Genomic DNA, 70,787 nt, shown 5'->3' with positions numbered 1-70,787 from the left:
CTTCCTGCTGCCAGGTAAGACAATAATAAGACAATAGATAGATAATTAATTTGTTAATTTATTTGTTGTTTTGCAATGTTCCAATGTGTACAGACAGGTGACAAATTAAAAGAAAGACCGTCATAAAGTGCTAGTTTGTAAGGTGTTGGGTCACCATAAGCTGCCAGAACAGCTTCAGTGCTTCTTGTCAAAGATTCTCCACGTCTCTGCACTCGACTGGAGGGAGGATTCTTCCAAAAGATAGTGCATGTGCATAAAGCCCATTATTACAAAGACAAATGCACATTTGAGAGCTCAGTGATGCAAAAACCACAGGCACTGATCTACAGAGATGTGGAAGAAAAGTGATGTGGTCAGGTGAGTCATCCTTCACCATATTCTGGACAGGTGGGCGAGTCCACCAAGAGGAAACACTACAGGTCTGAACGTGTGACCCTGACAGTGAAGGGGTCTGCTGCCTCTGTTATGCTGAGTATTTTCCTGGCATAGTTAGGGTCCACTTGCCCCCTTAGAGGAAAGGCTCACTGCAAATCAATACAAAGTTATTGTGAGCGATCAGCCTTGTCCTGTGATGAAACATTCATATCCTGATGCGAGTGGTCTCTCTGAGGACATCAACGCCCGCCTCCACAGGGCACGAGGGTTCACTGAATGATTTCATGAAGATGAAAATCATGAAAATCATAACTTTGTGGCCTTCACAGTGACCAGAGCTCAACCCAACTGAACACATGTGGGAGATTTTGGACCAAGGTTTCAGACAGTGCTCTCTACCACCATCATTGAAACACCAAATGAGGGAAAATCTGTTGGAAAAATGAAGCTCCATGCATCCAGGAGAGTTCTAGCAACTTTTAGAAACAACGGCAAGAAGCGCTGAAGCTGTTCTGGCAGCTCATGGTGTCCCAACACCTTACTAAAACGCTTTATGTTGTTTTTTCCTTTAATTTGTCACCCGTCTGTATGTTTTGTTCACTCCCTTTTTATTGACTGTTTTTATTGTTTTAAATTGTGTTTTGCTGCTTTTAATGTCTCTGTAAAGCACTTTGAATCACCTTGTGTTAAATTGTGCTCTACAAATAAATTTGCCTTGCCTTGCCTTGCCTCTGTCTGTCCCAGGCTGGGGTCCTCAGTGGCTCAGCTATCTGTGGTACCTGTCAGATGGACGCATCCGCATGAAGTCGCTCACCTGGACACACATTCTGCACCTGGGTATATTTCAAAGGTAAGTTGAGTGTGTGTGTTGTGTGTCTGTGGGTTGGACGAGAGGGGGAGGGGAGAGATTTGGGAGGGTTGGAAGGTTGAGTTGGTCAGAAATGCCTTGATTTGTCAACATAACAGCACCTCACTTACAGCTGAGAGTCTTTATTAAACACACCGCAGGCATGTTTAATGATGTGTATAATAATGTATATGAAATTTCTCTCTCTCTCTCTCTCTCTCTCTCTCAGGCTGTGGGAGTGTATGCGTCTGCAAGGTGAGGATGTGTACGGTGACATCATGCAGCAGGCCGACGTGTCTGCCTTACGCCTGTTTGAGGCCTTGGTGGTCACTCTGCCAGAGACGCTGCTGCAGACCTACGTCCTCATTTGCACCGACATCGGAATCAAATCTCCAGGTAGACAGAGAGAGGGAGAGTGTGTGTGTGTTTGGAAATATGGAAAATATCTGTGGTTGATAAGGTTCAGAAGGAGTGAGAGTGTGTACGCTTGTATGTGCGTATTTGAAATACAGAATACACTTCATAATTTGTATCAAAATACATTTTTCTGGGTAATATTTTGGGCAACATGTTTCCAACCATTCAGGATATTTGATCATCTGCGTTCACACATATTTATTGCACGATGTTTTCCTCTGAGGTTATGGTTCTCATAAATGTCTTTGGGACTAGTAATCACAGAGGCATATTTGATCTATTCAGTCAGCAGAACGCCTTATTCAACAGAAAATGGGCCAGCAGCTAATTTGGTCCGGTGTGCTGATGGAAGAATTCATCAAATATGTGGAGAGGAGGCGTGGAAACCTCCCCCACAAATGTACTTTATTGTGTTCTCAAAGTGCAAAATGCTGCATTTTATTTTGATTTATTCTATTTATCTGTTTTGTTTTTTTTTTTGGTTGCAGTATTTTGTCGTTTGTTTTGATACATTTGCATTAAGGGTATTTTATATTTCGTATCATAACACATTTTGGTGTATTCATGCCCATCCGTCTGTTTGGGCAGGGGAGACCAATGCCCTTTGGCTTTCATCACACACTAACCGACTGCTCTTCACGCAAACTGTCCGCAGTTTGTTAAGAATCACATTATAATGAAAACTAATTACAGATTTATGGCTCTAAGGAGGTAGAGGTTGACATCTGACAGCTCACGCCAGGAAAGCCAAGCATAATGACAAAGGACACACACTCTTTCCACCAAACCAAACACACTGTTTAATCCATATTTAGTCTCTCACCTGGTCACACATGCCACACATGGGTATATTCACAAGGTAGGTCAGGTGTGTGTATGTGTGTGTGAGAGAGAGAGAGAGCGAGAGAGTTCGGGTTGACTTTCTTTGTCAATACAACCTAATAATATATTCCAATATTTAAATACAGTAATACAAGAAGATTCGGTGGTAATTAAATTAATTTAGTTTCCTCTGATGTGTCCTCACATGGGCACCTGCACTTTAACAGTGTTTACAGTCAGTACTCGACGATGTATCCTGGGTTACCGGAGCTGCTTTGTTGTTTGAAGGTTTAATTTGCTTTTTCTGCGGGTAACCAGCCAAATGGACCCGCTGATGTCACTGGGAGACATTTTCAGCACAGCTTAAGTGAAATTACCAGAAGAAAATGTTTCAACAAGCTGATACAGAAATGGAAACTGTCAATGTCAGCTGCTTAACCCTCCTGTTATGTTCAAATTTACTAATATCTTTGATGTTTGGGGTCAATTTGACCTCAGCAGTTTAAACCTCCACAAAATTATTATAATTAAAATTGTTACCAAAGTTTATGTGTCAGGTACTTTATGTTTCTTTGTTGACCTAAATAGCCCTTTAAATAAAACATAACCCCCCACCCCGACTTATACAGCCAGTATTCCTATTACGTGACTGTGAAAAAATATGAAAATCACCATAAAATCTCACTGATTGATCTGAAATATTAATTTTTGGTGTTTTAATGGCTTTATATTATTTCTAAGTAGAGATTTTTGTTATTTATAACTGATGCATTACAAAGTGTGTACAGGACATTGAAAACATATCATCATGTGAATTTCATGTTTATCTGGTAGTACCCATTAAATTGGAAAACGAATTAAATATGAAGCAAAAAAAAAATGATGTTAATCATTTATTTGGAGACATTAAACATTGAATAGGGTCAAATTGACCCCAAACATAATAGGAGGGTTAAAGGAAAAGAGCAACGGCTTCCCTCTGGACTCACCATGTCACAGTAACATTAGAAAATCATACAGGGAGAAATGCAGCAAAGAAAAGAAAGATCAACACACTGTGTGGCAATCTAAACTGTAGCTGATCTCAGTTTTGTCTGATAGAAAAAACAGAGTTAACATACTCTCTCAAACTAAATTCTGCTCATATCTGTGTTTAAACAGTGGTAGTGAGTTCTAGGGTGGACTTTCCCTTTAAGAAGGTATCTGTGTGAACTTCAGTGCATATGAGGAGGCGTAAGAGAATAATAGAACTATTATGCTCTTGGCAGCAACATAACTGAGTTTTTCCCCCATTGCACAAGTTTAAATTTGAAAAACATGTTTTTGTTTTGGGTTGTGTTGCTTAATGTCAGTCACTTGTACACTCGTGAAATGTTGTTTGATTTCCTCATCATTTTGTTGCATCATAACTCTGAATCAAACCTATTAAGAAAACAATCCAAATACAAGCTCTGCTGCCTCCATCCATGTGATGTTTGTTAGTAATGCCTGTAGCCTGCAACCCTGAATCGAAATTCAAGCAGTTTTTCTGCCTGGTAAGTGATGTGCAGTGTGTGTGTGTTTCTTCACGGTGTGTTTGCGTTTCTTTCCCTCTGTCCCTGTCCCCTGCAGCCTCAGTGTGTTTCGTGGTGTGTCTCATCTCCCTGGCCTGGGCCTTGGTCCTGTACGCCAGAGCCTGTTCTCTCATCAGGCCTGGCCACCTGCCGATGACCCCCGCCGCCATCCTCTGCAGACTGCTGTGGAGGGTCGGTATGCCTGCGTTCTTGTGTGAATGAGTGTGTCTGCGTGTACCAAACAATCAAAAGGGCTGGCAGGATGTGACAGTAAAAATGCTTTCAAGGAATACTCTAATGTTTTGGGCAATACACTCTTTTTACAACTTACCCAGACTGAGACAAGATATTTGAAACCATTTTCACCTCTGTACGTCCTGTGGTTTGGTTCCCATGGGTAGCATTTCATGTTAGCTTAGCATAAAGACCTGAAGTCTCTGGGAGTCATTAGCCTAGCTCCATCAAAGTGAAAAAATAAACCTTACAGCCACTCTGAAGCTGTCCTGTTTGCACAGTGTGTCATGTGGAGTTGAAATACATGTCTTAGAATTTAAAAAAGCTAAGTTGTTTCAGAAGAAGTTAATGTTATGTAATGTTATGCATTTAATATGTACTTGTAGTGTGTGTTAGAATGAGAAAAGGTAGGAGAGACAGACTGAGACTGATGTGCTTGTCTCTCTGCAGGTCAGTATGTTGGGATCTCGATTTGCCATCCTCATGCTCTTCACTCGTATCTTCAAACAGTGGATCCTGGGAGTCATCGGTGAGTCTGGAGTTCTGTCTCGACCACAAAAACATCACAGGCCTCGCATGTCGGGCCGTCACTGCATGAGTAGAGTGTTTGATTTATTTTTCAACTCACTTCGTTTTGTGGGATCAGACCTTTCAGTCCTTTCGAGCTACACCTCCCTCACCTCAGATTTTATACCGTTGTTGTGTTTATACCCAGGTGTGTGTGTGTTTATGCATGCACTACCGCTTGGACAATTAACTGTTTGTGTGTTAGGTGTGCACTGGCTGGGTGCGACATACTGGATGGTGTCGCAGCAGACCGACATCATACGGTCGACGGGTCGATGGAGACTCTTCAACCTCGTACTGGGAGCCATCCACATCTTCCTCTTCCTCAATGTGAAGGACGGCCAGTCCAGATACCGCATGGCCGGGTTCTATCTGGTATGTGAGTGTGTGTTTATAGTGTGTGTGTGTGTGTGTGTGTGTGTGAGTGGCCTGTATGAGTGCAGTGCATTCTTGCATGTATGTGCTACAACCCATTTTTATCAAACAATACTTGAACTTCTACGTAATTTTTTTGTTTTTGTCAAAAAAAATTCAGAAGAAAAAATATAGGAATATGTACAGTTATATAAAAACAGCAATTCAACATTAAAAAAAAAAAAAAAAAATCCAGGTGATGATACTCACAGGTATCTTTCACATTACAAATATGAAAATACAAAAATAACATGTATCCAAAAAAAACCCAAAAACATATTAAAAACAGCAAATGCAGACCTTAATAAATAACAATAGTCAAACAGTCCTAAGCATTTTAATTGTAGGTATTTTTTCTTCTGATCCTCTGTGTACACACAGGATAATGTCTTCCCAAATTCGATCTGGGATTGTTTCAGCGATATGCGGTTCCCAAGCAGTTTTCATTTCATAGCACATATTTTGGATTACCATTTATAAATGGGTTTGTTTGGTCTTTAGGAGGAGGGTTATGTTTGCATGAAAAATATTTAGAGGCGAAGCTGTGAACCTGAAGATATCTAAAGCAATGAGACTTTGGCAGACTGTGGTCCTGGCACGAAGATGTGGATGACATGAAGTTTTCATCGTTAAAAAAAGCATCAAAGAAAACCAGTCCACCTCTGCACCAGACTGTAAATGCTGAATCCAGCAGAGAAGGTGTAAAAAGATGGTTGGAAATTGCGGGGGCAAAACCTGCTCATGTTTTTGAGACCAAAATGCTTTCTAAACTTGCCAAGTATTTTCACATGAATCATTTCTTCTGTCAGAAAGCAGAAGCATAAAACTGCAGTTAAAAGCTGCTCCACTGGTAACGTCAGTAGAACTGATCCTGGGCCAGTCACAGTAAAATGGGACCCGGACAAAAGACCCCCTCATACTCCCCGTGGAAATCAAACACCTCATCAGATGAACCAAATTCTTAGTAAATATTTGACACCTCATGATACCTGATATTCATATCATATGCAGTGGCAAGGATAAAACTGAGAAACAGTGACATAAAAGAAATCATGTTTTACACAGGAGGCTCACAGCACGTTTCATTGTTTAACAAAAACAAGAAAATGATTTACAAAGAAAAAAGTAATAATAATACTGATGATAATAAATAATAATAATAAATAATAATAAAAAACAGTAATAATAAATAAATAATAAATTCAAGCAAGAGACAAAATATTGGCTTGTTTCTCAGGATCAAAAGGAATTTCATTGAAGACCTGATTTGTCAAGTGAATATAAGTGCAGCCAACAGAACCCATATTTTGCAATGCTGATAGCCAACAGTATTTGCAGTATTGGACAATACTGCATTTGCTAAGAGGAAGCAGAGTGATGCAATTAAAAGGAAGAAGAAAAGAGTAAAGCCAACGGTTACATTTAGGACATGAGTTAAATACAAACACCGTACTGTATGCTATGTCTGTGTTGTGTGTGTGTGTTTTTTTTTCTCTGATCAGAATTCATGAATGTGGCGTTCTGTCGCTTCTTGAGGAGAGCACTGTCACTGTGATCTTTTGATGATTTCTACTTCTTAGATTACTGCCTGCCAAAAATGTATGCTGTCGTAACTCTGAATTATGCTTTTGAAAAAACAAACAAACATGTGATTTGTAAGAATGGTAAATGATAGTACCGTGACACCAAGATAAGAACTTCTAACTAATGAATCGGTGTCTTCAGGATAAAATACAAGAATTGAGAAGTAGAGTCAAATATAAGAGCTGTATATGAAATGTAAAGTATAGATATAAGAATCAAATGTGGGCAGATGTAACTGTCTTTCTGTGCTTCTGTTTATTCTTCATCAGGCCATGTTCTTAGAGAATGCTTTCCTTCTTCTGGCCTCCTCCTGGTTGTTTACCATGGCATCATGGGATACCGTGGGAATCCCAGCCGCTATCTTCTGCAGCTTCCTGATTGGTGAGACCATAAAGCCATCTACATACACACAGCATGTTGTGTATAACACAAACACTTTGTCTCTGTTTCTCTCTGTTCATGTTTGCTTCTCTTCCCTCGGGGTGTGTCTGCCAGAAGAATCAGCTTCCCTTTTGCCACTGACATGCACATATTTTAATGCTTTATTAAAGCTACAGCTTGTACTGCAGGAACTGTGCAATGTTATAGGTTTGTACAATAAGTGGAATGTGAGTGCATGTGCAAAAGTGTGTGCAATATGTCAGAGTGGGTGCATAATGTTAAGGAGTGTGCAATATTAATGAGTGTGCAATATGTTGAGGTGAGTGCAGTATATTAAGGAGAGAGCAATAAAATAAGGAGTGTATAGTATATTGAAGAGTATGCATTATGTTAGATTGTGTGCAATATATTAGGGAGTGTGCAATATATTAGTGAGTGTGCAATATGTTAGAGTGTGTGCAATATATTAGGTTGTGTGCAATATGTTAAGGAATGTGCAATATGTGCAGTAACTCATGTACCAATGCTCTTAGTGTGATGTGCCATGTGTCTGATGTATGAGTATTTGTTATTTCTCTGTTAAAGTGCAATGACTTTTATCATATATTTGGATCACATTAATATTCATTATAATCAGTTAGATAGGTTCTGGCTCAAATATGCTCAAGTTTTAAGGGTTGGTTCACCTAAGGGTACAAAAAGCAGCGTCTCTTTGACACGGATGTGCTGAATTTCTTCTCCTCTTCTCTCTAGGAGTGATAGCGCTGGTCCTCTACTACCGTTTCCTCCACCCCAAGTCCTTTGAGATCTTCCAGAGTATTCGGCACCGGGGGATTGGTGGAGCTTGCATGGACCGTGGATCTACACTGTCACTGGACGAGAAACCCACACCCACTTTAAATCGCCATGTGACACTAACTGGTCTGTCTCTTTTTTAAAACTTTATCCATTTAGTTTTTTGATACAGTTTCTATTTGAGTCGATGATGCTGATGGTGGTTGTTATCCACCCAATAAGGAGGCGGGACCCTGATGGACCTCCCTCACCAATGGGAGGGCTGGAAGCACCACCACTGGCTGCTGATTCGCTTAGCCCTCAAGACGGGGGATTTAGGTAAGATCTGTTCTGCGTACGGCGAGGGAGGCTTGGCTGGAATGATGGGTCTGGATGAAGCTGATGCTCACTCGCCTGACATGCCTCAGGTTAGTTTCTTTGCTTCTCCTGCTGTGGCAGTAAATATTGCAGCCTGTGTGAGATGTTTTTGGAGATTAAAGGGGATATAGGTTGAGAGCTTGCATATGTTTGTTCATAAGTCTTTGCAGAATTGTCACAGCCAATAACAACACACATTTAGAGGCTAAATAGCTAATGCTAATCTTATGAATGAACTAAACAAATGTGTGTAAAAGTGTAGAGCAGCTTATAGAGGCTGTCTAAGAAAAATAACAAGTATTATTATTGGCAAAACTTCCATGATGAATCCTCTAAATGACTAGGTAGAGTAGAAGAAGAGAAGAAGTGAACTTTTTTTCATATTTACATATTTACATATTTACGGTTATGATAATATGGTATGAACTCAGTATTGCCTTTATTCTGCCTTGTCAGGTTCCACCTGTTCAGCCTCAGGTTCCTCAGGTGTCACAGCCGGCTCCTCAGCCTGCTCCACCACAGGAGACCCCGGCTCCTCAGGTGAGATACATGTCTTTGATTTAACTGTCACTAAACCAGGCAAATCACCTTAGAACATTATTTTTCATCATATTTAAGATTCCTGTTCAGGCTTGTGAAAGGAGCGGTGGGTCTTTTTTCATCGAAAGAAGACCTTTCATTGTGAATTCATAGTTGTTTATTTAAGATTATTGTTATTTATCATACTATCACAATTCTGTTTACACGCTTTAGATAAACAGGGGCTCATTTTTCAGAGACAATGAACACTTAAATCTTTTTAGTCCTCTCCTTTCCTAATCTTTTCATCCCGTAGTGTCAACCGACAATGTGCAAAAATGCACATTGTCGGTTGAGTCACTGTCACCATAGAAACTAAATCAATATATGTGCACAACTTGAACTTGAACTTACACACACTGTCATGAAAGCTTTTAGTGTTAGCTAGATGCTGATCTTTAATTGCTTATCAGCTGAGGATCTGCAAGGGATATATCATAAGTCCGTTTTTTATTTATATAGCACATTTAAATACAGCACTTTAAATACTTTTTTAAATACAGCACTTTTAAATACTGCAAAGTGTTGCCCAAACTGCTATGCTGTTTCATTCAGCTTTTTATGTATTTACACATATGAAAGTCTGGTAGTTGCTGTTCATTGCATTTTTTTTTTTTTAGAGCGTATTTGTTTTGATCTGTGTGTGTTCTCTCCACTTCCTCTTTCTCCTCTTGTATCACTGTATCAGAGCTTACCTCCTGAACTGTGTTTCCCACAGGTGAGAGAGGAAGCCCCTCCTCCAAAGCCAGCTCTCAGCACGGTGGTGGCCCGACCGGTGAGACACGCCCGTCCCATAACCATCCAGGAGGTGAAACCCCCTCCAGAGCTTGTTCCTGTCCGGGAAGTCATTCCCGAAGAGACCGGAGAGGAAGAGTCCAGCGCTCCACCGTCAGAGGACAAAGGTTGGATGTCTGATAAACACTGACCTCAGTCAACACCCACACACACATATGCATACACACACTCACACGCCAACATATAGGTAATAAACAAACCACCTTTCCTTCTTCTTTGCCCTGGTAGCTCACCTAGTAAGAGCATTGCCACTTGTTAAGGTCGAGTCCTGATTGCAGTGTCCTGGGTTCAAATCCAACCTCAGGCCTTTTGCTGCAGGTCATACCCTCCCTCTCTCCCCTGCCTGGCCTGTCCCTCTACTGTGACAGTCAAATAAAGCAGAAATGCCAAAAAATCTTTATAAACCAATGTAATTACAGTAAAAAAAAAAAAAAAAAAGGGGTATTGGTCAGGTAGTGTTGTGACTGAAGTCTGACTCACTCAGCTTCCGAGCAAGAATGGTGTCTACTGAGGCTGCAGGACCGGTGGTAATGAAAGCAGCTGCCATGATGTCTGCTGCCTTTTTAGCTTGTCTGCAGTTCCTCTGAGGTCCTCTATGTGGAAATGCTGCCTGATAAGGAGGCAGTCTCACTGGGCAGCAAGGCAGCAGGCAGCCTCGGTGTCCTGACTGATCTGTGACTCATCAGAGACAGGAAGGAACAGAGATGGCACCATCACCATTTCTGGAATAAATAAGTCAACCTGAGCACTAACACTTAGTTAGGCAGAATGTAGTTTCACTTCTACAGATAAAATAAATGAGGCCTTGTTTCACCAACATAATAAACCCAGACTGTCATCCTATAGATCTTTAAAAAAGATTTTTTTCGGTATTCTAGGTGATATTTGATGATGTAGGCCCAAGGTTTGTTGGTAAATGCTTTGGTGCAAATCAATCCTGTGTTATGTATGAAAGGGATGGACTTGCATTTCCTACTAGCAATACACAATATGTATATAACACTGCCTGTTATTTATATAACATTTATATAAAGGAGCAAAATTAAGCCCACAGTATTATCTGATGCCATCAGCTTCCTACATGAACTCTGTTAAGGGCAGCTGCCAACTTCTTACTGAGTTATACCTCTTCCCTCCCACCGAATGTTCATTGACTTTCTCTGTGAGACGTCGGACATTCAAGGTCACTCAGAGCGAGTACATGATGTAAAATAGATAGGTTTTGGGTAAAGTATTTCTGATATCCACTGTGATAAGCATATTAACAAAAGGCAAAGATAATAACAAGTAATCAGGAAACCCTGATTTGATCTGACAAGCAATAGCTCTAAGTGGGGATCTGCATCTCTTGGCAAGTTACTCCCTCCAACATTGCAGTAGGAGTTCAAACAAATGAATTGAATTTGCATTTATTATTTATTTATTTATCAAAATTAGAATATTAACGCTATATTTGCCCTGCATTAGTTCCACATGAATATCCTAATAATAACAATGTTTTCACATTAAACTCAATGTGATCTCATTCTCAAAGGGGACGAGGAGTTTCAGAGCGCTGCTTATGGCTCGCCCACACCTTCATCTCCTCAGCAACCAGGGAGCCTACGCCACATCGACAGCAACGCTGCAACCCTCACCGAGGCCTCGTCTTCCGCCGGTTCCTTGGACATCAAGACTCCTGGTTGGTCTCCCGAACGCCGCTCCCCTCTCCTCCTTAGTTCCCCAGAGAAAGCCCAAGCCAATCAGGGAGAGTCCAACACCACGCTGTACTTCAGCGCTGAGGCACAGTCTCCCTCCAGTGGGAGCTATCTCGGCTGGGGCTCGGAGCTGTCGCCCATCTCCAGCTACCGAAGCCCGTACAGAATCAGGGAGGCTCGTTTCGTCACCTCTACCCCGCGACCGGAGTCCCGAGCTGCGGGAGATAGTCCAGGCCTGGCCCCTGTTGTGGTCATCCCTGCCACTCCTGGTACAACGCCAGGTACGACCCCTGGTGGCACCCCTGGTGCTACAACCCCCGGTGCTACTACACCCGCCACCCCGATCACCCCGATCACCCCGATCACCCCGCTCACTCCAGTCATCTCACATGCTCGCAAACAGATGGTCCAGTTTGTGGATTACAGAGAGAGGGCAGTGTAAAGAGGATGGGGAGAAATGGAAAGGAAATTCTGGGTGGTGAGTGGGGAATGATGTTGATGTCCTTTTTAGTGTAGTTAGTGCATTAATTGGGGATAAACATGAATTAACTGAGTTAACTAAGGGAATGCTTGGTGGGGAGTTGGGGTCCTTTTCACCTCCGTTCATTTGAATCAGTTTAGGAGGGATAAACAATCTAATTTACTATATCTACCCCCCACCCCCACCTCCCTTCCTCCCTGTAATGCAGACCATGGTCAGATATACAGATTGACAACAGTTAAATTGACTACAACATAATACCCAGCAGGGACTGGAATAGGTAATTTTTCATTTCTCAGTTTAGTACAACATGCTCTATTGCACTATTCATTATGGATCAAATTCATGTAAAATTTGTTCAGTCAAGAAAAGAAACATTGACAGAGAAGAATTCATAGGTGCTATACTACATAAAGTAGGGCCAACGACGGCCATGAATTTAATTTGACCGTTGTGTAGAAAACCTTTTAATGGTTACCTTTGAAATATGACAAACTAAAAAAATGAAATAAAAATCTGATGCTGTACAGTAAATCCATGCCTTACGGCCTATTCAGGAAGTGAGATCAGGACACCAGATGTGCGATGATGTTTGAATTACATGTCATCAAAACCACAAAACATGTTAATCACATGAATCAGCTGAACTAAATTGTTGCACTCATGCATTCCCCTTGCATGAGTGAATTGGCCATGAACATGCAATGGGGCAATTCAATTAATTTAATTATGAATGGGATCTTTCTCACAGAAAACTGAATCAGTCCCATTGTTTTAGTATTTATTTTGGTACTAAAGAAGCACCCGACGCCCCCATCATTGTTTTTTGTTAAAACTGAACAAATAACACAGTGACTTTGTGGTAAATGAACCAGTTTACAGTGACCACAGTCTGCCAGGGTGCTGTGCAAAATCTGCCAAAGCCACTTACTCTCCTTTAATTGGTTGGGACAGTTTGCAGTAATTAAATCAATCATCTCCAAAATGCAAATATAAGGAACTGTATACAAAATGGGAATCGAAATATACATTTAAAACTACGGGGAAGATTTTTACTCGCAAAGGCTTATTACTTTTTCGCAAAATCAATAGAAGATGTTGAGCTTCCCGTCCAGTTATTTAGCCAGTCAGTCAGTCAGTCAGTCAGTCAGTCAGTCCGTCCATCAGTCAGTCAGTCATTCACTGTAAATATATGGTGGTGTATACACATTATTGTCATGTCCTCAAAACACGAATACATAAAGATAGACTGAAGTCTTTTTTGCAGTCTGTAGAGTGGTAAAAATATTTTGATATGGCCACCTTTATTTTCAGCCAGACAAATGAATAGAGGCAAATGTTTGATGGAAGTAAAGTTTTGTAGTTTTTATTTTTTTTTCTTTCTTTCTTTCTTTGCTGTTTGTAACTGCAATACTTTTAGTCAGCTGGCACTTTGGAGCAGAAAGGTACGGCTAAAGAGAAGTTCATTGTTAACCACCAGAGTCGCTGTGGTGGTGTATTTTTCAGTAGATCTGTGTACTATCCTGCTATTATATGATAACAAATGACTTTATCAAAGAGCGGTCAAGTATTATACAGCATAAAGGGAATATTTCTTGATTTTTTTATTATTATATGTATTTTAGACTAATACTCTTTCTATTTAATTTGTTTAGAGTCTGTTTACACCTACTTTAGTGATCAGATACTACATTTAGACGTGTTTATATACAAACTTGTCCATGACCTGCAGAAATTTTATATCTCAAAAAAAAAAAAAAAAAAAAAAAAACATTGAAGAATCAGCATTGCAAAATTTATTTTCAAACGTCTGCCTGTTGATGATTGGTATTGCAAATGAGAAATAATATAATCTCGTAAAGTAAAAACGGAAAAACACAGATGGGATTTCTGCAGGACATCATTGGTGACCATCACTGGTAGTTTTTTTGTTTGTTTGTCTTTTCTCTAACAGAAAAGCTGTAATCATTATCACGTCCTCTCAGTCGACAATCACATTTTACTGCTGTTTTAATGAAAGCAGGGAGGTGTAAGAACGTCACTGATGTTGTTTATTATAACCAACGAGTTCCGTGTACTGTTAATGTGAAGTGCAGTGGCTCTGCAGCCGTATGCACCAGAATGGAAGTTTAACTAAATAGTCTATGCTGAGTCCTGCTCCGCCCAAGCAACTCTCCTAAATCTTAGAGGGTATTTTGAAAGGTTAAATTTGATGTGCTACTCTCCTTCACCGTATAAAAGTTTCTACACTTCTTGTGCTGCTAAGAATTAGCAATGTTAGCATAGCCGAGCTAAATACTCGACAAACTAACTTAGAGCTGCTGACGCCCGTCCGTTCCAATGCAGAGCGCTGACACTGCTAACAATTTACTGCTAAGGTAGCTTAAGTAGAAATGTGTAACTGTATTGTGAAGAAAGTTGAGGAGATCTTTGTGGATTGCAGAGCCACCAAAGCTGAGCGTGAACCTGTGGGAAAGCAGCTGCTTGTCTTAAAGAGCTTCTGTGTCCTTAAAGGATAATACTGGTGTTTCTTCTTCATCATTTGGGTTTACTCCATCTTTTATATATATTTCTGGTGGTCTTTACACAGCATGTAGTTTGAGGGCTCATTGCACTACCCTCAGAGGAATTTAGTGCCCAACATACAAAAAACAACTTCCACAGACTTGAAAATTACCTGAGATCAGTGGTGTAGTCTACGTGATACGCAGGTATACGCCGTATACCCACTAGAAAAGGTCCCGAATTTCCGTATAACCACTTATAAATGCGCAAAGATACGTATCAGTATGTTTTTTTGACATAACGTTCACTTTCCTGTTCATAAAGTCGCCTTCTCTGTGTTATGAAGCGGCTCTTTTTGACCATAGGGTCTTTCGTCAGGCGTGACGTTTCGGGGGGACACTACAGCTGGAGCTAACGTTAACGTTTCAGAAAGGGAGCCTCTGTGTGTGTGTGTGTGTGTGTGTGTGTGTGTGTGTGCGTGCGTGCATGTGCACATGCGTATACCCACTAGAATAAACTAGACTACACCACTGCCTGAGATATTTAATCCATTACAGTAAACATGAAACCTTAATTAGGTTTTGTCAGAGTTTCTGTCTTATGGCAGTTTCAGTCTCTGGGTGGTGCATGGATCACACAGTGAAGCTTCACTCACCCCATACAAAAACTGTGACGTCCGGTCTCTGCAAAAAGAGTCCAGGATCCTGGACGAGCCCCCAGTTTAGGTTAGGCCCGGCCTCCTGAGTGTAAAATGAAAGTGACTCCCCTCTTTCCCCACTTCCAAGGACGACCAGTATCACAACAAATGCAGTCCAAAGACGAACTGGAGAATAAATCAGTTCTTCTTGGTTCTCATCCTTGGGAGTGGGGAAAGGGTTAGGGTTAGGAAGAAAAGGAAGTTTCTGCAAGTAAATAATCCCTTAAAACACTAAATCACTTTACAGACTTTGTCATAGCCATGTCTTCTATTTGTGTGTCTTTGTTAGCTGGGGCAGCAGTTAGTTTCAAGCTAGGTCAGGCAATGTAAAATATGTTTTGAAATCGGTGCGAAACAGGTAAATTTAAAAAAAAATAATTACATACGCATCACAGGTGTCAATTAGGCATGGCACACCTTGGGAATCAGGTTTATACTCACACTCATGTGCATTCATTCAGGCTCACTTGTCTATGAGAAGAAAATCGACCTCTGATTGGCCTATAACTTACCCGTCAGTGAATATGAGTGTCACTGCGTAAAGCTGACTGGTCATCCATGATTTTCAACTGTGTGTTGCTGCTTTAGATAGGAGCCCAACAGCCTGTGGCCTACAAATGATGTCTGTGATTGCAGGTGTTTGTTTTTATTTTCTCTGTAATTTATTCAAACATGTTATTGAAGACTGAAATCAGCCTGCGTGGTCAGCCTTTTATTAGTTTCAGTCACTGAATACAGCTGATCTACATTTGGGACAGGTGTCTATAAGAGACCTGCCTTTAATTCCTTTTGGACAAATCTCTTGCCCAGCAAAGACAGGAAATGCTATCAAATGGTTTATTTAGACCAGTAAGTATGAATACTACCTGTTTAAAAATGAGGCTACCAGACAACATCGCAATGCAAATCGAAAACTGAAGCTGTGATAACCATAAAAAATTAGCCCTGCCTCTATTTGTCTTTATTTATAAAAGTATGTACATATACCTAGCCAGTAAAAGGGACTCGGTGTGTAACTAGGATTTGGCTTTTAAATACATTATTAGGTAAGTCCATGTTTTTTAAACCCCTTTAAATCACTTTCTGTTATGTCAGGTCACATTGGCATATTGAGGTGTAGATGGAGGTAAATGGGCTGCATCTCTAAATGACACCAGTATTCTCCTTTAAAGCCTGCAGGTCACAAACATGTCCAAGTGTCTTCCATCAGCCCCTTCCTCCCTCTGTTCCCCTCCATCCACCACCTGAACCCTCTACCTCAGGCGTCGTCCCCACACTGAGAAAAATGACATTATTTACTTTGAGTTTGAAAAATCCACGAGCCTTTATTTGACAGTATAAAACAGTCTGTACAGTTTTTTATTGGTACGTGGCAGAAGGATACTGAGGAAGGCGTGGATGTTTCATAATGCACACGTTAGGGGTGCAAATGGATAATAATGTGCTGCTATGTCAGTCTGGAGTTTATTCTGAAGCCAGTATTGCGTAATGAATGTTTTGTATTCTTTTTAATATGTTAAATGTTCTTTTAAACCTAGATTGTGTTATTAATCCATCGGCCAGTTTTGTTCTTTAGCTGCTAGTTTTCTTTAACATTATTTTACTGTTTCTTAACAAAATAGTAACTGCAGCTGTGAAACGGTGGAGCTGCTCATGTCTACTGGTGATGATACATGGGTAGTTTTTTTTTTATTATTATTTACAATATGGAGTACACGCAATAAAAATATGAAGCAAAAGTGCTCTTGGCCCATGCTGCTGGCAGTGCTGCCTAATCAAGCGATCTCAAACTGCTGTCCATGTACTATGGCCTGTAGATAGATAAGGAAATCACTGCATGCTATTCTTTCATACAGCCAGCCAGAGAGTAATATTTATTGTCATAGAAAAGAAAGCACTTAACACACACGCGTGCACAATACATTATTCAAATGCACATGCTAGAATGTTTGTCTATGCAACAGCAATAAGCCAGCTAATATGAAATGTATCTTAGTGCACTAGGAAAAATCCATAAACACGTTGTAGAGTGCGACGCCGAATGCCTTGGCTTGATCGTCATGAGTCAGCGCTTTGCCTTAGAGAAACGACAGTATTAGCTCGCTCATCTCATTGCTTTGTGTGTGTATGTTTTGCTGTGTGTACCTCTCCATACTATAATCACAGCTTGTGTTTCCAATTTGATAGCATTTTGTACTTAGTATGTTTTCCGTTCGTTTTTATTTGGTCACATTTATGGTTTTAAAAAAAAGTGTGTGGACAGTCACTGTGCAGTATTTCAAGGTTTTATGCTGAAGTTTTCCATGTTAATTTGTGTTATCAGAAAAAAATATATGGTCTGAAATTCATTGACAAAGTGGAATTTGTTTGCCGATTGGGTGTGAAATCATTTTGCCACTGGACTGCCTCATTTTGACGACATGTAACACCTCATCTCTACAAGGATTTCCACAGAGCTGTTCGGTGACGGTGATTCAATAACTGTGCTGTTGTCGTGACAAAATAAACTCATTATGATCACAATGCTCCTGTCCTGTGTTGTATTTTAATGACAACTCTTAGCCATCTGTTCCATCAAGAGTGACCTTAAGATACTGGGAAGGCCTCTAAACACAGTTGCTTTTAAAAAACCTCTAAATCTTTCAAAATATGACATTATTATGGTGCAAATGCTGTGGGACTGTAATGAAAAAATATTATAGGTTGAGTATTGTCCCAATTCTGTATGTATAATGTGCTTGTGGCTGGTCAGTTTGCCTGCTTAAGTAAGAAAATGCTCTTAGTCAGCTTTCTTTAGTTACAGTTAAACTCAGGACATATCATTACTCAACATACTCGGTTAAATAATGATTAGAGCGAGAGTGCCTACAGTATTTTCGCAATGTAATAATTTTGTAAGTCAGATGACAGACTGGGAGGAAGAGAAAGCAGCTGCCAGTCAGCAGCCTCTGAGGTCAGCACCTAAAGACTGACTATTATGTCCTCAGCATTACCCCACATTTCACTCAGTGCAATGCTTTTATGCCTCGGTACCTTAATAAAATACTGCATTTTACTAAGTTAAGAATCTCAATACTCAAGAAATCATTAAGTCAAAGTCAACTTTATTGCCACTGCACAGTGAAACGAAGCAGCAGGCTCTTATCATTTTAACAAAAACAATGGAAACTAAACCTGAAACAGTGTAAAGTAAGTAAAATTTGAAATGTGTGAAACTGAGAAGACATCAAAGAACCAAAAAATCAAGATCATTGGAAATTTCTTGATTACTACATCAACATCTGGCTAATTATGTTTTTTTGGCTGGTATGTTTTATTTTAGTATTTGGCTAATTAAATTACTCAGAGTCACTTTATTGATCCTCGAGGGGAAACTGTGACAGTTTCATTTGCTCAAAATCTCCAGAGAAGAATATATAATAGGAATATGTGTGATTATAAGAAATAGAAAAAGGAATAGGAAATTTAAAAATATGTGCATTAGAATTAGTATGTGCAGTAAGTATGCGAATGAGACCACTGACTGTCTTGATTGTTTTTTTTTTTTTTCTAATTTAAGTACAATTCTTTTATTAACCAAATGAATTAATCACAATTAAAAATTTACTCATAGCTCATTAAAGGAAAAGCAAAAGTATCAACAAAATAAGGTGAGCTGTTCGTATAGCCTCTTGGGTTCTAACTTAGGTTCTAATTGAAGTTCCAGTGTGCGTGTGCGTGTGTGTGTGCGAGGCAGTGGTCATTTCTTGTGGTGACCTGGGGGAAGGTGGGGGGTGAACTTCAGGCCTCCCTGGCTCAGGCTGTGGTAGGCCAGGTGCAGCTGATCCACTGTCCCACACTCGATTTTTTTTTCCTAGGACGGCGAAGGCATGACCTTTTTGACTTCCATTCATTCTGTGCAGCATTTCCCTCAATCTTAGCCATAACCAACTTATGCATAACCCTAACTTTAACCCTAACTTTAACCTAACCCTAACCCTATTCTTAAAAAACAAGCCAAAATGACCACTCAAAATGTAATATAAATGATTTGCCATCCTAGGAAAAAAAAATCTCACCGCGCACGCTGCACCAAACTCACCCATTGCGCTTTGACGCGGTAACATGACAGAAACCTGTTTGTTCTCCTTAACCAAAATTCACTCTCGTTGCTGGTAAATGGCTTAAACACCACGTCAAATAAAGCTGTGACAATTGAAGAATCGCCGTTGCGGGCGGTTTGGAGTCACATGAGCGAAGCGCATGTGATCCACTCACGTGGTTCGCGTGGATATAAAGAGGAGGAGGAGGAGGAAGGCTTTTGCAATCATCATCAGCCGTTTCATCGGGCAGCAGGGGAGCAGGAGGATCAATCAAGTTCACTCTGGCACCTGACCTACAAACTACAGGTAACAGCTTTGTCGCTTGGCTGCTCCGCGCGGCTCGGCTTTCAGCTCCGGTTTCCTCCAAACTGCTCACAAGCTGGATTAGATCTCACCAGGCTGGGAAACACTCCTGTAGTTAACACTTTTAAAATAACAACACGTGTAAAGTGCTTAGCGCTGAAACACCGAAAAAAATGAGCTGGAACGTGTTAAAGCTTCTATTGTTATTATTATGATTTTAGTGTTTCCTTGCAGCAGCTGTGGCTGCAGGCCGCATGCTGGGGTGGTGTTTGTTGTTGTCACCGTCTGCCACACTCAGGGGAACAGATGTGCTAGACGACTTTAAGTCTCCTTTTTATTATTATTATTTTTTTTTCATCTGTAAAATCCCAGGGCAGATCAGTGAAGTCGCGTTTTATTTCACAGTCTAACAATAAGAAGGTCTACCACGTCGCTCGGGGCAGGTAATGTTGTTTATGAACGTGAGAGCTTCACTTTAAAAACAAACAAAAACAAAGAACTTAAATCCAGTAATTAAAAAAAAATCTGCGACACACAAACAATGAGTTAACGGTACAGCTTTGTAAACAGCCGCAGGATGTAGAACCAAGAAAATGGAAAGTGAAAGCGGACCGTGATCCGACCTTAAAGCAGCCATGTCATGCTCTAATTTTAATCTCCATGTCAGTGAGGGGAAAAAAGTGAACCGCTGACATTGATCTCTGCCCGTGAAGTAACCATATCCTGTTCTGGTAACCATTCATCTCCAGGAGTTTTCCTGTGTCTAATGTCTTTATTCAGCTCCTCAGGCCTTTCTGCGGTGACGCCGGGACAAGCATGATGTCAGGTTTCAGTTCCCTCTCTGTCAGGTGGCACTGCGGTGAAAAGGGACAACAAGAGGCTGGGAGGTGTTTTCTCTTCCAGTAAACACACTGGAGTGTGTTTTTTCAAAGGGCAGGGAACCCCTACGTGAATACTCAGCAGTATAACTTAGAAATACCTCAGTAGTTCAGGACAGCTCTTTTACCCCCCAAACCAAGGGCTTTTCACTGTATTGTTTGGTTTTTTTTTGTACATTTGATGTCAGTACACCCAAATCCTCACTAACAATAATGGCTATTGAAGTCCCCAAATCTGTGAGGGGTGGAAACCGACTCAAACATTCTGGAAACTTTTTGGATGGTCACCCCTTAAAGCCAAAAAAATTCCAGGTCTGAATGAAGATGTTGACTTTCCCCTTTTCTCTCAGGGAGGGCAGGGGATATCTTTTTGTTAAGCTTTTTTTTTTTTTTTTTTTTTTTTGGTCAGGTTTTCATTTTTATATTTCATGACTTTTTGGGAAACATACACTGTCTTATTGGCTAATACCTGCAGAGCAGTTGCCACTTCATTGAACATTTTTTCAATCTTTTCTCTCTTCTTTTTTCACTTTTTTCCCTTTTATTTTTCTTCCTCACTTGTATTGTATTTATATGTATTTGTGTTCGTATAGGTTTTAAATCATCCTTAACACCAGTAAACAAAGTAGTGTGTGCTCTCCCATTTCAAACTGCATAGTGTGAGTTGGATTGAGAAGACAACACACAGCTGGGGAAACTGTTCTCTGACTCGTTGAGGGGGTTTTCAGACTGTCGTGTTGCAGATGCCCGTGTTGACTCTCGTTCTCTCATTAGTGTAAGCTGCAGCCGCCCCCATTTGAAGTGACGTGAGGAAGTTTGCTTGTTAAGTATTAACTTGTTTAGTCATACGTGAACACTGACAAATACATTCAAACAGGTGAGGGATAAAATATAATTTCAAAATAATCACAAATTTCTGTAAAATTAACCCTACTCCTCTTTCTCTGGAGTTAAGGACCCCTGTTGGTCCCCGAGCCCCACTTTGAAACCTGCTCGCCTAATGTATCTCTCCAAGACAAGATGTAGCCTCTTTCTCAAGGTGATGCCGCCTGGTTCTGACTGGCACCAGCAGTCAGGATCTTCTCACACACATCTCCTTGTTGCATTTAGGTTGCAGTTTATTAAATTCATCAGTCAAAATGGCTCCAGAAACATTACAAAGACGTGTGAGAGAACTTTAAATGAAACTGCAGAGCTCTGCTCTCATAATCAGAAACAGAGACAAAGCAGAAAGCCTGATTGTCTTTGACAGACTGATCTCGGCTCATCTGCACTGTAGCCTGCAATGTGCATGTGCCATTTAGCCTAGATAGTCTAGTTTGTTTATTATAGCGCCATGCTTCACAAATAATAACCCAGCTCATGTGGGCTTTTCAAAACAGTAACAAACATAATCGCAGTGAGTGTGAGGCCAAGCCGCCCAGTAAACAGTTGTGGCATAGACAACAAAAGCCTAGATGTAGCTTTGTATCATTGTGACACTGAGTTCATGATGAAATGTGGCTCATTTTCTCACATAAATGGAGCATAAAGACGGTGGCTTTAAGAAGTGTCGAAGCTCTTCTCTGAGAGGAAATGAGGATCTTGTCACCTGTGTATCTCGTACCCCCCACAGTCAGTGACTCACACACCGAGGGAGGTGAAGGAGTTAAGATTGTCAGCCAAGATGCTGACCACAGACTGCAGATATGATATAACATGACTGTCCTGTTCCACTGGTTTTAGCGTCACGCAAGAAGACAACTACTGATTTTAATTTTTTCACTGCAATGGAAGGACATGGTCATGAATATTGGAACAAAAAAAAAACCCTCCCCTGACCTCTTGGCTTTTTATGAAACTCTCTCTAAGCTAGTTCTGTTACTAGCCGGCAGACACACGGCCCACTTCCCCAAATCACTTGCATGTCATCCTGGCCACAAGCTGGTTTTGCAAGAAGAGCATCAGCTGCTAAATTTAAAAAAAAAGTCTTGATTTGTCAAATTTCTCATGAACCACATTTTGATATTTTCATGTGAACCACAGCTTTTTTTTTTTTTTTTTTTTTTTTAAATTTTTATTCTTTGCTGGTTTGTTAGAAAATTTGCTCAGCAGGCTCACCATGTCCGGTGTTTCTTCAGCATACCTAATTTTGCAAGCACTCTCATTTATACATATTTTTTGTAACTATTGTGTGCTACTAAGTAAAGAATGTTGAAGAGAACCTGGGTTTTGTTCTTCAAGGGGAGATTTTGCATGCTTATTTCCGTGTGTGCTTGTTCCTGTTGGGAAGTCACTCCCCAGAAGTGCAATAGTGCACCTTCCACTTACAAATACCTTTTGCCAGCAGCTGCTGTAAGTCATTATAAATCACATTAAAATCTCTATCTTCTGGCACAAAGATTGTTTTTTCTCCCTTCTCCTTACTCAAGAGTAACAACAATGTCCTCTATTGTCCCTTCCTATCAATGGTGGAAGCTGTTAGTTTATCCTATCAAGCCTCCTGATTGCAGAGAGAAAGAGCACTGTGTCTGCTCTGCTATTGATTCCTAAGTCCTGGCTGGACTCAGAAAATCCTCTTTATTCTGAGCACTCCCCATCCTGCCACTTTAGGCCATATGATGATCTCAGTATATTTAATGGTCATACATCTTGGCTTTGCCTTCTCAGGAAACTCGCGGTAATGCAATTCACCGCTGTTGATGTGATCTTGACAGCATATTTGCCATTTGAGGGGGCAAACTCTTCAAATGTGTGGTTTGGTGCTTGCCTTAGTGCTTTAATGCATGAGAGTGCATGCATTTGTAGGGCTTGGCAATGTCTGTTTATTGTGACTATTTCAGGAATGGGTGTTGGTGCTAAGATATTTACACACAAGAGATTTTTGCTAAATCATTAATCATGTGAACATAATGACCAAGTAGGCAGAGACAAATAATAAAACAACTTTAACTGTCTAATAAGTTCAGAAAATTGCATCTCTTTACTATAATGCAGCTTTTAAAACCAGTTAGATGACACTTATGCCATATTACAATATCTGACATCACAGATACTACCAAGTTTAATATCACAATATCTATAAGCAATCAATATATCGCCCGCATTTTGGATTACAGTTTGATATTAGTAGGGGTAATTTTTTTTTTTTTTTTTTTTTTTAAAGTCAGAATAGCCTGTTTAGAGAGGGAGCTGAAACTCAAATCTGTTTTCTATTCATTTATTTTTAGTGAACATTTTCTCTCTGAAATGCAGACCAAGAAGTCAACAAAATGTAGCACTCGGCTTGCACATTGTCCTGTGCTGCTTATTCATGTGAGGACAGCGTTTAGGTTTAAAGAACCTGTTGACGTCCGTGGACTGTGTACCTGTGCCGCTGCTTAACTCGCTGACGCCGAGCCTCTTCAGATTCTGTTGCTTAACTTGTGGAAAGGTTTCAGACTTGCATGACTGGAGATAAAGAGGTTTTGTCTGCTTGACCTCTCTGTACACGGTGCACATTTGCCGTGTAAGTGGTCACATAATTTTGTTTGTTTCACAGCAGTGCACCGTGACCTGTGTGTGCACAGACTTTACTGTACATGCAGGACTCTTATCTTCACTGGAGTTTGATAAATTGTCCATCCCCTCCCTTACAGTGATCCCTATCATGTCTGCATTCTGCTAAGTCTCATTCCCCTAGAAATTAGGCTAACATTTATACATATTTGCCTCCATACTTGGGAATTTAATTTTTTACTCTTGTCCCTTTTTATCCTTGCTTCACTACAAGTGAAAGTTGAGGAAACTCAGGTTCCTGTTTTCTGACTTGAATAGGGCCTGTTTTGTTAGAATTGGTGTTTGGCATGTTGTAAGGCTTAGAGATTAACTTAATGCAGTGTAATCGCTGTATGCTACCTCACAAGTAGTAACTTATGTAATGTGAATACTCAGTAAACATGTGTCCTCTTTTGACTCTCAGGCAAAATGTGGCGTGCAGCCTTCCTTGTATTGGCTGCCAGCTTGTCAGTCAGCCTGGCCAGGCCCCGCCTCCCGCCGCTGTCCAGTGAGATGGTCAACTACATCAACAAGGTCAACACTACCTGGAAGGTGAGCGGCACTTCTGCTTCAAAATTTGTGAAGGGGGCGTGCACACTCTGGAATTCATCTAAATTGGTATACTGGAATCCTTAGATCATTACAGCTGCATAAAGCACTTTGACATCTGAGTGAGAAAACAATGAAATATTGCACGACTGGGAAGTCACTCCTTCCTGTGGCCATCAGACTTTAACGCCTCCTGTTGAGGGTCAGATAGTACACTATTTAAACTTGATTTAACCATTTAACTGGGCAATAATTGATACCGGTCGGACTTGATAACATTTCAAATGTAACTTTTTTTTTTTTTTTTTTTACATATGCTAATTTTCTTATCTCTGTATTTCTTGTGATACTTTGTAGGATTCATGCACATATTTTTGTCATATATAATGCACGTTTTTCAGTTGTAAGGCACATATTTTTTTATTTTTTATTTCTTGTACTTGAATCTCTTGAATTTGAGTAACTGCAAATGACCCAGTTTCCCCTTTGGGATCAATAAAGTATTCCTGATTCCAATATTATTCAGGAAGAGGCAAAAGCTACCCATTATGCATTGTTATGGTAAATTTCTGCTTGAAAACAAGAAGTGGTGTAGTAGAAGTAAGAATGACGCTGACCACTGTCAAATATAGCAAATCTGCAAGTAAACCCCAATAAAACACTAAAATTCAAATAAACAATGTGATGTCTATATGAAAGTGGTGACATGTTTTCCACGTATGAAAAGTGCTCTGAAGGTTCATGTATATCGATGGATTCCGTGTCTAGTTTGTGACACGGTCATCTCACATGATTCCACCACTTCTTTATTGGTCTGCTTACTCAGGGAGTTTAATTTGAATAACTCTCCCCCCTCCCTCTCCTCTGCTCTCCTGCAGGCCGGCCACAACTTCCATAACGTTGACTACAGTTACGTCAAGAAACTCTGCGGCACGCTGCTCAAAGGGCCCAAGCTGCCTGTCATGTGAGTCTCATCATATGCAGAGATGGCGTGTGGGTGAATGCGAATCGTGGTCGAGATGTTTTTTAGCTCCACTTCTGCATTCATGCTGGAGTGAGAGTGACTAAGCTAGTTTCCTGTGTTCTGCATCTTCCAGTCGTACTTACATTCAGCATTTTCATTTCTCTGTGCACTGGGGAAGTCACAAGAACTATAGCTAAGTATCAAATCCACCACAGTTTTGAAAATGATACCTATATCAGTGTTTTTGGGGTTAATTTTACAAGGAGAAATCGAGGGCTACTGCACACTATTGACTGACTTGCAAGACTTTTTTTTTTTTTTTTTTTTTTTTTTTAAGCCTCAGCCATTTCATCAGGTCAAAATCTCACATGTCAACTGGGTAAAAGGTTGATGAGAAGGTCACAGTTTTCCTGTTTTGATCTGCTGAACAGCCAATTTCCTGTCAGCATCACTAAGCAAGACCTGCTCACTCGTTTTGAGTTGCACATGAGGGCGTCAGCTCAATGTCTAATTTCTTACCACCACACAGTAGATGTAGTTTGAGCACATTTCTACTGTGTAATATTGTGTTAACGTTTTATATTTTATTTTTGTGTCTTCTGCAGGGTTCAGTACGCTGGAGATGTAAAGCTGCCTAAGAACTTCGACTCCAGAGAGCAGTGGCCCAACTGTCCCACTATTAAGGAAATCAGAGACCAGGGATCCTGTGGGTCCTGCTGGGTGAGGAAACAAGCCCTCTCTTAAAGGATGACAGCATGTCGATAGGATCAGATGTTTTTAATGGCATAATTGTGAATGAATGAGACATCCATTTTATCCACTCTCTATCCATTATTGGACTTAGCATTGTAGTAAAGGGTCACTTTTGCACGTGCTTTTATTCCACATATCTTCCAGTAGGTGATCTCAGGACATTAGCTACAAATAGTTTGTGAATTTTAGGGGAAACAAAATAAGGACTTCAGTTTTTGCTTTGACCCCCGGGGCTTCAAGTGCATCTAGAACATCCCGTCTCCCCATAAGAAATAGTGCCATTTTTGCAGAAAGAAATATGAATACCCCCTTGTGCCACAAAATGCCACTTTTGATTTCTTCACTTCCACCAAATAAAGACCAGAGCTTTGAATTTGACGTCCACTTTAGTTCCTCTCAGTTTTCCATGTTACTGATCATAACCTTATTCGTTCATTGATTTGATAGACAACTGCCAGACTATGTTCTTAGTTTGATGGGGTTAGCTTTGTTTTTTTGTGTGTATCTGACTGGTTGCTCTATCCGCCAGGCGTTTGGTGCTGCAGAGGCCATCTCAGACCGTGTGTGTGTCCACACCAATGGGAAGGTCAGTGTGGAGATTTCCTCACAGGACCTGCTGACCTGCTGCGAAAGCTGTGGCATGGGGTGAGTGGGAGCTGTGTGTGTTGAAGTTTTTTTTTTTTTGTTTGTTTGTTTGGTTTTTGTTTTTTTTCTTCCATGTGGGATTGAAATGTCCCCACTAGAAAACAGCAGAGACCTGTGTGAACTCTGAGACTCTGTAGGAAGTGTATTGTTGGCGTTCAAGCATGGACAAGTTGAAACCAGAGGGATCAGCGGGTATTTAGTGGCAGGAGGGAAAGAAGTCACACCAACATAATATCTGCAAGTGCATAAATAAACAAGTTACCACGGCTACATTCTCACAGTGGCTGAAAGTGACTCAATTGTGACTATTTTTTTTCTTAAGTCTGATCTTTTTACCTTGACTATTCAGTTCCTCCTCATATGTGACTCATATGAGATCAGTGTGAGCAGATCTGTACTGTGATCTCATTTACAAAAAGCACGCTGCTGAGCAACAAAATGTCATTGGCAACAGTGAGTCATCACAATTGATAAAATAGTGGTGCAGACATTCATTTCTTGAATATTTTGTAACAGTGGAGTGGTGGCAGTAAGACAGCCAAGGGCTGTTACTGAAGTATCTTCTCATGTATCTTTTCAGTCTGTAACCTCCTGTCTGCTTGTCCTTGTTTCTGTGATCCTCCATATTTTGTTTTGTCCACCACTGCTGACAGTCGCTCTAAAGACGCTCTGACAGGTATGAGCGTGCTCAGCAGGGGAAAAAAAAAAAAACAGATCCTGATCTCAGTGTTCACATCAGCAGGAATCAGATACGTATCTGATTTAGGACTACATGTGAAAGTGTCCCAAATCATATTTGAAAACGTATTCTTTGTGTTTTTTGCTGTTTACACTGGCATTAAAAAAATCTGATCTGTGTCACATTTGAGGAAAAACTCAGATCTAGGCCACTTTGTACTGGCTGTCTGAATGTAGCCTATGAGACAAAGACATTTACTAACAGAGCATTTGAAGGTGGTGTTGGACCATGGAGTGTATAGTCATGCCTATATACACCTTTACATGATCAGAGAATGAGGATTTCAGTTATTTTGCTTTTTGTTTTTAATATAGATGTAATGGTGGCTACCCCTCAGCTGCCTGGGAGTTCTGGACTTCTGAGGGGCTCGTGTCTGGAGGTCTCTACGACTCCCACGTTGGTGAGTTATTCTGTTTGTTCACTCAACTCCCACAAACAGAAGTGCCGGAGTGTCTGATTGTGAGGCTCCTATATTGTGTCTGCAGGCTGCCGGCCCTACACCATCCCCCCCTGTGAGCACCATGTGAACGGCAGCAGGCCCCCCTGCACCGGGGAGGGGGGAGACACACCTGAGTGCGTCCATCAGTGTGAGGATGGATACACACCTGCCTACAAGCAGGACAAGCATTTTGGTAAGAGCATGTGCTAAAGGAAAGACTTTTTTTTTTTCTTTTTAGCACACTTAAAAGAATACTCCAACGTTTTGGCTAAAATACCCTTTTTCTGTCTTGCCTAACCTGAGACAAGATGTTTGTTTGAAGATGTGAAACTGGTATCTAACATTTTGTCTTAGTCTGGGTATGTTGGAAAAATGTTGGAATATTCCTTTAAGGCACAAGAGACTTCTTGCTATGAGATGGGCAACACACACACACACACACGCACAGTTCAGAATCCAAACCTAAGGTGCACTGTTAATTTGTTTGTAGGTAAGAGGTCTTACACCTTACCATCTGACGTGGAGCAGATTCAGCAGGAGATCTACAAGAACGGTCCAGTAGAGGGCGCCTTCACGGTCTACGAAGACTTTGTTCTGTATAAATCTGGTGAGATTATGAGCAAAAAACCCTATACACATTCTCAACACATGTAGATGTAAACTTAAATTGTGATTTTTTTTTTTTTTTTTTTTTTCTCCATGATTTTTTTTTAATAGTGTAATTTCGTTTATTTGAGGTTTTTAATACTTTCATTTCCCTTGAGGCTGGAGGTGTGGCACTTCCCTTACACATGTCAGATCTTATGAATGAGTAACATGCATCCATGTGATCAGAGCAAAAGCTAAAATGGAGAACCAGGCAGCTGCAACAGCAAAGAGGGAAACGGTGTGAAAACACAGCACTGAGCAAAGTGAGAGAGAGAAGGGACAACGTCAGAGAGGGAAATCCTTTTCCTGAGTTCCAGAATCAGAAAACCTTTATTGTTCATTGCAAAGCAGTGGAAATTTGTCTTTGACGTGACTCATATGAAATAAAATCTAACACAGTTAAAGTTAAACAGTCAGAACACAACTAAAACACAAAAACGCAGACAGTCAGAACATAAAACACATTTTGGTGTATTTATCTTGCGATCTGTGTTTAAATGTGAAATCTCCTTTTACTTCCTAAGACTGGATCTCCACCCGTCATCTGAAGATGGTTTGGTTTTACACTCTGAGAGAAACTTTTATAAATACAGTCGACAAGAGCTGCTGCTACTTAGTGCACTGTAATGAAAAGTGGAAAACATTAAAGTGCAGTAATAAATTCAGATTCCTGACTATCATGATCACAGTATTAGTAAAATCAGAATTATCATGGTGGTGATTGTGCAGCTCCATAAGGACTACCCTCACTGAATCAGAATCAGAAATACTATATGTGCATTGATTCCACAATATTACAATAGTAAATACAGAAATAAGAAATTGTGAATATGTAAAGTATACCTATATACAGGAGAATTGCACTATTTTAACGTCCTGCAGGTATAAAATTAATGCACAGATAAATAGTTAACCAGTTAAATAACCACATTTCTGCAGCCTGTTAACTCACTGCAGCAGTTTCTCAGTTTTTCCTCTAAAACGCATTCTTTTCTCACATTCCCTCACGTACTTGAGCTCTTTACACAGCACACTCTTTGTCTTTACCCTCCATGCACATACACACCCCCCCCCTTCATCTTGCACTTTTTTCTTGTCCTCAGGAGTGTATCAGCATGTGTCTGGGTCTGCGGTCGGAGGCCATGCCATCAAGATCCTGGGCTGGGGTGAGGAGAATGGTGTGCCCTACTGGCTGTGTGCCAACTCCTGGAACACCGACTGGGGCGATAACGGTGAGGGGGCACACACACACACACACACACACACACACACACACTGTGCTTTCACACTTGGAGATGCACACCCATAAACACATTTACACTTAACCCTCCAACTAATTTGACTCCATTCAGTGTTTGATGTCTCTAAATACATGAACATTATTATATTTATTTGTTGCTTCATATTTCATGACTTCCTTCCGACTTCCGTCCTGTACACATTTGGAATGCATCTCTGTTTCTTTGTCAGTTTGACTCCAGGATTTTTTTTTAGCTGTATAAAGCATAAGAAATATTAACATTTTACACAAAAAATTCTTTCAGCTTTCTTTCAGTTTTGGATGACACTAAGCATGCTTTTTGTAATCTTCAAAAAAACTTCCCACTGCTTTAGAGCCTCACCCAACATGTTTTGTTATGTTTGATTAAGTTATGTTATATTTAAAAGGCTGTTTACATAAACATAAAATACCTGATACATAAACTTGGGTAACATTTATTATTATAATCACTTTCTGGAGGTTTAAATTACTGGGGTCAAATTGGCCTCAGGATTCATTTTTATTATTTATTTATTTTTTTTTAGGAAAGTAAGTTCATTTTTAAGTCATTAAATACTAAATAACTGTTTCTGGTCTCCAGGGTTCTTCAAGTTCCTGCGTGGAGAGGACCACTGTGGCATCGAGTCTGAAATTGTAGCAGGGATTCCCAAGTAAAAGTAAGTAATTCAATTTATGGAAAAGTTTAAAAAAAAAAAAAACAAAAGGCACAAACTGAAGTTTACTGTGTATGTACAACACGGTCAGCTACCACAGTGTAACTCCTAGAGGTGAGAACCTGAATGTGTAATAAGCATGGAAATTGAATGTGATAAACCTAATTGAATCAACCATAGAAACAGGATTCATTCAATTTCTATGCTTATAAGTCTCAAACACTTTCCTCTTCATGTCTCATTCTTTTTTTTCCCCCCAGGGTTTTGAGCTGCAGTGTCCACTACAGGATCACTAGAGGGCGATACACTCCCACAACAATGCAGTCTTCACAGATGAAGAGTCACTGTTTTCTAAACACGACACAAGCATTTGTATTTCTTTTTTGTTCAGTTTAAGGCAGTTTATTGATGAATGATCTTGGGTACATTACATTTGTTTTAGCTGTTAATCATGTCAGTCAAGGAAAGGCGCATTAGGGATTTTTTTTTTTTCTTGGACAATCTTACACTCGGCTTGAATCACCTGAGAATATCCCTGCTGTTAATCCACACAGTGCCCTCTTTGCTCTGAACTTTTCTCCGGCACTGACACAAACTCGGTGCAGCTTTTCACTGACAAAACGCCGCCTGAGAGGTTGTTTTCTTCAAAATAGTCCAATGTTTAATGATCACAACATCCATATTGATTGCCTTTTAACAGCATTTCCCATAACAGACTCTACCCCCACCATAATTTTAGCAAAATAGTTATTTGGTGCCTGCTTGTGTTTTAAAACTTGTATCGACAGAGATGGAGTGACTGGGTTTTTGTATGTCTGTTTGTTTTGTTTCATTTTTATGGTTGGGAATGAGATGGGAGTTTTTTTATTGTCTGTCTAATGATCAGAGTATTGCCTCATGATTGTACTATGTGCTGAAATAAATAAAATTTTTTCTTATACTTTGGTTCCCAAATTGGTGTTTTTATGTTTTGAATGTATATCAGGGTACTGAATCCGTCTGTAATACTGGATCAGGCTGATGAGAGAAACTCTTAAGGAAGACAGGTGTAAAACCTACTCTCACTGAAACAGATTAAACCCCTCAAGAGTTTCATATGTAATTAATAAAATAATAATAAAGAATCAGCTTCATTACTCTTATCTGCAACATTACAAATCGGGACTTGGAGTGCTGTTAGTTAATCTGCTGGATAAACAAATGCAAATTTGGTCATTAAAGAGAATTAATCAATGATCTATACCTTCAGAGAGAATCTACTTATATTTTCCATCTACAAACTTATGAAGTACAGTTAATCTCTGGACACAACAGTAATATCTGCATTCCTGCCTTGATAACAGACTATTTGTGAAGCACTAGTTTATTAAAATACTTCTCTCTGGCTGTTTGGCTGCAAATCCAGATGCTTGTTTTGTGATATCTTTAACATTATCCAATATAACAATGGTCTGGGGAAAACTGGGAATAAATCAATTAGACCACGTTGACTCTGATCACAGTGGTTTGATAATCCAAACCACTGTGATCCCCAGATGATAGTTCATGAGTGTGTGTGGCCCTACACGGGGCAGAGTTTAACACACTCCCATGTTTGTTTACAGCAGGCAGTTCTCCTACAAAAACTAAAAAACATGCTAAATGCCTCCACACTGGCATTTTTCTGAAGTTACACAAACAAATATGACGTCATATGTGAACAGTCCGCATTCTCTGTGTGAAAATGAGTGCCACTTTGAAACCAAGGTCACTAAACCGTCCCCTGTGTATGAGACCATAAAGTCTCCTATTATAGTCAGTGAAGCTGTTAGAATTAAAACAAGTCCGGGAATTAAATAAAAAGATATTGCATTTTATAAAGAGCATCCCAAATCTTGACAAAAAGTTGAAGATATTCATGCTGTGTGTTGACTCCACGTGGATTATTAGACTGTCAGCTGCTGGCTCCCTGCCAACATAAAGGGTAAATAAGCAGCTTTTTGCCAAATTGTGCCCCTCGTCTGAGTGGTTGGTGTTTGCAGCCATACTTTAATTATCGTGTTAGTGCCACGACTCCGCGGGCTACTTTGATAACGTGACTCTAAAAAAGAGATGACTTTGCACTTTCACTGGATTCAGCTGGCAAAGAAACACGTTTGACAAGATTTACTGTTGAAAAGGATGGGGCTCAAAAGTCGGACACTTCCGCCTTGCTGTCAGTAACAACAAACACTCCCCCTTTGTACTGGAGCAAAGAGAGAGGCGTGCTCGTTTTGTGCACCGTCGCTCGCCGTCCCCCAGTCTATTTACAAAGGGCATATGTGGGGATACCCCTCACTAAAATGCCACATAAGCTCATTTCTTAGGATGCAACAAAATATCAGACAGTTAAACCAGCATTCGGTTGTATGAATAACTGAAATGATCAAATTTAGTCGCAAAGCCCCGCCCATCGGAGCTGTAACCGGGAGTCTCCGCTTCGGGAAAACAAACAGCAAACACACCGCACTCTCCGTTCAGCATCGCTCAGCAAACAGCGCCAGCGTCTGTAGCCAGCTAGCCCAACGATGGAGGGGAGAAGAGGGGTTTCATTCATGAAATATGGGTCCGTTTTGTCCCTTTTCGTGGTGTTGTTAGCCTACTGGTTCCGGTCGCCGCAGAAAGCAGTGCTGGACAACCGGCTGGACGCCGTCCTGTCCTCCTTACTCCGGGCTGAACGCAAAGTCGGGGTGAACAACGCCGCCAAGCCAAAAGTAGCCGTTGGTAAGTGGAGGTGGACGGAGCTAACGTTAGCTAGCCGAGCCTCCTGTGAGGGGCTCGGAGCCACAGACCTGGGGTTAATAATCTGTTAGGAGTCACCTCTCTGGCCGACAAGATAAGACTTTCTAGGTTTACTCATCAACACTGTTTTTATTTGAATTTCATCAAAGTGGTGGTCATGATGGGGGGTGGCAGACTAACAGTGAAAGTTAATTTCTGGTTTACTAAGAAAAAAAAATCGATAATAGATCATATAAATAATAAACTAATTATAGTTATTGATGCAGATGAAATTGGGAATGCTTTTAATCGATAACTGTAGCGACGTTTTTTCGGTGAGTTAATCAGATACCAGGAGCACTTGCTGTGTTCACTAACCCCCTGTTACCTTTCTTTTTTTTTTTATCAGTGAGGGTTATGAAATATATATATATATTTTTTAAATGTTAATAATGTGTTTAGGGACGTTAAACACTAAATGAAGTCAAATTGACCCCAAAGATAAAAGGAGGGTTAAAGAAAGAGGCTGCAAAAGTGAAGGATTTGGGCAGTCACGTTGATTTTCTTCATTAGCTAATGTTAAAAACCAGTTCGGTGGGTGTTTGGCTGGTCAATGAGGGAGGCGAGTTCAAATGACTCACAGCCCCCGTTGGACCAGGTGAAATCACCTTCCAGCTGCATGCTGCCCAGGCACCAGACCTGTGAGCACCTCAGCCTCGGCTGGAGGAGCTGTGACTCCTCAGAGGTCCTCCAGCAGCCGACATGACCCTGCTGTGGCTCAGCATGGACCAGTATGTCTGAGGAGCTCCTCCTGTCCCTCACTGCCTCCCACTTGGGAAGGTGTTCCTTTGTGCCACATCCTTTGTGCGCTGAGTGTGGATGTGTGTAACTCGTGTCCGCCTGATTTCATTAATATTGATCATAGCCTGTAGCACCTTCTGGTTTGGTACCATTGATTGGTCATAAATGAGGCTGTGGTGTTTTAGTTTTCTGTTTGTTTTTGTTTTTGTTAAAAGAACTGGTTCACTGGTAAAATAGGGAAAGTGGGTGTAGAGTGCTGTGATGTCCCAGCCACTTTGAACAGTAGACAAAAATAATAGTTTCCAGCGGTGATCATGGCTTGGATACATGGTCTTGTCCTCACAGTGCTATCCTTTGGACCTGGACACAAACAAACTGCAGTGTTCACCATATCTGCCCAACCTTTACTCAGCTCAATAACAGTGATAGCTGTGCTGTCACACTTGATACTCTGTAAACATGTTATGGTAATACTTCCCCCTGGCATTTAAAGTTTTATCTTTATCACAAGTAGGATGGGCTTCATTTAATAATACGTTGGGATAGTTACAACAAATCCTTTTGCGTCAGTTTTTTCCCCTTTCAGACCAGGAAGAATAGAAACCAGTGTGTGTTCTGCTTTTTATTTCTGCCAGGCGTAGCCTGGAGGGGATCATGCGTTTGGTCTAGTGTGTCTCTGTGTGTCTGTCTCTGTGTCTCTGTGTGTCTGTCAGCTGATCGTAGAAACTACTGGGCCAATCAGCCTAAAATTGTTTTGTGCACAGTTATGACTGTATGATGAAAAACCTCTCGGTTGCAGTGATTCAAACCTTTGAAAAAAGTTTGTTCTCGCTACTTCCACTCTCTCTGTTCGTTTAGTGTCTAGCTTGCTCGACCACCACTGCTCTCTCCCTCTGTCTCTCTTTGCAAACTCCTGGGCCTATCAGCCTAGTATTTTTATCTGTCCTATCGTGGCTGTGTTTACTCTGGTCACATGTGAACAAATCCCGGGTGTGTGTTTTTCAGGTGAGTTTATAAAACACTACTGACCAAGAAAGTCAACAGAGCACAGAGGAGACACACGGGAGGAAATCAGAGACTGATGTAATCTGTCAACAAGCAGGGTTAACAATAGGTTAAATAGCCTGATGCTTCAGAATGATGTGTAAAACAGCTGTCGCTGTTTCATACATACATACATCTTTCCATCCTTTCAATTTCTAACACTTATCCATGATGGGGTCACAGCAGCAGCAGGCTGAGGAGATCAGCCCAGATGGTCCCTTCCAAGACCTCATCCAGCAGCTCCTCCTGGGGGATCTCAAGGCGTTTCCAGGCCAGCCAGGATACAAAATCCCCCCAGCGTGGCCTGAGTCTGCCCCAGGGTCTCAGTTGGTTGTGCTTTGAATGGTGGTGTAATAGTAATGTAATAGGATGCCACCTGTGCAGTAAGTCCAGTTGTGAAACTTCCTCGCTACTAAATATTCCACAATCAACTGTTAGTGGTACTATAACAAAGTAGAAGCGATTGGGAACGACAGCAACTCAGCCACGGAGTGGTAGGCCACATAAAATCACAGAGCGGGGTCAGCGGATGCTGAGACGCATAGTGCGCAGAGGACGCCAACTTTCTGCAGAGTCAATAGCTTGAGACCTTTAAACTTCATGTGATCTTCAGATTAGCTCAAGAGCAGTGCGTAGAGAGCTTCATGGAATGGGTTTCCATGGCCGAGCAGCTGCATCCAAGCCTTACATCACCAAGCACAATGCAAAGCATCGGATGCAGCGGTGTAAAGCACGCCACCACTGGACTCTAGAGCAGTGGACACGTGTTCTCTGCAGTGACGAGTCACGCTTCCCCGTCTGGCAATCTGATGGACGAGTCTGGGTTTGGTGGTTGCCAAGAGAACGGTACTTGTCAGACTGCATTGTGCCAAGTGTAAAGTTTGGTGGAGGGGGGATTATGGTGTGGGGTTGTTTTTCGGACGTTGGGCTCGGCCCCTTAGTTCCAGTGAAAGGAACTCTTAATGCTTCAGCATACAAAGACATTTTGGACAATTCCATGCTCCCAACTTTGTGGGAACAGTTTGGAGATGGCCCTTCCTGTTCCAACACGACTACGCACCAGTGCACAAAGCAAGGTCCATAAAGACATGGATAAGCGAGTTTGGTGTGGAAGAACTTGACTGGCCTGCACAGAGTCCTGACCTCAACCCGAGAGAACACCTTTGGGATGAATTAGAGTGGAGACTGCGAGCCAGGCCTTCTTGTCCAACATCAGTGTTTGACCTCACAAATGCACTTCTGGAAGAATGGTCAAAAATTCCCATAAACACACTCCTAAACCTTGTGGAAAGCCTTCCTAGAAGAGTTGAAGCTGTTCTAGCTGCAAAGGATGGGCCCACATCATATTAAATCCTATGGTTTAAGAATGGGATGTCACTCATGTTCATATGTGTGTGAAGGCAGCCGAGCGAATACTTTTGGCAATATAGTGTATTTTCTATAATGAATTCTGTTATATTTGAATCATACAGTAATTTATTTTATAATTTGAAAAGCATAACAATTGACTGCTGAGTCTCTCCCAAGTTTCACTACATTTGCACATAGTGTAGCTTGAAAGGGGAGATACGCCTGGCAGGGAATGTGCAGTCTACTGTGTGCACTCTTCCAGTTTTAATTTGAAGTTGGTCACACAAATAGGTTTGTAATATGAAAATAAGATGAAAATGTGCTAGGCAAAGCAGTCCTAAATCAAGCTCACAGCAAGGATGACGAGTACTCAAACCCAACTCAAATGTGTGTTCTGCTCCTCTCTATCTCTCACAAAGCCTACACAGGCAGACTCTCGTTGCTGTGTGTATTGGCCCTTGATCATGTTGATTTGACACCAGGACTCAGCTGATCTAAGGTCTTGCAGCTCTGGCTCTGATAGCCGTGTGTTGAGGCAGATGTTTTGTTCAGCAGCTAACATTAAATCCAAACCTCAGATCACTTGTGACCTGCCAAAGTGCCTGGTAAAGCTGACTTATTAACTCACTGATAACAATCATTTGCAGTTTTCCATCTGGTGGGTCTGTGGATTTCTCTTTAGCTAGCAAGAACAGCTAGTGGTGATAGTTTCAATGCTTTAATCATGTCTGTCTCTTTCCCTCAGGTTTCGGTGGATGTGTGGACCTGATAGTGGACGGCGTGTCATTGCTGAACAAGATAGGTCTGTCCTCCACAGACCAGCCCCTACATCATGACTACATAGAGAATGCTCAGCAGCTGGCCCAGAGCTTTGCCTACTTCTTTGCCCCGGGAGCTGCTGCAGAGTAGGTGGTGTGTGTGTGTGTGTGTGTGTGTGTGTGTGTGTGTGTGTGTGTGTGTGTGTGTGTGTGTGTGTGTGTGTGTCCGAATAAGGGTTAGGAGTTAGCTATCAACTGGTCACTGTCCAGTTCAGGAAATGAACCTAAGTATATGGAATGTCCTCAAAAGTTCCATAAATGTGTGTGCTTATTCCAGTGATTTGAATACTGCAAACACACACTCGTCCCCCTCCCAGGCTTCATTTGGATGAGAGAGGCTGAGGTTGTGTCTGTTTCTTGGCTTGTTTCTGCATGTAATGTTGTTCTCATGCATTGTTAAGTTTTCTGTGTCTCTCTGACTTCATCCATTTTGTGGCAAATTTGTGATACAAGGTGTGTGTGTGTGTGTGTGTGTGTGTGTGTGTGTGTGTGTGTGTGTGTGTGTGTGTGTGTGTGTGTGTGTGTGTGTGTGTGTGTGTGTGTGTGTGTGTGTGTGTGTGTGTGTGTGGTTAGGAAGTGGCTGTAAGCTATGCAAGACAACCAAGGACAAATTTAAAACTGTTGCTGTGTTAACACCCCTCAGGCTTTTGTACTCGTGCCTCATGCTCTCATGCCATCACCCAACCCCCTTCACCCTCAACTACAAACACGCGCACACACACACACACACACAGAATCCACCATGATGAAAGCAAGGGGAAAGTTCATCTGTGAGGTACACAAGAAAACATGTAGAATTGAGCACAACCACACATCTGCTCACCTTTTTGCTCACACAAAATAACAGACTGTCCAAAAGTAAGCCGGGAGTGCTCCACACCCTTCTTTTAATTCATGCTGCTATGTTTCTTTCTCTTTACTTCCATGCTGTTGATGTTTATCGGTTAGCAAACCTGATTCTCTAGCGATTCATGCTGTTGTAGTCCACTTCTCTCTTTTTTGTCATCCTCTCTCGATTGTTCAACCATATATTTGTCACTGCTCCTGTCCTGGGCTTCAGCGCCTGTGAGAACAGCACTTTTCTTGTTCATTGTCTGGAACTAACACGTAAAGGCAACACACTGACGAGGTCACCATGGAGAGACTGGGGAAGGGGAGCCGCGTGTGTGTGTCTGAGGGAGTGAGGAACACTGAAGAATTTGGTTTTATAATCTCCATTAGATACAGTTCGTTCTAAATTTAGAATCTGATTTTAATTTGACTTGCTTGGTTCTTTGCGGAGTTTGCCGTAGCAAATATTTTAAATGTTTGCCACTGTAGTTGGTCAGTACACTTTATCATTAGAACCCGATTGATGCATTTGCTGGCAGATATTGAATGCTTTGAGGCTTTGATTGTGGCTATGGTAATCGACAACAAAATCAGTATTTTTTTCAGGAGATGATAAACAGCAGCTGGCAATATGGCATCGGAAAAACAACATACTGCGCACTGGAGCTGGCAGGATGGCAAAATTCATTACAGGGCAATGGGTTGCTATGGCGATGTTGGATCGTTTACAGAAAAAAATAGATTATGTTGTAGAAAATTGTTTTATGTATGTTTTATATAATTATAGTCAATAATACTGGCTATGTTAACATAGACTGCTGCTGTGTTTATATCTCCATAGGACTCTAGACGCTTAATTCAGGCTGTTGTTGCACCTGGATTATCACCTTTTAATTGTCCAAATCTGCCATATCTTCTGTTTTGTGATGTACTACGTAGCATCAGGTTGTAAATTCTGTTGTGGAGGTCAGTAAAAAAGTTAAAATATGTTAACTTTTTATAATGCATATCCTGCGTAGTGAACTGTTACACGGCCTACATGTTTTGACTGCAAGCGCACAGACACGCACTTTCTCAAACACACTTACTCACACACACACATGCACACCACATATTTAGCCTGTCACTGTTGCCCCCCCATCCTCCCAAATGGCGAATTATTGATGCCAAGTTTTCAAAGAACTAAAAAGGTGGCCCTAGATTACAGCCTCCTCTTCACATTAGACTGAGCATATAAAATTTTAATGGCATCAGCTGTGCTTTCCCCAACAGTGTGTGTCACTGCAGGTTTTTGTTTTGTTGTCCTTTTTTAACTTACTTATTCAGCATTACACTGGCCAGAACACACCCTTTTCTGAATAACACTCAAGGCAAAATGAATTTGAAGACCATCTACTGTTTAGTGATCATGCGGACAGCTTGAAATGTGTTTATTTGTGTGTTTATTAATATTTGAGTTTGAGTTTTTACTTTTCCTGCTCTTCAGCCCCTGGCAGTCAGCTTGTGCTTAATTTTTTCCTCCACATGCTAAAATCCATTTCACAGCCACATTTAGTTCAAGTGCATGACACCATGGCAGAGAGATAGACACTTTGTGTCTGTGTTTGAGTGTGTGTGAGATACAGATGAGAGTGAAGAGATAGGAATGACAAGCAGGTGCTAGTAACCTTAATACTACTCGTAATCGAATTAGGTTAATCTCATAAGACAGCACACACACAGCCTCACAAACCTGTTTGATAGGTTGAGTATCAGTGTCTGCATGCCCTCTGGAAGACTCTGTTTTTTTAAACAACACATTAGAGAATTCAGGGAATGAAGTAAAGTTTTTTTTCCCCCTAATTTCCTCCAGCACCTCCTTTCCCCTCTAGTTTTCTCTTCCTACCTACTCTCTCTTGTCTCTGGCACTTTTTTGACTAAGAAGACAGACTTATTTTATGACATGATTACAGACCTACTTCTTGGGAAACGTAATGTTGCAGAGATGTGACTAAGGCAGCTTCTTGGCAAAATCCACAAATCAGTAATATCAGCAGCAATAATAAAGTTGTTGAGAGAGACACACATTGTCTCGTATTTGTTTCTTTTTCCCAGAGAGAGCACATCCTGTTTTTCTGCAGTTTGTCACCTTCCCCAATCAATTTTTCACAGCCAGTCCAGTCATCATGAATTTGATCCGACCACTATCCATTGACACACCTGCTTCTCTAACCTTCACGCTCCTGCTGGCCATGCATAATTCTGATTAAAAGATTAACATCCAAATACCTGCACGTTATAATATTTAAATTGGTATTTGAATAAGTGTGGCATTAAATGCTTTGATGGATGTAAAAAAATGGCTTATTTTCCGAGTTCTGAGTTAAGTAGGAGAAATTGCAACTTGAATTTTTATTCACATGGTTTCATGTTTGCCTGCTTACTACACTTACTAACTACACACATACCTTACATTACATTACCAACCATTTCTCAGAGTTTCCCAAGGTTTTGAAATTCAAACTTTCAGATGATAAACCTTACCTGACATTCGTGCCCAGGTTTGTCGGGCAGGATGATTTGAATTTAGTTTGTAAACCAGTATTTTCGACAGTTAAGAATTGTAAAGGACACATAAGCTGTAGTAAATGGGCTAAAAAAAAATACAAAGCACTTCATTTTAAAACTGATGATACATATTTAAAGCTCTGGTCTTACAGTTATCTTATGTCACAATTTTTAAAATTTCTTTTCCTTCTCCCGCAGGCGTTTTGTGATGAACGACACTCTTTTCAGTGAGCTGGTCGAGGCGTCCCGTGAGTTGCCTGGCAACAGGTGGACAGTGGGTGGCAATGCCCCTGTAATGGCTGGTCGCATGGCAACCGAGGGATGTGACGTGTTGCTAGGGGGAAGCTTCAGCCCTGACTTCACTGATGTCCTGTCCCAGCACATCACAGGTACAGGCACGCCCAAACACAAATTTTCATTCTCAGATAGATAGATAGATAGATAGATAGATAGATAGATAGATAGATAGATAGATAGATACTTTATTGATCCCGAAGGAAATTCAGTATGTCAAATGTGTCATTGAAATAATTCTCATCTCCCACTCTGCACACTTAAACCTCCATAAATCCCTCTCTCTTTCACTCCTTTTGTTTCACTTTCCTCTCTGTTCCTGTATCTTTTCCTTGCACTGCCTCTGCATTTCTTCTTCTCCTCTCATACCAAACCGATCCTCATCCACTCCCCCCGCCTTTACTCCCCGCACCTTTTTCCTCTTCTTTTTCTTCCATCCATCCTTTTCTCACTTCTTTGTCCTTCTGTCCTCCTTTTTTTCCACCCACTCCTGCCTTCACACTCACCCCGCCTCCTCTTTTCTTTATTGAATTGTCCTCACCGGTTCTTTCCCTCTCTTCATCCTGCATCCATCCCTTGCTATTACTTTTCAACCTTTCTCATTATACTTTCATCCTTCAATGCCTTCTTCCTCCTGTTCCTCTCTCTCTTCAGTGGCCGGTAACACTGTGGAGGAGCCAGACATTCATCTGATCCTGGAGTATCCATCTGGAGCCAGCTGGGGGCCCTACACCTCACGCAGAGCCAACAGGTCAGTGATACTTGAACATCCTGATGTTTTGAGTATCATGTGATAACTGATCTGAGAGATAAAATAATGTGTTTCTGTGTTGCTGCACACAAAATTGTTACTTCTTTAGTTGTTGCTAATTTATATTTCAGCTGGTGTTTGTTTTCAACACTCTGCACAGAAAATTAGATTCAAATAAATATTACAGGTTAATCAGTCAATTGTGGTGTATGGGTGCTAGTATATTTTAAGATGCATTTCATTAATTCATATGAAAGGTATGTATGGGCATATATTTGGTCTTGTGTGCTCTATAGGTACATAGTCCATAGTGATGACCACAACCCCTACCTGGACTCTATGGAACATTTTGCTGAGAAGCTCAAAGACTTCAATGCAGATCTACTGGTGGTGGGTGGGCTGCAGATGATGGACAGCTTCCCCTTCCAGCCAGGTGAGAGGAAACTTATACCCTGGCCTTTTGAGATGGAGTTGCAGCGTTTGTTGTTCAACAGGTGCAACAGGTTAATATTCGAGTTTTTCAGTTGGAAGCAACTCATTGACCTAGGAAGTACAACTTGGTGCCTGTCCCAAAAGAGAACAACAAAACCTCACATCATTGTTTTCACTGCTTGCATTTTCTAATGTTTCGCATCTTGTTTCCTCCAAAGATTTCTGGGCTTTAGTTTCCAACAAACGCAAGCAAATGGTGTTTTCAGTTTCCTGTTGCATGGGTTTGGCCCTAGTCCTGGCTAACACATCTTGGAACCGCTGTGGAAAAATGGCTTGTGTTATCCTATCATCTCCAGCTTATAAGATGGTCCCACAATGATCTGGTGTTGGATTTGGCCACACTTAGCCTAGACCTAAAATGAGTGAGAGAGGTTGAGAGCCTAGGAGAGAGAGAAAAAGATGAAAAAAATGTGTTTTGATATTGAGAGAATGAGTAACTGTGATTATAGCCTGTCTCTGTGACTGTTTATTTAGTCACTGTTTAGTCATTGTGTGTGTGGGTGTGTGTGGTGTGTGCGCACACTATGTATCCCACTGGCAGGCCGTGACTAACTTCCCATTCACCACCAGACAGTTTGGATAGCAGATCAGCTCTGTCCTATCTGATTCAACTGCTGTGCTCTTTCTGTCTCTGACTTAATCCCCTGTTCCTCCTCCTCACTCTCTCTTTATCTTTTCTCACCCTCCCTCCACCTTTCATTTGTCTCCACTTCCCCGTACTTTTATGCCCTTCCTCTTCTCATCTCCTAACCCCCTTCCCTTACTGTTCCTTCTTCTTTCTCTCTCTTCTCTCCAGGTGAGCGTAAGGCTCTCCTCTCCCGCCTGGCCACCCTCCTGTCCACCTCTTCTCCGCAGATTGGTGTCCATTTTGAAATGGCCAGTTTTGTAGAAGAGGACCTAATGGAAGACCTCCTTCAACTCGTCATCCCCCATGTATGTATAAAAGAGCGAATGAATAAATCGACACATTACTCAATTAGTATGTATTATAAATCATGGTAAAGGACTGATTATGCATTCACAGTGGAGAGGAAATATGTTCATCCTGGCAAAATGGAAAAGCAGGTAGTCAAAATTTAAAACACATATCATATCAGTGAGGTCATTGGAAACTAGTCCTAAAATACAATTTCTTAATTGTCTTTTGTTTGAAAATTTTCTAAGATAAATTTGACTTTGGCTCAACATGAACTGTATTTGTTGGTGTGTAGCTGTAGCATATTGATTCTGATTTTCTCCTTTCTAATTTTATCTTCAGATGTTACCGTATGTTGACAGTAGTGTCCTTTAGCTGTATTGAAAAATGAATACATTTTCGTTTTCTCTTAAAAAGAAGTGGACAGTCATGGTAAGAAGACTACCACTCCTGCTAAGGAACATGAAGTAAAGCCGGTGTGGCAGTTTAGAAGCTGCAGGAGCACCAAAGTCAGGGCCAAAGGTAGAAGGGGTACTCAGGCATAATCTGTGTGTGATTCTCTCTCACAAACTTTAACTTGACCGTATGCCATGCCAAAGTGTGCTGTATGAGTTTGTGTAATGTGTTGTGCACAGTATGTGTGCTTTCATTTTTATGACTGTATATCTGATTCTGCTCCCAGGCGGACTCTTTAGGGATGAATGAACAGGAGCTTCCCAACCTCCTCAGCCTGCTGAAGGGCTCCAACATCACGGTGCTCTCTGATCCCAACCCTCGTGTAGCTACTGTCCTTGACCAGATGAGAGAGTTGTATCGCCTCATCAACCAGCGCTACAAGGACATGGGGGACGCTGATGAGGAAAATGGCACAAACAGTGCAGGTGCCAGGGCCAAGCCGCTGACCCGGCTCCACGTCCACACGCTGGCTTTCCAGGCCATGATTGTGAAACGTGGCTCCCAGTGGAAGAACACCATGTCTGCCACCGCCAAGGCCTCGCTGACAGCCTACCGCCACGTCTGTGGCTCTGTCGACATCGACCCCAGTAAAGCACGGCTCATCATGGATGACTCGTTCTCCATTAGCCGGCAGGAGGGCAGCCAGCGTATCCCTCTGCAGGAGACCAGGCCTGTCAGCTGTTGGGACGAGGAAGACTACCAAATCTGTGTGGCGCCAGTGCTGGTGTGCACTGAGGTTTACCAGACTGCAGGAGGAGGGGACAACATCTCAGCTGCTGGACTGGTGCTGCAGATCTAAAGAAGGAAACTGAATTCTTTATCTGTGTATGAGGTTAACAAGATGTTAGTAATCAGTGTGGCTAGGGAAACTTGATTTAGGTGTGACACGAAATGGCCATTGGTGGCAACTATGGCTACCACTTGAGGTCAGCTAATGCTACCCACCCTTTCAGCTGATGTCCCACAGGAGTTTATAGGGAAAAGTGATTAGTATCACTTATTGTTGTCATGTTGGGTTACAGTGATTTGGCAGTCAGGTGAGACAACTGGGTTTTAAATATATACGGGTTCAGCTACTAGCTGGATTTTTGAGGCAGATAAAACAGAGGGGCAGTGAAAAGGCTGTACAATCAAAGGGGCGGTATTGTAAGTTGAGTGGCCGTTCCTAAACAGCCTTATGTGGATATTTGAATGTGCGTACATGCATGTCAAGGGTGGGTTTGTGGAGGGGGTCAGTGATTTCATCCTCCTTTTATTAATGCTAAATGGATAAGAATATATTCTTTGAGGAAGTGCAGAGTCCTATATGCATCCAGTTTGTCTGATTTCCAGAGCAAACACTCTTGACTGAGCAAACACTGTCCTGCTGTGTTCCACTTCATATCAGAAACCCAAAGATTCAGCAACTCTGCCAAGTCATTGTAGTCCATCCTCTCACTGAATTGCCTATTTCTCCAGAGAATCATGAGCCTCTAGGAGAGTTAGGCCTCAGCAGGGATGACATAAAGAGGGAAGGGGCAAGGATAAAGTCATGTAGACAGCAGGATATGCTATTTGACACTTGGTAGCGGTAGTGGTACACTAGATAATGGGTTTTTCCTGTCTAGTTCCAGGTCAGAAAACCCTAATCTCTCAAGTCGCAATTAATCAATGAGTCAAAATCTCTAGGTCTGTCCAGTGAGCAGAGCTTTAGTCATCATTGCTTTACCACTGAGGCATTTCCAGAGGGAGCCAACCTGAGGCCTGGAAAGTTTACAGATGCTGTCAGTGCCACAACTTAGTTAAAAGGCTCTACCCCTGCCTCTTCCTTCTCCACTCTCATTCCATTCTCAAAAATAAAGGATATATTAATATCCAGAAAGCCAGCAAGGTGGTGGCGTATCTCACACGTTCCTGAGGTGATCAGCTCCTTTCATCCGGATTGGAAACTTCCCATAACATGTGAATGATTAGCATTCAGGTTTTGAGTGTGTTTGATTTTTTTTATGGTGTAAGATTGTCATTCCTCTGTGTTCCCATTGCAGTGCAATAGTACAAAAGCAGTGTTTAGTGACCACTGTTAGTAGCTGGGTTTGATGTTGCAAGTTTCCCCTCTAGCTCCATCTTCTCTTTCTTCTCTTCTTCTTATATTTTACCTTTTCAACCTATCCACTGTCTTCCTTTTTCTGCCTCTTCTCTGTACTGACCAATGTTTGAGTCTTTTACTTTTTGCTCTCTCTGTAGCTCTTGAAGGACCAAATAAGTGGCATGGACTGTCCCAAACGACTTCCCAGTGAGGGAGAAGTCTGTTGATGGCAGCTGGTTCTCACATTTTATGGCTGGATGGATATACTGGAACAGAAAATCTGTTGTTGTTGTTTTTGTCTGTGTAGTTTTATGAATTTTGCATTATTGAACAGCAAAGTGGATACAGAGGTGTTAGCATACGACTCGAGACTTTGAACGTGACTTGAACGCAGGGTGTCACTAGTCCATGATACACCCTGCAGAGCCACAGATCTCACACCGTGCAATATTAAGCCTTCATCTCAGTCACAGAAGGATTTACAGCCACCTTTCCTCTTCTTTGAATCCAGCTCAGCATGATGTTCCATTTCCTTTCTGTGTGTTTGTTCTACTGGAGGTCACCAGTGGTCAGGCCTTGACCCAATTCCCATTTCTTTTCTCACACACACACTCATCCCAAAGCCACTACTTCATGAATTCCTATCTCGAATGTAATGCGGAGATAAAAAGCAGAGGTGACAGTATGGCCTCGTCTCTCAGGGGCCAAGTTCATAGTCCTTTCATTCCTTCAGGTTTGGGATCAGTTCAGTTTAACACTGGCCACATCAGAATGTGACTTTTACTTTAAAAACAAACAAAAAAAAAAAACAATAAATTAAATGGTAATGCTGACAATTTAAAATATATTTTAGCTCTGTTTATTTACTGTACAGGTTGGGCTTAAATGGGACTGATGCCAATTCTGACTTCATTAGTTTTCTCATTTTTAAGGAAACAGGCATTCCATCATGGATCCAACTTCCCAGTCATTGAGTTCCTGAATGTTCTTTAAAAGTATACCTTGACATTTAAGTTGACTATTTTTCCTCACCTGGACAATTCAACTATTGTTTTTTTATAGGTTTTTTGTTCTTGATTTCTCAGTGGCTTTTCTGCTAGCGCTTCCCATTGGGTTTCAGTGGTGAATGCCAGCAAGTCATTTTGTTACAATGCAGCTACCGTCAGGTCAAGAAAAATTAAAACTTTAAAGGTAAAGGTATCCATAAGGGAATGTTTTTTTCCTATGTAACAAGATGGTCTTGTTTTCATGCTGCTCTTGGACTATGTTGATGACAAATGAGCCTTTTATTTTCTGATTTTGTGTGTTTAGTAAAAAAAAAAAAAAAAAAAAAAAAAAAAGTCTAATGGTGTGTGATTCTTTGCTGTAGTCCAGACTTGCTTGCCTGTCTTTTTATTTTCTGATTCTTCAAATTCAAACACAGTTACTGGAAGCCAGTAATAATGGGTCCTGTGACTTGAAACTTATTTAAAGCAAAACTTTGGCTTGCATATGCTACCGTATCACATAAATATTTTAAGTTGTGAAAATATCATGTCATCCATGTTCCAAACCTGTGTTTAACTGTTCAGCTCTATGCATGATGTCAGATTATGTGTTCACAGTCAAAGTCATATGATAAAATGCTATGTTTAAAAAAATCATTGCTTAATTTGCTTGTTTTCTGCATACATCTGTATAATTAGTTTGAACACGACTTGGGCAATTAAATATCTTTATTTTTATATTCAAATGAAAGAAAACAGGAGCACTTTATTTGCCATCCTGAAAGTGATGCAAGAACAAGAACTATTAAGCCCAGGTTAAATACGAACTCTTTTGAATGTAGTTTTAAGCAAATCCATAATATATCGTGATAATTCCTCGTGAAATATTTTCGATACACTTGTACCAAGTATTGATATTCAAATTTTAAATTTAATTTGCACAGATGTTCAGATGTGCTCCTGTGAGCAAAATTTGTTCTGCCTTTATTTGAACTGGAACTGTTTCTGTCATCTTCATGTTGCAGTCGCTGTCACATCATTGGTTACTGCTTTTTGAAAAATTATTTTGCCTTTTCCAGGTTATTTTTTTTCTCTTTTTCAGTTACACATATCATCATGTCTCATGGCTGATTAGCTTAAAATATATCTCACAATCGCCTGTATCGTGATACAATATTTATCGTGGGTGAAATATTGTGATAGTATCATGGCGAGTTATCCAGTGATTCTCACCCCTATTCACAGCTTGCCTCAGTACCTGTTTTTTTCATAATTCATTTTTTTCTTTAGTAATGACAATTTCCTTTTCCTGTGTTGAAAATTAGTATTTTAATTAATTTTTAATTTTAATTAATTAAGAAATAGAGAAACAGGTAAGTGGCTAACTGGCTTCCTAGTCATCACAGCAGACAAGATATCAAAGTAGGACTACATTCAGATGTAATAAACACGTCCTCAATAGCTCCGCTTTTCCGTTGGATGCTGCAGCACATGAAAAGAATTTCTGCAGCATGTGCATAGATACATTTACAAATTTACAAAAGCACATGCATTCAAATGATACATGCTAGGTGCTGAAAAATGGAAAGAGAGTCCGCACACACTAGATATACCACTGTGTTCATTTGTGCAATCACATGACCTGTCAGGTGACCACTCCGGACAGGTGGGTGTCTCTGCATGTCTTCATGTTTGCAGAGGGCCTTCCTCCTGAAACATCACACGGTGGTTTACCATTAAATGTTCATGCGAGCATTATCTAATGTACATTTCCCAATCTAAAGTGATTCTCGGATCTCAGCACATCTTTGCCATGTTAGAAAGACAGAATGCTGGGCTTTAGACATTATAATGAATATGGGAGCATAAAACTACTGTATCAAAATGAGTCGATCGATTTATCATCCTTTAATCGTCTCTCAGGCTCCTGCAAAGAGAGCTGGTCCTCAATGTGCCGATTCCACCTCAAACTTTTTAACTGAACTGAAATCTGGTGCTGAGGACATATATGAGCTGTTTGTATTAATCACAGAATACCAGATACCCCTTTCCTGCAACACAACGCCTGACAACACGTACAGGCTCACACACAACACAGCAGTGTGTCTGTCACGGTCAGTGGGTAATATCCCTACATGGTCTTGCAGTTGTCTATGCATCAGTGTCAAAGGTCATCATGCTGATAAAGTCTTTATAGTAGATAACGTTCTTCTCGGGGTCCACGGCTGCCGACAGCATCTCCTCCATCTCCTGCTGGGTGAAGGGCTCACCTGGTTTAGATAAGAGTATTTCTTAAAAACACAGAAAGCCTAACAGCAAACATAAATACAGAATATAGTACATTAAAACACATGCATGCACAGACAGACATTGGCATTTTGTCTATGTTTTGTGTGGTTGAGGGGAACATCCTCAGGGTAATATGATGTACTTCATTACAAAGACTATTCTTTTTTTTTTTTTTTTTAACATTTAAGAATTGCACGCATCTGCTTTACCTTCTTGTGTCATGAACTTTGTCAGCTCCTCGGGCTCTAAGTATCCCTTCTTCTGTTGGTCCAGGACCTGGAAAAAAAGTGGCCTCTTTGAGTGCCTTTACACCTCACAACAGTAATTAACACTAATTATTACATGACAGTGTTGTTGCTGTCTTTGCAGCCTGTTGTTTTCAGTTGGTCAAACCATAACAAAATTTTCTGGAGGTTTAAATTGCTTGGATCAACTTAATCCTGGTAAAAAATGTTGAAGGTAACAGGAGGCTTAATGATGTCCATGGCCTGCGGGAGTACTTGCAGGGTACAGCTGACTGCACAGGGCTGCTGCTGCTCATCTCTCTTCATGCCTGTTAGCTGCTTGGACTTGTCACGCTTAACCTCACAGCCACGTGCACTGAAAAACTGCAGACTGCAGAACAAGCAGCAGCAAGTGGCCTCACCTCAAAGGCCTGGAGCAGGAGGTCCTCAGGTATGGGGCGGAACCTGACAAACACACACACACACACACACACACACGCTCAGATGTAACGCAGTCTGAAGCTGCAGAGAAGCAGGAGCATACAGGACGTGATGATTTCATGTTTTTCTGCACCAAGGGAATCATTAAAGTTTCATAGTAGCTAAAGCACTTAAGCACAGGGCTTTCCCTGGCTTTTAGAGACACTTGAAACGTTGGTGGGCTCTACATGAATGAGAGCAATATATGCTTTAGGAGCTTATTTAAAACCAGTTTAGCAACCTTACACATGGAAAAGCAGAAATGGAAAAGAAAGAGGTTGAATAATTTAAAGAAAATTCACATTTCATGTTTTTCTTTTTCTTTTTTTTTTTTTTTTGAAGAACAAGAAACTACCTGACAAATGAATGAGCATGGAAAACCTTGTATTTGTACTATGTATGTACTACATGTTCTATTTATAGTATTTTTCAAACCTGTTCATTTTATTTTTACGTCAGTCCATCCAAGTTTTGTACTCACAATAAAAGCTCAGTCAGCAAAGATGAGAAGAGGAACCTGCTTCTACTTTGTTGCTTCTACTTTTTGTCATCTCCAAATTTCACAATAAAAACTGGACAATGAAAAACTGCAGACGGTTGATGGAGAAGATGACCATTTAGACTCAACTGGCAAAAAATGTGGAATAAGTTTGTAAAAAATAGGAAAAATATCAGTGAGCTGATGTAGACCCAATTATCATATTACGTGCTTATTCCACTTGTGTCAGTTGAGTCTACAGGGTCCTCATTTCGATCAACCCTCGACAGTTTTACAGAATGCCCCTTTAAAAGAATCTGGTCTAATCGAATCGTTTCTGCATGGAAAAGATCACAGCGAACCCAGTTTCTGTTTGGAAAAAGGAACTCAGTCACTTTTACTGCTAGGACATTTGAAATGAGACTTTGTGCTTTTACTGCAGTCGATTTTTACAGAGGAGCTTCTACTTCTACTGCCGTAAAATATCAGCAGAGGAACAGTACTTCTACTGGAGGAGCAGTTTGTAGTACTCTTTCCACCTCTGTCTACTCAAAGTACTGCAGTGATCACCTCAAACTATTGGCAAAATATAAAATACAACTGAAACTGTTTCCCAGCCAGAAGCCAGTACTTGCTCTCCTGATATTTGACAAGTGAACAAAATTTAAAGTTTTCCCAATACTACACCATTCACCTGCCCCTTTAAATCCTTATTGATCCAGTTAGGGCCACAAAACTGTACAATTGTCAGCAGCCAGGAGACTAGCATGTGTTGGCAGAGTCTTACCTGCGCTCCAGCAGAACTTTGGTCATAACTGGGAGGAACCTGTCAAAGTGGATGTATCCTATACGGTCCTCCTCCACCTGCAAGTGCAAGACAAGGTTTCTGCAATTTGGGATCAGTTATCACCTTAAATAGATTTATTCTTAGCATTAAGTTCAGAATTTCAAGGAGCCTGAAACATTTAATCTGTCTAGATGAAGCTTCAAAGGCAAGATAACAACCTCCCTGTTTATATCCTGCGTCTGTCATGCACATCTCATTGATCTTCACAGATGCAGTGCCTTTACGCCACCAAGTTATCATCACCATGAGATGCTCTAAGCTGCTTATGACCCATGTTTCAGGTAGAGAGCATGATGACTCTGAAGCCCTAAAATCACTGTTTGAGAGCTACTGGAGCACAGCCTCGCTCTCCTTCTTTCATTGTCATTACTCTGTAAGCTGCTCTGCCTGATGGTTTGGGCGACTGGCTGGTTCATACACCCCATAATATGAAAAAAAAAAAAAAAAAAAACACGCTGTCCTGACCTCGGCTATAATGTCATGGAGCTCTGCCTCGGTGGGGAAGCAGCCCAGAGAGCGGATGACGGTGCCGATCTCCCTTAGAAAAAAAAACAAAAAAAAAAAACATTAGAGGCAATGAGTAGTTTCAGTTTAAATTCACTGCTGCCTGTCTGAGCACATCATACACATCACCTATATCATAAACTGCACATTTATCAAAACACAGACGGTCCTGGACTGTGCCAAACACAGTGGAAAGAAAAGACTGGTCAAATACATATTTATTAACAACATAGATAGAAAGATGTAATTTATTGAGCCAAAATTGGGAAATTCTTGTGTTCTAGCAGCAGCAATAGTAGGAGACAACACAAAATACATTTCTCAACACTAGGAGAGAGAGATCTTCACCACAAAAAAACTAAATTAAGTGAACTCACCTGACGTCCACGGTTTTGTTGGACTCATGGTCAAACGCTCCAAAAGCTGCAGAGATCCTGCTGTGGATCTCGGACACCATGACTTCTGCACAGACACAAAGGATGCGAGTTGAGGGGATCGATAAATCAGTTAATGATCGATCAGTCACTTTATGATCCACAGCCCATATGTAGCCGTAAAAGTTACTAAAGCTTGGTACAGCCCGGGTGTGTGAGTGACTGTAGTGCATGACGCTGTCTGAACACACCTGGACAGCTCACTTAACTCACATGAAAAAAAATATTTATAAATGATAATAAAAACTCACACGAACCTGCGCTCACCCTGTCCTCCGCCATGCTTTTGCTTTGTGTTTCCCATCTGTTGCCTAGAGACGGACTGATGACGTCACTACTGAGGAGAACTGAAGCCAAAAGCCAAAAAAAAAAAAAAAAAGTTTAAAACCATAACTCCTAATCAATTTATATGACAAAACATATGACGGGTTTTCTAATCCAAGTCTACTCGCACATGTATTTTTTTGTCGTTTATTTATTAATTTATTTTGTATTTATTTATTGACCGTGAGTTGTGTTAGCCCTCTTATTAACTTGTTCATCATCAGCCGATATTTGAAACGTGTTTCTTTATGAATTCCCTCTTGTTAGGGCAGCCTTCACCAGATGTAATGCCACTTAATTTAATAAAGAAAAAGAAAACCGAGAGGAACCCGTTTAGGCCAAGTGGCCGCCCAAAACTGTTTTTGATTAAATAAATAAATAGAAAACAATACAAACAAACAGATATACACCAGGAAAACATGGCATTTCAAAAGAATAAACCAGAATCCTTTTTTTCTTAACTATTGATATTTTTGTTTAGGTTTGATGACAAAGTAATCTAATTACTGCTGTAACAGGCAAAACTGACCAGCACTTGGTGTCTTGCTTTCCTTCTGATGAGGCCAATTCTGGGTTTAAGAAAGTAAGTAGTCATCTAATTACTTTTAAGAGAGTGATTGGTAAAGTAATTAATAGAAATAGTGATTACAACTTATTTCAAGTACACATCACTATTCAGACTTCACTTTTCACTTCAGGGCAAAATAAAAGAACAAAAGTCTTGGAAAGAAGAATAATCAAGTTTTGCAGACAGTAAGAGTGGCATTAGTGACTAAGAAGACTTTAATGGTAACTGTTAGTTGTGTTGAAGCTAAATAAACTCGTTGTGCTCTACAGGAATTCAAATGCAGCATTTTTGCTCTTTTTCCAAATCAAATCATAGCACCGTGCTGTAGGACAAAGGTGAGAGAGGGACAAAGAAGCACTGACTTTATTTTTGCTCCAGCTGTATAAATGTGCTAACCTCAAAATAAAAAATGAGAGAAATTTACAGCCAAACAATAGTCATTGCATTCATACTGTTCAAATACATTCCAGGTGTTCAGATCAAGTTCAGAATCACTTGACATCACACGTTATCTGCACAGCGGCTGTCTGTCCACAACACTGTGCAGCTGCAAACAGGCGGGCAGGTTTAAACACTCCTGGCTGAGGGCAGTCAGGCACACACGTGCACAAAATCCTCATCAAAATATAATTTAATGCATCACACAAGAGGGCCAGCAAACACAATGAGATATACTGATATACTCAGATATACCAACACTGCATTACATGGAAGGTAAGTCAATATTTTTCCTCTAACACAATGTAAGAATTTGTTTGGCATTGATTGCAAATGGTTGGGAACTGAGTTGTCTGTAAACGACACCAGCAGCATAACAACAGAACAGTACATTAGCGCCCCCTGGTGCATAAATATAGAGTGCAAAAGCTAAGCAGAGTGTTGGGCAGGTCAGTGTTGTGTGTGTAGTGGTGGCTGAGGAGGCAGACGAGGAAACAGATGACGGGGGCTGGTGAGCTGTGACCTTAACCTCTCCGACACCGAGCACGTCTCTAAATCGAGACGAGGCATGAATACGATGAAAGAATACTTGATTTAACTTGTCAATGATAAAGGAGAAGGAATAAATACAGATGAAGCAAAGCAAGTGCCCAACATCAAGCACCGCTAGGAGTTTTCAAAGCAGCATTTCAAGGATTATTTCAGATTTTTCTTGAGGTGGGGTTTAATGAGGTACTTGTCCATAGTTAGTGTGTTATTCTACTGTGGAGAAAATGTACTGCCAAAGGAAAGGGCTGTCTGACATCAAGGTAAAGCGGTGGGAATATTCTAAATATATAATTTTAGGTTTGCCTTTTTTAGATGGATAAAATATGTTTTGCCTCATTGCTAGACGTCTGGTCCAGGTCCACTGTTGGTAATATGTTAATTATGTATAAGTACCTCATACGACCCCACTTCGAAAAATCCGAAACAGTCCTTTAAAATTGCACTAGATGATGAACTGTCTCATTTTTCCAAAAAAAGATTATTCAAAAATAATGAGCTCTATTAATGATGGCTTTAGTTTTACCAACGGCGTAACGTTCATTTCAAATGTAGGACTTTTTTTTCCTTTTGGTACCCTGGAAAGCTTAGCGTTCCTCATTAAAAACCAAAAGGCGCTGGAGGATCCGAGCTTGCAAACAGTGTCACCCATTAGCTGTAATGAAGAATGCAGAAACATTATTGTAAATACGTTGAGATGTGCTTTTTAATTGAACAACCATCCACTTGGTTTGTTTACCAGTGAAATGGATAGCAAAATGCAATGTCAGAGAAAAGATCCAGAGAAAAAACATTTGTGGGGGTTGAAGATTGCAATAGGATGGAGTAACTCAGTCAACAGTCTGCCACAGGCTGAACCCAAAGTGACCAGAATTTGTCTCAGTCTGGGTGGGAAAACAATCGTGCAGGTCATATCTCTGGTTGTCCCTGATGTACTGGTGCGTCTTGTTCCTGCCCCTGTTCTGGGATTTGCAGTCCGTTCTGCTCCTCTACATCCTGCCTGGGTGCCTCATCCTGCGTTTTCACTTCATGTTCAGGTGGTGCATCTTCTTTAAGCTCCAGCTCCTCTTGCTGAGTCTTCTGCTCATGCTCTCTGCCTTCCTGTGTTTCCTCCCCTCTCTGCTCCTCTGCTCCTGCCTTCTCCTCCTCAGGCTTCGACAGCTTCTCCTCCGCTGTCAGATCCTGCCCCTGGTGATTTGCGTTACTGTCGCTGGGCTCCTGTGTGTCAGAGAGTCCCAGGTGAGGTTATTACAGACTACAGTTTACTAAATTAAAAAAAAAAAAAAAAAAAAAAAACTGAGGTTAAATGTAAAAAAAATTACCTGTGTGTGAGGTAATGGAGGAGACAGCAGCTCAGAGGGGGCCAGCAGACCGTCCTGGTTTAGATCCTGAGTCTGGAGCAAGAAATCTACCATGGTCACCACCTGAAACACAGAAACAGAGGGAATCTGTCGGCACAGACATGTGAATATTAAAAATATATGGGTGCAAACACATAAACAGAATCATATAAAAAGACAAAGACAGAGAACTTAGAGTACTCTTACAAACATAATTTACTAAGGAATGTAAATTAAATGCAAAGAAAAAAATACATAGTAATGTTAGATGTAATTACAAACATACTCTGAGACATAGATAGTTAGATTTTAAAAAATACAAGTTTACAAATAAAGAAGGAAGTGCTGCATGGCTCTAGTGTCAGGGGCAGGTGAAAGGACAAGAGACAAAATTATGGACGTCTTGTTTGATATTAATTTTTAGGTCATGCAGACCATGGAAAAACAACTAAGGCACTCCGTCTTTGAGTGAAGCAGTTACCTAAAGACTAAAGAAATGTAACTTAATGTCACTTAACACACACACCCACACCCACTCTTCCTCACCGGCTCATTGGCTTGTGCTCCAGGTGCATTGTGGGAGTTGTAGTCTGACAACAGCTTCATCATCTCCAGGCCGTCCATGTGACCGCTGCGATCATAGTCATAGAGACGAAACAGGAAGAATACCTCTGACACAAAGCAGGAGGAGAACGATGTGTTTTAATAAGACAGATACTTGACATTTGTTACCACAGCATATAACTGCAGCATATACTATGGTGGAGTCAGACAAACAAACACCTAAGGTAGGGAAAAGTACTGTGTTGGGACCTTCAAGAGATCAATGAGGGGATTATAAAGGAAAATAATTCATCAGGTGTCTTTAAAATTAGGTTCTATATGTTTTTGCTCATTTTGAACACAATTTTCACTCTTAAAAATTACAATAACTGCAGTACAGAAAATTATTCAGTTACTCCTGGATCAAATGATATCACAAAAAATCCTTCACTGGGAGAAAAACCTGATTAAATGGTGGATGCCTCAGTGGATCCATGGCGTGAGAAGGTTCGAGAAATTCTGGCAAAGGTTTACGAATATGATACCAGTGATACAGAGAAAGGCCAGTAGGTGGTGCTGTCTACCTTGTTCCCAGGTGCTGATTTCAGGTCCTCCCTGGCCATCCTTCAGACTGGCTTGAATGTAACTCTGCAGCAACCTACAACAGACAGCATACACAACAACACCTCAGTAAAACATCTGGATGGCATCTATAATGTGACAAGACAAGAGATTTTCATATCCTGAAGTCTTACACCTGCAAGAAAACCCTCACTAATGTCTGTGCTAATCCTTTTCACAGGTTTGACATACACCTGCATTGCAGAAGGAAAACAACCTGCTGCACAATACAGTCAACATACTTTATTATAATCATCCAACAATTATACTGCAACCAGCAGATTACCGTCTTGGCCAGGCTGATTGGGCAGACGACACATGGTGAAGGAGTGGATTTGTGTGGTAATGGATGCACAGCCTGCCCTGGCTTTTCTGCTAAATACATAATCTATCATGGATAACACAACAAATCAATTAGTCACACTAAGAACTTCACACATAAACTGAGATTATGGAAATGTTCATCCAGTAAATCTGACACATTTGCGAGTTTGCTGCACTGCAACCATGAGGTTTCCAAAGGAAGCTTGAAAGACTTCTTGTTGAAGGATTGATGTCTAAGTCATCACAACAGACAGATCTTCATTCACTAGATCAGACTCCTGTCCAGATATACAATACCAGCTTGATGCATGGAGTATAAGCTTAGTAATCAATACTGTCAATGGCATGTTCATTCAGCATAAAACAGATTTCTTCCTGCTAGATCCCTGGAGAAAAGACTGCAACAGACGTTATGCCTGGGATGGGGAGTATCTGCAGTCTTCAGTGCCAGAGTTGTAGCTCTGTGCTGACTCTGTGGCGCTGTTGTGGCCAACTCAAGAGATGTCTGAGGCCACTGCTGCAGTCACCAAGGAAAGACCCAGCATATGTGGCCGTGTGGCACAGGTGTGGCTGTGACATCTGCTCTACTGGGAAGCACAGGACTCGATACCGGCAGAACTGGAACGGCAGTAGTTAGTGAAGTTTTGTTTGCGGCATAGTAGCGGCATAGTAGTGGGTGTGGCATATCACAGTAAGGTTCATAACTTCTGAATGGATTCACACGTCATCACAAAACTTTGACCTGGCATGTCATGCGCCACAGAAAAGCTGATTAGCTTTTCGAGCCCTTCAGTCAAAGTGGGGCGTGGTAGTGGGCAGCTCACACGACAAAAACGGTCAAGGCCATGCCCACTTGTATAGATATATATACATATATATTTTCAATTTCTTAAGTGAGTGAAAAACTCTCCACCAACAACAGGTTTTATATGTCCAGCTGCCTCACATGGTACTCATCAAAGTGCAGGACATGTTGACCTGTTCATTCATTCATTTTCTCTTCATGTTCAGTCCTTTTCAGGGTTGCGAGTGGCTGGAGTCTCTCCCAGTGAACACATGGCAGAGGACAGCAAGACTCCCAGCAACGGAGCTAACCACTGAGCCTCCATGCTGCCCCTGTCATTATGGTGCATATGGCACAGAGATGCTGTTTCAAAGGCCTCTCCACCCTGCTCAGGAATCTAAACAACAGCAAAGACAATAACAATAATGATAATATATTTTTAAAAAATTGTAACGCACTTTTCATGCACAGAATGCAGCTCAAAATGTATTACAGATAATAAAAATGATAACAACAATCCATTAACACTCCAACAGTAACAATATAATTTCCTGGTGGAAACCCTGCGTTTGACTTCTCGTCAGCATCAGGAGCTTTCTGCGTCGACCACCCTGTTGTCCTTCACACAGACTGTCAAGTCAGCATTACACAGCAGCTCTCATCTCAAGGCTCAACAAACACACTCTCCAGAGTGGAAAAAGTGAACATGTGTGTGCACAGGCGCTGTGCAGGCATGTGTGTGATTCATGCTGTTAGTTGTGTGAAATCATTCACTAAACCAGTTAAACACTGAGGGCAAAAGTGCTGATGGAAAAATGTTTTCGACAGTACAACTATCCTGACTATGAAAACTATATAGACTAATTAACACCTGATTAACTATGTAATAAGGAAGGAAGGAAGGACAGAGGGACTTTTCTTAATTTTGACATGAAATAAGAGTTGGTACAATGCATGAATTTCTAAAGGTTGATGTGTTTCCAAAGGCAAAGGGCATCATTTAAGTGAATATTGAAACTTTTTTTTAAATCTCACGCATTGCCTGTGCATAAAGCAATGTTCTTTTTGATGACACATTCATTAGAATGCAACGACAGTAATGTTAGGTATACTGTAAAAGATTATCATTACACACAGCAGGAAATGCCCTTTCTCTCTACTCACACTGCACAGATGCAGACTCTCCTTGAATCCACTCATCGTGCACTAATGTATGTATCTTATCTTAACAAGCGCTTTTTCTACCCTTTGTTATTCTGCACAGCTAACCTCTAACAATCTACAGACTTAAGACAGTGAGCTAACAGCACCATGAAGCAGTGTTGATGTACACATACAGTAATCTTATCAGACCCTGCCAACACACTACAGTCCATAATTCCACAATACGATCACCTCACAGGTTACTTTTAGCCATGTGTCCCTCATTTTGAGCACCAACATGAATTAAACCTGGAATTCAAAATGGGTCGACTTGTAGTAGAAAGAGACGACATCTGAGATATCAAGCGTAATATGGATGAGGATAGCGATATCTTCACCGGTTTGGAATATTTCACAGCTCAGGTATTAAGTCGTGGTGCTATACATTTAATCTTATCAGTAAGAGGCGCACATTACACCATTAGCACAACACAGCAACCAAAGTCCACAGACTGGACAGGAAAAAGAGGCTCAGTCCACCACAATAGACTGAAAAAACATTAAGATGTAGTTTGTGCATTTCCAGCACACTACAAGATCCATAAAATTTTCATCTGGACATTCATGTAGACATTGTAGGTTTTCAATCATCCAGGTGATGGTTATTATAGCCATTCAAATAGCTCTGTGTGGATATAATGGATAAAAAATGCATGTCTATATCTATATTCCATACATGCTTAGTGTATACGGTATGCATTCTAAAAAGGGTGTGCTTTATGTTAATTATACTGTATGAGAGAACAGAGATAGTTTCAAGCTGCATGTTGGGTGATCAGCTTTGATGTCAGAATTTAAGGAAATCCGTGATGGCAGGCTTTCCACAGAGGCACTTCACCTCATCCTTATCCACTGAGGATAGCTTTCATTTTCTGAAGAGTATTTTAATTTGTTAAAAATTTTAAAACGTGCACCTTCCGGTCTGCATTTATGACTTGTTTGCGATATAACATGACAGTCCAGGGGTCACTCACCTGCGGTCGTCCTCTCCAGGGCCAAAGGGATTGGCTAGCACCGCGGAAGGGGGAGGGGCATCTGCTGACTCCTCTCTGTGAGGTAAAGACATAAAAATGTAAATAACAACTACACACATAAATAACAAGAAAAATAAGCAAATAAAAAGCCTTATCCTTCCTCCTTTACATTTGTAATATATTACCTATTATCTATTTTTATTGTTTGTGTGTTTGTTTTGTTTTCTGGTAACAACTTAGCCTACACAACAAATTTTTTTTTTTAATGTTTCTTATGATAAATTAATCTCAAGTTCTGTACAACATCTGATGACCCACAGTGATGAAGGCACACAGAGTTTAATCTGTTTGGTATATGGGTGTGTGGGCATTTCCCAGCTCTGTCACACACTGCCACAGTAAACAGTCATACATATTTATTATCGTGTACCAAGCTATAGACAAGACATAAGGTGCTGCAATAAAGATAATGCACTTTCCCTTTGCCTTACTTCACTCATACCTTGCGTTGCATTTTGTGTGTGTGTATATGTGTGTATTTCAAGTCAACACAGGCAACACACACCGACTGACAAATCTGCCTGCCTTTCTGACCTGTGATTCCCTCTCAAGATGAAACATCAAAATCCACAAAATAAATCCAGATTATATTAATGATATAAAGTGTCTTTTAAGTATATTGAATGTTTAGTTATTCATCGATCATCTTTGATCATGAGGTAAGAAAAAATTCAAAATGTGAGCCTTGTACGCCACAGTGATGAAAATGTAAAAAGTAAATCATGGACACTAACAGCTAACACTGACTGTCTCCAGCAGGAATCAAAACGCTTTTTTAGAATAGCCTGATTATGTAGCATATCAGAGATCAGAAATCAAAAATCAAAAATCAGAAAATCCATTATTGTCATTGTATGTAAGTACAACAAAAGCAGTAGTGGCACTCAAGTGACGCAATTCCAATATAAACATAAAAAAACACATAAAAAACACAAGACACAGGGCATTTACTAAGATTCACTAAAATTCAAAGGCAATAGATAAATATTAAATAACTAGTGCAAGTAGATCTACATGAACGTCCAAACTATGGCACAGTGGCAGGAAAGTTACATAGCAGCAGCTGATCCACTTATTCAGACATACAGCTACAGCATGCCACAACCCAGCCTTTATATATACAGTGTATGTGTGTATGTGAGAGAGCGAGAGAGAGAGAAAGAGAAAGAGAGAAAATGAAGACATGCTTCAGAGAAAGATGAACCCAAACAAGCCATGTATTTACAAAGCACTTAATCACAGGCGTGACTCACAGGGCTTTACACACCAACTGTAAAGCACACAGATAAAACTTAACAGGAGGTGGTGGTGGTGGTGGGTTACCTCTGTGCCCCTGGTACCCCTGGTGCAGCCAGACTGAGGTGTGTGAGCAGGACCAGGGACAGGACACACGGGGCCAGCCTGTCCAGGTAAGGGTTCATTGGCACACCTGCAAGCAATGCAGCAACGTCAGAGCCTCGCATGACCTCCTCAGCCGGCCTCGCTCATGCATCTGTCTGCATCTGTCTGCATCTGTCAGCCTGCACCAACAGCAGCCCAGTCTTTGGCCAATAAATTGAATGGACAAAGTGGAATGGAAGAGGGTGTAAAGTACAACTGAACCGGCATGTGAGTATGAAGCAACACAAAGCTCATATCAGTCATACTGCTGACTGAGAGCCACTATATGTGTCTTGATGGTTGGACAAGGAGAACAAAATAATAATGAATTGTCCAAATATTTCCATTAAAAGTGGGATTTCAACAAAAGCTAATACTAAAATACATGTAAGCATATTAAAAAAAGAAAAGAAAAGGCTGCACCCACCACTGTAGCCCTATAGCCCGAAGACTGTCTGGCCGTCTGCTTTATTACAGTGTGTGTGTGTGTGTGTGTGTGTGTGTGTGTGTGTGTGTGTGTGTGTGTGTGTGTGTGTGTGTGTGTGTGTGTGTGTGTGTGTGTGTGTGTGTGTCCTCCCATCAAGCAGATGATGCTAAGGTGATGCTAAGACCGAGGCTCGTGTCTGAGTCCAGCTCTCTGTAGCACGAGCAGAGGACAGTCTAAATGCTGAGGCTTAGAATGACTTGATAAAATCCCTGCCGGACTGAATCATTCTGTCTCGTCTTTGTGTCTTTGGACCACCCGCCCGGCCGGACCTGGTGGACAAGACTTTGATTTCCCAGCGTCAAACTGTAGGAGAGCACAAGCCGAGGCTAATTACAGGCTAAATGATAAGAGGGGTCAGTGAGGCGGCGCGCGCAGTGAAACTCACTGAGCCGCAGTCAAATGAAGCTTTAAACAAAAGACATGGAGCCGCAGCCCGGAGCTGCACGGGAGGAGAAGAAGAAGCCTACCTCTCTGCATAGTTGATGTGTAGACGGCAAAACGCGCTCCGCCGGGCACCTCTAGTTTCTTGGGTTCATAACGGGAGAACGCCGCCGTCCCGCACCGCCCCGCGCCTGCTCGCGCCTCCCACTGCGCAACGGCGGCGGCGGCATGCGCGCTCCCTCCCTGCCACGGAGACGGAGAGAGAGAGGGTGTGTGTGTGTGTGTGTGTGTGTGTGTGTGTGTGTGTGTGTGTGTGTGTGTGTGTGTGTGTGTGTGTGTGTGTCTGTGTGTGTGTCTGTGTGTTTTGGTCAATGACAGGGTCCACGTGGAACAGCGGGTTTGCAGACGCACGTCCGCCCGTCTCTCTCTGTCTCCGGGATTTCCGCCACGCCACGTTTCCATCACAGATCCGAGCAGGAGCACCGGGAGCCGGGAGGATCTCCACTCCTCCCTTTTGATATTTACTTATCCTCGAACCTCAGGAATCATTAATATAATGGATGTTTACTGTAGCAGACCCCTTAGTACAGTCGGTAGATACGGAGTCTCCGATCTTTTTTAAATTATTATTATCCAAGAGCTACTGTGCAAAAAACAAAATAAAATGGCCAAGCGCTACTCATGTCAAACTGCCAACTACAGTTTTCACACAATAAAGAATATAAATAAAATTGCAGTGAATTTTATATTGGGAACGACCAGGGAAGTCACAAGAATGAATTTATTATACAAAAGTAAAAAAAAAAAAAAAAAGCTCCCGTAATAAGACACATGACCTCCCATAAAGACATGATTTGAGAAATTTTGGAGGGCTATAAAAATATTAATTGACAGTATCAGTATGCAGAGGTTTTCATCCACATAAAATTCAGGGGCGGCCGCCTTTCTTAAATTTTAAAAGGTTAAACACTTTTTTTTTTTTTTTTTGCTCATATTAAAGCTATGGCTCTGTACGCTACAGTAGGGTTTTCTAATTTTGCTGCAGTACCGGCACCGCCCACTGTGGCGCTGTACCGTATTCAGCACAGTGTACACTGTGCTGACACAGCAGGATTGATCACCACATGAGTCAGTCCTGATTCCTTTTGCGCCAAAACAACTTCATCAATTTGTTGTCTAAAAAGAAAAATGTGGAAAATTGAGTAACTATAAGAAGCACAAATACACACACACACACACACACACACACACACACACACACACACACACACACACACACACATTTACAGAGAGCAGGTGTCACGGAAAGCCAGGATCTGTGTGTACTGTCAGCAGTTGACCACAAGGTGTCCCTGTAACACCTTATTTGTACTGCTGGTCAAAAAAATACATGATGACTGCATCAGAAAATGTTACAGTGCACTGTAAGGAGTGAGTAATGGGAGTCAGGGCCAATATATTCACTGTTTATAACACATCAGTAGCTCCCCATGAGTTACAGCAGTGCAGCCTTAGAAATGCCATATTACACTGTAATGCATTATGAATCAAGTATAACCAACTGTTACAAGCTGCTGTAAGCACAGACCAAATTCATTTGTATTTATTTATTTATTTTAATATGTCACCACACTGCCACCATATTTTGAGATGAAACAATAAAAAAACAAAACAAAAGAAAACTTAAAGCAAACAAACCAACAGACAAGAGCAGTACACTACTGTACATAGCACACATAATGGGGAGGGTGACATTTTACAGTTGTAGAAAGGGTGTGTGTGTGTATGTGTGTGCTTAAGAAACCGAAGAGTGGAGGATCATGTACATAGAGGAAAGAAGAGAAGGTTACATATGGAGCCCCTCCTCCCCCCATAAGAGAGAAAAAATCCAAACTTAAAGGATCTCACGATGTGATATTGTATAGGGCATGTTATTATGGCAAGTGCATGCTCTGATGCAACTGCTTCTAAAACATGGAAACCTCTGCAGAGTGTGGCAGAAGATCAGCTCTTAAAGGAGTACTCCAACATTTTCCGCCTCACCCAGACTGAGACAAGATGTTTGATACCATTTTCACCTCTGCACGTCCAGTGGTCCAGTTTCTGTGGGTAGCATTTCATGTTAGCTTAGCATAAAGACTTGACATCTATGGGAGTCGTTAGCCTCGCTCCATCAAATTAAAAAAAAAAAGAAACCTTACAGCAACTCAGAAGCTGTCTTTGTTACTATTATTCCTTTAATGACCCTGCCCTGTGCTCTCAACATCAGGAGTCACACATCATAAGCCTCCCAACAATATTGTTAATAGAAATTAAAAAAGACTCGTTTTGGATGTTTGACCCCTGCGTTCAGTGCTGCTGTGCCACTTCATTAACACTGCTGAGAACTTTGTAGGATGTCTTATGTACTAAACCGTCCGTTTTGTTGCGGTTCAGTTTTCCATGCCTACCAGTTATATGTAATGTATTGACAGCTGGAACCTCCAAGATTCAATGTTTTTCTGCTGCACCATCTCAGTCTTTAGGAATTTCACTCAATGTGGTGATGAAAGGATGATAGTAAAGTGACATCATGCACAACACCATATAAAAGATGCATAGCTTAGAAAAGCAAACATAACACATAACCCTCACCTACCGCACCATATAAGAACAAGCACATGGATCCATAATAAACTGACAGTGCATTACAATGACTGTTGTAGTAAAAATGCGTAGTTTCTGTTTTCAGTGCCCTGGGGTGTTAGGAGGGGGCTGGCGGGGGTTGTATGTAACCCCTTGAGTATCTTCAATCTTTTGTTCTGAATGCAAGTCACATATCGATGTCAGAGAACAGGAAATCGGCTAAAAGTCAGTGATTTTTGAGGCTTTATTTTCCATTAGTATATTTTTTTGTTATTTCTAAGATATCAAATGTACAGTGGAATTATTATTAGCCATAATGTCCTGTAACTCACCAGATTATCTAAAGTACAGTGAAATCAGATGGCAAAAGAGTTATAACCTATAAGCTTGCGGTGTAAGATCAATAACATTATTATAAGTTGCACATTGTAACACGCATCTGCTCTTATATTATGATGCAATTGTTGTTGCATCAAATGTTTGGATCTGAGGAGATTTTGGATCAGGTTTCAGTGGATTCATTATTTGCCGTGTTCAATAGATAAAAAATTTTCAAATGACACACATGTGCATAACATCAGTTTGACACACACACACTCACACAGATACACACATTGACTTTGTCAGCAGGTCAAGGCAGGTTGTCCCATTCTGTCTTGCAGCTGTGCACTCCAACGGCCCCCAGGGGAGTGTGTCGTCTTCTTATCATGTAGCGCTGAAGGACATAATCACAGTTCACCTCATAATGTTACACTCCAGATAACTTCAGCCGTCTCCGAGGGGAGATTTCTCTTGGTTAGCCATCAGCTGCTGTCTCCTTGACATCACTTCGTTATCAAAGATCGCAGATTTAGACTGACGCCACACTTTGAACCTTTATTTGTCCAGCAAACGGGTTGTGATGGCTGCACTGGCTGGTATTTCAGCACTGCCTCAACTTCATGTTGAATTTCAGTTAAAATAGATCGATTTAAAATCTTTTGTAAGCTTTTGTTGCCCTGTGTAGTTTGTGTGTAGAATGGATTCTCAGTGGGACATCCTGTAACAAAACTTTATGCTCTCATTGTCCTGTAAGGCACTTTGGATGGAAGCTTCTGCTGCTTGTCATTGCTGCACGGCTGAGCTTTGTTCACACCTACAGATCTTCATGAGACCCTAAGGTTTTCAGAGACACCAGAAAACTCCTGCTGAATTCCAGGGAAATGTGTATAAAATGATGCACAAGACATTCAGCTGTTTTTTATTTGATGTCATGCTGCAGCCATAAAACACTCACATCTTAATTGTGAATATTTCAAAACATATAGATGTAACATTGTCATACGATATGGAAAAAAAAAAAGTGTTTTCTAACTTTGGTGAGATTTCATGGAAAACCAGAGTTTAGGAGCTGGTGAACATCCCTTTTTTCAGTCAATGTGAGAATAATTTTACGAACAGTGAGACAGCAGCCAGGATTGTTATCTGGGTTTGTGGCTACATTTTCTGGCTCAGAGCTGTTTTCACTCCATTTCAATGCAGTTCTGTGTAAATGTTCAAGAGCCCACTCACTTCCTCTCCCATGTGAATGCAGGGACAGTCTCTTCCTAACATCGCAGATTTACAACACTGGCTTCCTGGATTCTTTCTGGAGTGAAAACTGCAGACTTTTGATCTAAAGTCAGACTACCTAAAAAAAAAAAAAAAAACTTTCTGTGATATAATTATTGCTTGCAAATATAAACCTGATTGCATAATTACACTCAGATTAATGGCTATTACAGCACCATCTGTCCTGAACATAATATGACACAGCAGCATTTTAAAGGTGCATTATGCAAAATTGCTAAGGAGCAATTGAACTGAGGACCATCTAGACTCAGCTGACACACACACACACACACACACACACACACACACACACACACACACACACACACACAAAATAAATAAATAAATGAGCTCACTTCACCAGACACTCAATTTAGCATTGTACATCTATATTATATTTAAAACACTGTGTGATATTTTCCCCCTAAATATGTATCTGTACCATTTTTGGAAATCTGAATTGTTGGTATTTTTAAATATAAATTGAACTGTCAAAGATCTGTTTGCTGAAGTAGAGAAAATGAAACTTTGTTCTGAGAACTGTGACCAACAGATTGAGTGTGACACACAGTTTCTCTGACAAACACTGTTTAGAGGCTTCGGTCTTCATCAGGACTCTGTAGGGCCTGAAAGACAGAGAAAGATCATCTGTCACATTAAATAAGAGTGATGCATTCACCTGCAACTGGCCACCTACAGCGCCATCTGCCTGCGCTTGTCCACTGCAAAATGCTGATGTTTAATTTCATTCCTCTCTCTCTCTCTCTCTCTCTCTCTCTCTCTCTCTCTCTCTGTCTCTCTCTCTCTTTGTGTCTCCTTTTGTCTCTCTTTCGTCCTCCTCACTCCATCCCCCCCTCTGATGTAATGCCAGATCTTACTCTGTTTCTAAAAATAGAAAAAAAAAAAAAAAAAACTCTATAGAGATGCCAACACAGCAGCATGGTGAATGTTCTCACCTCATGTACACACACACACACACACACACACACACACACACACAGGGAACTGTGCCAGGATGAAGCAGGATTAAAGTCTGGATTCTCACTGCAGTTGTTCAGCAGCTAACAGAGAGAGAGAGAGAGAGAGAGAGGGAGAGAGAGAGGAAGAAAGTGCAGAAGAAACAAAAAAATGGGGGTGGAGGGTTTAACCTTCACCCATGCCTAACCCATTATACCTGACATCAAAACTGCTGCTCTTTGCTTCAGACAAACGTTTCAGACACTGGCCTGTGTTTGTGGTTTCCACTGTGTGTGTGTGTGTGTGTGTGTGTGTGTGTGTGTGTGGCAGTGGTCAAAAATGCATTTGAAATTTATCTGTCGAGTTTATCATTTGTGCATGCATAAGAGTTTCATTGTTACAAAGCTTTGGTCACCCATCTTATTGTTTTACAAATATAAAAGTTATAAAAATCAGCATGGAGAGGAAAAGAAGATCAGCAGGAAAGTCTGAGTCGGGTCAGTTTCTACCGACACACCTGATGAAGGTGGCTTCAGGTGTATTTTCTGGAAGACTGGACTTCTGACACGCCTGTAATGATGTTGAGTGAGCAGTATCTGTCATAGCAACAGTGATTGTTGCTGTGACAGATACTGCATCAAGAAGAAAATATGACGTCTCTGAAATTTGCTGAGATGCATTTTAGCTGCTCAGGGAACTCGTGAAATCGATTTCAAAGTCACAACTTCCACCGCAGAAATAAACAGAAGTGCAACTGTGGAGGGCAGACAAAAAACACACACACACACACACACCAGCATACACGTGTCGTGCATGCTGAGACGCAGATTCATAAAGGTCAAGGTGGAAAGTCTTAGGCCTGCCATGCAAAACACTCGCAGTCACACAAACACACACTCTTTCTCTCAAACACACACACACACACACACTCTGAGACACCCCTGTGCGTGACTCAGTGAGTGTCTCAGTAGCTCTATTTCACAGCTGGCTGGTAGACAAACATCCTACTGACACTCACTTACAGGAAGCCAGATTACACTGTAATTGCTAACATGAGTTGCGGTCTAGTGTGTGTGTTTGTGCGTGTGTGCGCGTGTGTGTGTGTGAAGTGTAATTATGATGCATTTGATTTGGAGCGCACCTTTCATTCTGTGCGTGGCAGACCGACAGAAGGACAGGGACAGAAGACAATCAGACAGAAGGCCATGTTGTTTTTACACACTTACAGATCACACATACAGGACAGAACTTTAATTAATTAATTGTTAATTTGTTAATTAATGTTAATTGTTTGGACGAGTCCCCCTGCTGGCCTGTCGGGGGGCGTCCTCTGGCCTCCGGTCAACTGGAAAAACACCCAAGTGAGCAACAAAATTAGGCTGATTTGGCTCCGGGATGATGGCACTTCCAGTAAATGGACACCAGCCCATACTGTAACTGGATTAGCGCTCACTAACACACCCATACTCACACACACGTGTCACGTACACGCATGCTCACACACATACTTACACACATACAGATACAGAGAGACAGAAAGGTAGACAGTTACAGACAAAAAGGCAGGCAAGTAGACAGATGTTGACGTATCATCACATCCATCTCTCCCTCATAAAGTCCTCCAGTGACAAAATATCCCACTTTCACCGAGTAAACCAGAGGTGTCAAAGATACGGTCCGAGGGCCAAATCAGGACCACTAGCACGTCTCATCCGGCCTCCAAGATGTTTTGAAGGGAAAGAGGAAAAAAAAAAACATTAAAATCCAATTTAAAAAAGATACTTTCATCCAATTATTATCAACTGTGTGCAATAATAAAAAAATAAGAGGTTTCTGTGATAACTTGATAAATTAATGATTAATGATAAATTAACAATCAACAAGACTTTGCTTCTGCAGACCGCGGGTTTAAGTCCCATCTCAAGAGAGAGCTGTGTTTATTTTTAGTTTACGTTTGCTACCTAATATTAGCAAATGTTAGCCAATGCTTTGTAACATTAACCATGACCTTTTCCTAACCCTAACCATGACAACAACACCTTTTCCTAACCCTTCACCAAGCGGTTTTGGTGGCAAACAAAGCTAACAAAAGTGGCTAAAGTAGTAAACAAGCTAAAGTCAGCGAGCGTTTGCAATTGCATGAACGTCAGCATTTGCAATTGCATGAACGTCATGTCTAAATGTTGATATGTGCCATTTTTGGTTCAGAAACCTTGACATTTCCACACATTTGTTGGTTTGCCAAAACATAAAATGGCAACATTTTATTCTGGCGACTGGGTGGAGATATCCGTAATTACAGGCTCCATACACGTGAATGGCAAAAGTAGTTTGAGTCTCACTGGTCAAAATGTAATTACAGATATCTTTAATTAGAGTTTTGACTAGTCAAAACGTAATTACAGATATCTACTGAGTCCCAGTAATAAAGTTAAAACATCTTACCATGTTTTCCACAAGCTGCACTATAAAAGACATGAAACTAAACCCATCTCTGCCGGCACCACAGGTGAACCCCGATCTAAGTCTGAGGCAGGACTTGACTTGTGCGTCTCTACAGAGGCTCTGCTCAGACAAACATCTGAATGTTGTGATCCCGGCTTGCATCATACACTGTACACCACTTTATACATGTGGTATCTCCTTCACTGTGCATGACGTGATCCACAGAATCACAGCAGGCACGTCAGCCACAAGGGCCAGATACTCCATCCTCGGGCACAGACTGCGCTGAACTCTGTTCTGCACTATCAGCTGTTCATGAGGCACTCAGCGGTTGTGTTTGTGCCACTGATGGGTGACATGTGAGGTGTGTATCAAACACACTTTATGCATAATGCTTGTTCAACAGGAAACTGAATAGGAAACTGCTTGATTCTGTGCTGTTTTAGGCATTAACAGGATTCGGCGCAGCAGAAACCATGCCGGAGTCAGCTCTTTTATTAAGCAAACCTTTGGAAAAGTCACGGTGGAAATATTTGCCATTCAAAGCACTGGAGACTGATCACCTCTACGTGCCATCAGCGATCACATGCTGCGGCATCCTGCACATCTGTCATGCCATTGTGGGGTCGGCTTCCCAAACTCCAACAGGAGCATGACTTCATGTAACACACACACACTCACACACACACACACACACACAAATCAGGACAAATCACCATTATACACACACACGCACAGGGTCCTGGCCAAACTAAATTCACTAAATGAATTAAATGCACTGTCATCTCACTGGTTAAAATCCATTTGGCATGAATCAAACAACCCATCACTTCAAGGAAGAGTTGCCACCTCCGTCCAGTCACATCTTGTGCACATGCACGTGAATTACTGCTGTGCACGCTCACTTCCACTCCCAGGATCTGGTACTGTAGCTTAGTTTACCACAGAGAGTGACAGAGAGGGCGAGACGGCCAGCCTCTTCCTGCTGTTTGAGCTGCTTGAGTTTATATTTTTGATGACAGTCCGCCTACCGACCCTAGCTTCAAATTTGCACATTATAAATGAAAACAGCAACAACTGACAGTTTGTGTCAGTCATGCTGCGCGCTGAGTTTATCTTTTATGGTTGTGCCTAAGCGTAAATCGATTTGTAACAATTTTGCAAGGTGGAAATGTCTGGTTTATAATTTCATTTGATGCACTTTGATGCACAACACTTCATGTTGCAAATTCATACACTCCTGATCAAAATCTTAAGACCAGTTGAGAAATTGCAAGAATTTACATTTTGCACTGTTGGA

At 41.1% G+C, this 70,787-nt stretch overlaps 5 protein-coding genes across 5 annotated transcripts in view; 3 read left to right on the top strand and 2 right to left on the bottom strand.

The window, feature by feature from the left end:
• Positions 1-13,575, top strand: part of xkr5b (XK related 5b) — a 14,972-nt gene extending 1,397 nt beyond the window's left edge. The window contains exons 2-13 of the mRNA XM_030077041.1: positions 1-14; positions 1,120-1,225; positions 1,452-1,618; positions 4,073-4,206; positions 4,699-4,777; positions 5,021-5,190; positions 7,083-7,194; positions 7,948-8,115; positions 8,212-8,396; positions 8,803-8,886; positions 9,644-9,827; positions 11,255-13,575. The exon at positions 1-14 is cut by the window's left edge and continues 76 nt beyond it. Of these exons, the coding sequence (XP_029932901.1) occupies positions 1-14; positions 1,120-1,225; positions 1,452-1,618; positions 4,073-4,206; positions 4,699-4,777; positions 5,021-5,190; positions 7,083-7,194; positions 7,948-8,115; positions 8,212-8,396; positions 8,803-8,886; positions 9,644-9,827; positions 11,255-11,859 (2,008 nt within the window). The 3' untranslated portion in view covers positions 11,860-13,575. The remainder of the gene's footprint in view (positions 15-1,119; positions 1,226-1,451; positions 1,619-4,072; positions 4,207-4,698; positions 4,778-5,020; positions 5,191-7,082; positions 7,195-7,947; positions 8,116-8,211; positions 8,397-8,802; positions 8,887-9,643; positions 9,828-11,254) is intronic.
• A 5,766-nt stretch (positions 13,576-19,341) lies between these two features.
• Positions 19,342-31,491, top strand: ctsba (cathepsin Ba). The gene is made up of 11 exons (XM_030077043.1): positions 19,342-19,488; positions 24,304-24,431; positions 25,307-25,392; positions 25,998-26,112; positions 26,675-26,790; positions 27,844-27,929; positions 28,015-28,161; positions 28,459-28,575; positions 29,720-29,848; positions 30,479-30,554; positions 30,812-31,491. Exons 2-10 carry the CDS (start codon positions 24,309-24,311, stop codon positions 30,550-30,552), a joined length of 993 nt encoding a protein of 330 aa, XP_029932903.1. The 5' UTR covers positions 19,342-19,488; positions 24,304-24,308; the 3' UTR covers positions 30,553-30,554; positions 30,812-31,491.
• Positions 31,492-33,032: 1,541 nt separating this feature from the next.
• adpgk2 (ADP-dependent glucokinase 2) lies at positions 33,033-46,995 on the top strand. The gene is made up of 7 exons (XM_030077042.1): positions 33,033-33,293; positions 37,231-37,390; positions 40,880-41,070; positions 41,630-41,726; positions 42,023-42,159; positions 43,015-43,151; positions 43,817-46,995. The coding sequence occupies exons 1-7, from the start codon at positions 33,098-33,100 to the stop codon at positions 44,387-44,389; spliced, it is 1,491 nt and encodes a 496-aa protein (XP_029932902.1). The 5' UTR covers positions 33,033-33,097; the 3' UTR covers positions 44,390-46,995.
• A 1,795-nt stretch (positions 46,996-48,790) lies between these two features.
• On the bottom strand, positions 48,791-52,179 carry drc8 (dynein regulatory complex subunit 8). The gene is made up of 7 exons (XM_030046449.1): positions 52,155-52,179; positions 51,841-51,925; positions 51,425-51,497; positions 50,900-50,976; positions 49,577-49,619; positions 49,140-49,206; positions 48,791-48,911 (listed from the first exon to the last, which is right to left on the bottom strand). The coding sequence occupies exons 1-7, from the start codon at positions 52,177-52,179 to the stop codon at positions 48,793-48,795; spliced, it is 489 nt and encodes a 162-aa protein (XP_029902309.1). The 3' UTR covers positions 48,791-48,792.
• A 963-nt stretch (positions 52,180-53,142) lies between these two features.
• Positions 53,143-62,105, bottom strand: cgref1 (cell growth regulator with EF-hand domain 1). Its single transcript, XM_030046441.1, has 7 exons — positions 61,957-62,105; positions 60,946-61,051; positions 59,563-59,637; positions 56,241-56,314; positions 55,660-55,784; positions 55,096-55,197; positions 53,143-54,991 (listed from the first exon to the last, which is right to left on the bottom strand). Exons 1-7 carry the CDS (start codon positions 61,964-61,966, stop codon positions 54,683-54,685), a joined length of 801 nt encoding a protein of 266 aa, XP_029902301.1. The 5' UTR covers positions 61,967-62,105; the 3' UTR covers positions 53,143-54,682.
• Positions 62,106-70,787: the final 8,682 nt, after the last annotated feature.

This window comes from Myripristis murdjan, chromosome 3 (assembly GCF_902150065.1).
Source record: "Myripristis murdjan chromosome 3, fMyrMur1.1, whole genome shotgun sequence".
NCBI classification, from domain to species: Eukaryota; Metazoa; Chordata; class Actinopteri; order Holocentriformes; family Holocentridae; genus Myripristis; species Myripristis murdjan.
This window is presented reverse-complemented; position numbering and strand designations above follow the sequence as displayed.

Bases quoted from the DNA above. Each gene is read 5' to 3' on its own strand.
- ctsba (XM_030077043.1), top strand. From the start codon at position 24,309: ATGTGGCGTGCAGCCTTCCTTGTATTGGCTGCCAGCTTGTCAGTCAGC. The intron at 24,432-25,306 runs GTGAGCGGCACT...GCTCTCCTGCAG, and splicing joins AGGTCAACACTACCTGGAAG to GCCGGCCACAACTTCCATAA. The intron at 29,849-30,478 runs GTGAGGGGGCAC...TCTGGTCTCCAG, and splicing joins CACCGACTGGGGCGATAACG to GGTTCTTCAAGTTCCTGCGT.
- adpgk2 (XM_030077042.1), top strand. From the start codon at position 33,098: ATGGAGGGGAGAAGAGGGGTTTCATTCATGAAATATGGGTCCGTTTTG. The intron at 37,391-40,879 runs GTAGGTGGTGTG...CTTCTCCCGCAG, and splicing joins GCCCCGGGAGCTGCTGCAGA to GCGTTTTGTGATGAACGACA. The intron at 42,160-43,014 runs GTGAGAGGAAAC...TCTTCTCTCCAG, and splicing joins CAGCTTCCCCTTCCAGCCAG to GTGAGCGTAAGGCTCTCCTC.
- drc8 (XM_030046449.1), bottom strand. From the start codon at position 52,179: ATGGCGGAGGACAGGGTGAGCGCAG. The intron at 49,207-49,576 runs GTGAGGCCACTT...CTTTTTTTCCAG, and splicing joins TCCTGCTCCAGGCCTTTGAG to GTCCTGGACCAACAGAAGAA. The intron at 48,912-49,139 runs GTAAAGCAGATG...TATCTAAACCAG, and splicing joins AAAGTTCATGACACAAGAAG to GTGAGCCCTTCACCCAGCAG.
- cgref1 (XM_030046441.1), bottom strand. The intron at 56,315-59,562 runs GTGAGTGACCCC...TGTCTGTTGTAG, and splicing joins CCTGGAGAGGACGACCGCAG to GTTGCTGCAGAGTTACATTC. The intron at 55,198-55,659 runs GTGAGGAAGAGT...TCTGTGTTTCAG, and splicing joins GAGCACAAGCCAATGAGCCG to GTGGTGACCATGGTAGATTT.